Below are 72,089 nucleotides of genomic sequence, written 5' to 3'. Positions count from 1 at the left end.
TACAAAAATTACTGTTCTGTAGGCAAACATAAATATCACTTCTTTTGGTAAACTTTCAAATATTTTATAACTTAATGCAGCCTGCCAAAATTTTTATAAATTTAAAAAAAGTTTTTAATGGTTTAACACGATGTTTTATTAAAGTTACTTAATAAAAAAATATATCAGCCTTCTCCAAACTATGGTTGAAACAAAGCATGAAAACAAAATCTCCTCAGAGCTCATATATTGACATGGAACATGTAAACTAGTTTTGCAATTAGTACAAATTTTCTTTTTTTAAAAACTCTAATTTTCAACTATTTATAATAAACATGTAAATCAGTTTATAAATAAAGTTCTTCACCAGTAGTCACATAAAACTGCATATAAACTTTGTATGCAAAAGTGCTTCACTATTAGTCTCGTACAACATACTTATATAAACTATGTATTTGAGAATGCTTTAAGGCCAAGAGCATATTTTATGAGAAACACATTTGTATATTTTTTCAAATTTACTTCAACACATTTTTTTTTTTCGTTTCTTAAAATTAAACAATAGATAAAATCTTCATCACCAAGATAAACTTTATTGAAATTTTTACGAGTGAAAATTCTCTTGTACAAATAGATTTTGATTCATTTTAAATACTCTGAAGAGTACTAAAATAAAATGAATTTCCTGTGTTGATAGTAACACATGACTTGTATTGATAAACTTAGTATATCATTACTTTGAAATTTATTTAAAAAATCTGTTTGTTTTGATTTTCATTATATTTTTCAACAAAATCGCACTTGCATCTCTTTCAAAATCAGCGAATCAGATTGCTCATTTTTCTGGCTATTCTGAGCCTGTATAGGGTTTCAAAATATGCGAGCCGTTCGTCAAGTTAACGAGGCATTACGTAAGAAGTACAGAGTAAGTCCGGTAAATTATTTTAATGGATTATATATTATTTTTTCACAAAAATAACAAAAGAAAAAAGCCAGGTTTATTTTCACAAAATAAATTTTATTTGATAGAAATAATATAACCAGACTAAATTAGATATAATAATATATTACGGGTTGCATTATTAAGTTGATTTTTGGATTTACAATAATAATAAATTCGAAAACTAAGAAAGTTTAAAAAAAAGGTAAAAATAAGAGCAACAACTTGCTATTTAAAACGAAACTACTTAAGTGTAAGCATTAAAATTGCCTGTTTCTTAAGTACCTTTAACCATAGCATGAAGATGACTGATGCTGATTGCGACTGTCGAGGTGGTAGATGAACTGCAATAATTAAAAAATAAAACCACATTTTTCAATATAATTTGTAATATTTCAATATATTAGTTGAAACACTTAAACACTTTAAATAAACGTTACATACCCTCTTCAATTGATGACCCAGACCAATAAGGACTTCTCAGCAGCAATTTTAACGAGAAAACATTGCAACTAATATTACCTTGTATAAAAAGCAATGAGTACGGTTTCAAGAAATTTTCTGCAACATCAATCAAAATTTTTGTTAAATTAACGTTCAATTAGTAGCTAAATAAGAGTTATAAACGAGTCATGGCATGTAATAAACGAGTCATGGCATGTAATAAACGAGTCATGGTATGTAATAACTTTAACATCCATCACATTGTTCTAAAAAATATGAACTAGCTAAAATAAACATATATTAGTTATGCACTACTACATTTGAAACAACAACTATTTTTTTATTTTCAAAAAAAACACACACAAAAAAGACACTTTTTGTGTTTTTTTTGGGTGCCCATATCAGGCCAAGGTTATCAAAACAGGTCCATGTATGTTTAAAATTTATAATCTAATTAATAATAATACAAATAAAAGTATTAGTAATACAAATAAAATTTTGTGTTGAAATAGGAATATAAAAAACACCCTAAATCCTTATTAAATGGTCTCTAGTCATGAAAAAAACTTTGCAGTTGTTCTTTAAAACAGTGAAAAAGTTTTGCAAGCATGATATGATTGCCAAACTTTAAATTATAATTATCAGAACAGCAATATCTCTATTTTACAATCAAGTTAATTTATATTCAATCACATGGCCTTGACCTTGCTATTGTTGGGCTTATTAACAACACTGGTAGAGGCTATGTTGCCTGCAAGAGACTAGAATAGCTCACAAAAAATTATCAAAATAAAGTAACCCATGAATCAGATGGATTTAAAACGCAAGTGGAATATATCTTAACCAGCACAAATTAGTTATTTGTTATATAAAGTTGTTGGGCATGAAACTGGAGAGATCTATGTGAGTGAGTGAAGAAAATCAAAAGATGAAGTACATAAACATTTTGAAAAGAAATTTAAAGCAAGAAAAAGAAATCCGAACATTAGGTCATCAACAACACAAAGAATCGTGGTAGTTTAATGAATACTTGGTTAAAACTGTAGCAAAAATCAACAAAATTTTATAAAATGTTGTAAGAGTCTGTGAATGCAGAAGACAGGCTCTTGCATTGATGCTAGATAAATAAAATAAATGAGTTGTGAAGCAAATAGTTACAAAAAATATAGATTTTGTTAAAGGGTGTATTAAAGGGCTAGATGGAAAAATATCTACAAATGAGGTTTAAGTAAAAACAAGTTGGATGGCTCATTTTGAAAAATTGCTAAATGAAGAGTTTAAAATGATCAAGGAAGGTGAATAAGATTAGAGGACCAGCAGATAACAAGTAGTGAAGGAAAATGAAGGATATTCATAAGCCTTAGTTAGACAAGGCTGATAATCCTTCCAGTGTATTGAGGTAGGTTTTGAAAGCTTCAGGGATGTAGATGTTCATTATGTGTTAGATCTTTGCAATGAAATTGTTCAAATATAAAATCCGGAATGATTAGAAGCATAAAATCAAACCATGGTTGTTCTAATTATTATATTTTAAAGGTTGGCAATCATATCATGCTTGCAAAACTTTTACACTGTTGTAAAGAACAACTGCAAAAAAGATGCTGGATGAAAAAAAAATAAAAGTTGGATGGTAAAGATTGGTAAATGTAGGGTGGTTTATATCAAGGAATAAACCTGCTTGACCAAGTGATGAAGGTTTTAGAAAGAACTATATAACAAGAATATATAACAACATAAGAAACAGTGTGTGTACAGTAGCGTTCCAAAGTTTAGAAACACAACCTTTTTTTCAGTTTTAATGGCATAACTTTTCACAAACTTTCTTAAATAAGCTGGAATTTTTACCAAATGTGCTCTATATTATTTCAATTTAAAATACAAACCACAAAAGTTGTAAATTGAAATGAACTTTTAATTGTTTAGTTAAAAAATTTTAGTGCAAAAGTTAAGAAACAGTATCATACCCCGCAAATAAATCATGTTTTTGTAAACAAAAGCAAAATTTAAGGTCAAAATATTTGTGAAATTTAATAATTTAATTACTTTAAGATATTTCAAAGGCATTGAAGTATAACTAATTGCCAAAATATTGGTAAAATTTTATAATTCAATTACTTAGCAATATTTTAAAAGCATCGGAAAAGCTAAGGAAGTTTCAAAGGAAATAAAGGAATTAATTATAAAAGCTGTGGGAAATAAAATGACTTACAGGCAGATTTTTAAACTTTACAATGTTTCTAAACAAGGAGTAATTCACACTATGAAAAGATTTTGTCTGCGCACTATTGAAAGCAAACCTTGCTCTGAAAGACCTAAAGTTACAACTGAAAAGTCTGATAGATTATCAGTAAGGTATTCCAAAAATAATCCTCACAAGTCTGCTGTCTAACTTAATGCATCAGTTTCATGGCACAAACTGTAGGGTCAATACAACTAAACATCAATTACGACAAAATAATCTCTGCGGCCATTGTCAAGTTAAGAAACCGCAAATACTTGCAAGAAATTTAAAAACCAGAATAAAATTTGCAAAAAATCATATTAGTTGGTCAGTTAATGACTAGTCAAAATTCTTTTTTTTTTGATAAATCAAAGTTTATGCTATAAAGTAGTGACAGAATTAAGTATGTTAGGGGCCCAGTAGGAGACAGATTAATCCAAAATATCAGTTATCCAATGTTAATCATGGAGGAGGAAATGTTATGGTTTGGGTATGTTTAGTTGAGACAATGTTGGTCCTATTCATCACTTAGAAGGTTTTATGGACCAGAGAGATTTTATTTCGACACCATAAAGAATGTTATGCTGCCACATGCAAAGCATAAAGTGGCTTGCAAATGGATCTTACAACAAGATAATGATCCAAAGCATTGTAACAGATCTGTTAAAAAATAATTTAAATCACAAAAAATCAAAGCTCTAACATGGCCTTCACAGAGCCCAGATCTCAATCCTATTAAGCATCTTTGGGAGTACATCGACCGGCAATTAGTTGGTAGAAAAGTAACTAACAAAGACCATTTATTTGCATAAAGAATGTTGGTATAATATTCCTCAGGATGTACTCATTAAATAAGTAGATTCAGTGCCTCGTCGCTGTGATACTGATTTAAAGGCAAATGGATATGCCACCAAATACTAAGTGTGTTATTAAAACTATTTTATTGTTAAAAAAATTGCTATTTTGTGAATTTCAGTAAAAGTTTCAGCTTTTTTGAAATAAATATTAATCAAATTCAGTTGTTTCTAAACATTTGCATGAAAGTTTTTTCGAAAAAAAAAATTAAATGTTCAATTTTACAACTTTTGTAGCTTGTATTTTAAATTGAAATAATATAAAGCACATTTTGGTAAAAGTTTCAGCTTTTTATGAAAGTTTGTGAAAAGTTATGCAGTAAAATTTGAAAAAAGATTGGTGTTATTAAACTTTTGCACGCTACTGTATCAGTAAAATGCTGTTTGTTTTTAGATTACTAAATGGTGGGCTTTAAGGCATTTAGATATTGGAGGAATGGCATTATGAGAAACATGCAATTTGTAGAAGAGAAGAAATATGGACGCTAGAATAATGATGAGGATCATCATTATAATTGATTTCTAAAATTCATATATAAATGGTAATAACTTTTTGCAAAAAACTTTGTAAATAATCAAATAAAAGTATTTTGTGTTAGTATTCCTAAGAATACTAACACAGAGTAAGGGTATGGAATTTTAAATGTTGTACAGAAGCCAAGCAACTTAGGTATTTATGCTAAAAAAACACAACATAAAGACCAAAAAAATAACTTATATTTAGAATAATAAAAATAAAACCTTAACATTTATGAAATTCTATTTATTCATATTTATAAAACAAATAAACTTTTGCCAACATAAAAAAAAATTAAGCACCTCCCTACAAACTAATTCCCCAAACATGTAAAGTGAATTTTTTCCTTAGGTTTTCCATCAACATATCCAAACTTGTGTGGTTCCGATGGTTCTCTACAGCAACATTTAGATGCCATTATGGATTATTTGAAACAATTTTTTACAACTGCATGCCCTTCCTGACGTTAATATGAAGCAGGTTGTACTGGTTTACATGTTATAAGTAGCAGTATGACCTGATCTGACAAATAGAAAGTGTATAAGGAATCATATTATTTCTTTTGTCTGTAATGTTGGTTTAAAAAATTGAATAGAAAAAGGAAAAATACTTTAAGCTAAAAACAAACTTAACCAAACATATATTAGTTAAAAAACATTCAAGTCAGATTAATAAATACAAGAAAAAATATGTGTTTGTTCATCTATGTGGTTGATCACCAACGCCAAAACTATGAGAAGCATAAACTAATAATGTAAAAAAATAAATAAAATAACTTAAAAAATATATAGGTGGGTGATTTTTTTAAATAGAACATCCAGCATATTCTATTAAAAAGCTGAAAACGTGAAAATTCATTAAAAAAAACTAAAATAAAGAAAATTCAATTATTTTCAGAATCTTTTTATTCTATGTATTTTATCTCCATTACTAGGGATTGCAATACCAGTTAACTGGTTTACAGGTAAATCAAACTGAAAATGTATAATTTTGTTACTGGTAATTTCATTATTACTTACTGGTAAATTTAAAAAAAAAAAAAATTATAAAAATCTAAAAAACTAAATACATTCATTGAATAAAAAATTACACTACTCATCTTTTCAATAAATAGTAAAAATGGAGATATGTTTTTGTCCCCATTAACTTTTTTACTTAAACAGTTATTTTTGATTTGTTATTATTCAGTCTCTAGTATTTTGCTGATTTGATATTTACTGAATGTGCACATAATTAATTTGTACGTAGCTCATATCATAAACATAATCTTTTCAAAATAAGTTAAAGAGGTAATAAAAATAAAAAATTGCCTGTTTCATGGGAGAAAAAAATATGTCTAGTTGCTGATAAATTATTCATTTTCAGTCTATTTTTTATAATTATTTAACACTTTTAAAAATACTTGATAAAATCATTTGTTTGGTGCAGTTGTTACACTATCAACAGCCAAAGTTGGTTTGTTACTTGTTACATATGTGTTTGTACACCTTATAATTTAAGAGCACTGTATAGCGCTAAGAGTTTTACAAATATTCTTTAGTCTCTATACAATTCAAACTTATATACTTAAGTATCTATAGGATTCAAAAGTATAATTCATTGCATGTTGCAGTGTGCAATCTAAACATGCTGGTAGTACATCTATATATTGCAATATATAGATGTACTCCCAACATGTGTAAATTTACACACTCACTGTGACACTGCATCTTAAAGTGTCCACCCCTATATACCAACAACAACAACAAAACAACAACAACAACAAAAAGCAATATATTTACCAGAAATATAGATGTTTTACATTAGAATGTTATAAGTTGTAAAATATATGTACAGCCTACATTCCGGATGGTTCACTCTCATATAGCTTGGCTAAATTGAGGAGAGCAACCGTGAATAAAACAAAATAAAAACAATGCAAATAAAATAAACAATACACACACAGAAGGTTGCTATTAGTCAACATTCATATTTATATCTTCTATATCTTCTATAGTGAGATATCTTTTATCACCAGTGATACAACTGTTATTTCTATTTATCTTAATGTAACAAGTTGTATGTTAATTTGTTTTTGAGGACATATTTTTTAATGTTGTTAAAAGGAATTGATTTTCATTTATTTTGAAATCGATTTCAGTCCATTAATGCAGAGTATTTAAAGAAATGTTTATCGTAGGATATCGTATTATATGTTTACACAATTAGTGCACCTCTCCAAGAATTTCTTGTAAGCTGGCAGAAGTCTTTATTTTATTTATTTATAATTTTATTTAGAAAGTCTTATGCCCTTTATTTTTATTACATATATAATTATTTAGGTAATGTTGCAGAATAGTGGCGTAAAATAATTTTATTTTTTCGCTTGTTGTGAGACTTGCTCAAAGTGGTGACTTTTTAATATAGACTAATATTAATTGGCTTCAGTACATACATCGACTATCTTATAGCCTGCTGCTACAAGGAAGTGCTGCTACATCGACTATCTTATAGCCTGCTGCTACAAAGAAGTGCCACTACATCGACGGAGGGTTTGGTTGGGGCAGGCAGTCTATCAAATAATAGAAAAAAAACTTTAAAAAAAAAATCTAAAAAAGATATTAAAATATTCCGTATGTTTATATTAAAAAGTCACCACTTTGAGCAAATCTCACAACAAGCGAAAAAATAAAATTATTTTACGCCACTATTCTGCAACATTACCATTATTTAAATTACTGTAAAAAAAACAATTCATCATTTCAAAATAAACAACTTACCGACTACATTATCTTCAAAAAAAATTTTTTGAAAATATGTATGCTTTATTAAACGTTTACATAAGGGTATATTTTAAGACGTTTGATTTTAAACACTTTATTAAATCAATTAAATTATAGTATGCATTAATCTATACTTAACCCTTTCGCGACTGAGTTAAAAACATCTATATGACTGCGCGTAAAATAAAGAATTTGTATCATGAACAATTGAAAGGCCATAAAATAAAAACTACTTGTCAGAATATAACAAACGAGACCTTCTTTTTTTTTGTTAAAGAATAGACTCTCATATTTAAAAAAAAAAAAGAAAAAAAGAAAAAAAAAAAAAAGTCACGTGATGGAAAAAACAACATATTGAATAAACAAAATATATAATTTCTTAATTTAATCTTAAAATACTAACAGATAAATTCATAAATATATAGTTTTTAATATTAAATAAGATAGGCATTTATAGTGGTGATCAAACAAACAAAAAATTTAACAAATTTGATGATTTAATCAAAAGATATTTAACTTTTTGTAAAGACACCAACAAATTGGAAATTTCCTTAAAATAAAATATATACACATTTGGCTTGAGAAAACATTTTATGTATGAGTAAACATAATATCTTTTTAGGAATAATATAATATCTTTTTATACATAATAACTTTTTAGGAATAGTCCAAAACAGTATGATAAATTTGAAAACACTCATCAGGATGTAACCCGAGTTGTGATGGACAGAAATTACAAACAAAAACAGTTTTCAAGGGATGTCCTTTGGCGGTCAATTTGCCCTTTGCATAACAAACACGACATCTTTTGTGGTGCCTATCATTATTGCCTGCCTTGCCTGGTGGCAACATTGAAGGAAAATGCCTGCCAGTAAGTCTATCAAAATCCTCTCCAACAACAAGACAAGGGTTGTGAGGGATCTCAGGGGTTAGTGAAAATATCAACTTTATGTTACTCAGCAAAAAATCCAAGTATGAAATGTGCCTGCCAGTACTATGTGTATAAATCTTTTGTGAATTTAAAGCACATTGAAGAGTTAGACGGAAAGCTAATTTCTTGTACCATTTATAGGATTTTCGAAGAGCCTGAATTCCATGTAATTGCTGGTCTACCGGTCAACACCACCCATATGCACATTGTATGACTTGACCATTGATGGTTTGAGTATGTTACCATTTTTATCAGATTTTCCTGTTTCCACCATCACTGGATTGTGATATGTTGGAAGCATGTAAACAACTTTTTGTTTGTTACCTGATTTGTCTTAAGTTGCACGATATTTGCAGGCTAACATTTTATTGTCTTCGTTGCGAGTCTTATAAAAAACAGCAGTCTCTTTTGCAAGTTGATCATTTAATATCTCTTTGCTGTAGTGTTTTCAGGACAAGAGGAAGCTGGCAAGAGAAGGGCTTGTATAGTAATTATCAGTAAAAACTATATGACTTTTATTTAGAAATGGTCCCATCAGCTCTATTGGTATATGTTGGCTTGAAGGCATTGTAGAATTTTTGTCATCATCATACATCCTAGTACCATATTACACTAGGAAATCAAGTGTAATACCATCAACTGTAGTCAACTCAAATACCTTTATTCCAAATTGTGCTCTTTTTGTCTTTATATATTAACGAAAATGTAGTCTGCCCTTAAAAAGAACAAGGGATTCATCAACACTCAAGTGTTGTCCTGGACTGTAAACTTTTCGACAACGCTCTCTGATCATATTGAGGAATGGTCTGACCTTATGCAATCAATCTCTATTAGGATCATTAAGATTATGATTGGGATCATTATTGTTATTGAAATGAAGAAATTTGAGGATAACTTTGAAACTGTCTCAAGACATGGTTTTCAAAAAGATTGGTGTCCAATAAAGATCATCGGTGGACCAATACATGTTCAAATTTGGTTTATGTACAATACCCATTAATATAATTAGACCAAAAAAGATTTTCATTTCAACTGCTGTAACAGCTTTCCAATTCTTAAGGTAAGAATTATTGGGCTTTTTAGGGTGTTTGCTCAGAAAATCTTTGCAGTATTGGTTACTTTCAGAAACAATATGTTCTAAAGTAGGGTTGTTTAAGTAAGCTTTAAAAAAGTCAAGAGTACTGTCTAAACCTATTCTAACATTTAGACATTCAGTGGAAAAGAATGGAAACGTGTCATTAGATTTTTCCTCATTATCAGCATCAACATGCTCCCATTCTAACTGCAATTCTGTTTGATCTGGAAAAACTTGATCAATGAACTGTAGATGTGATCGACCACCACAAACACGAGGAAACCTAACCTTAATTTGGCCTCGGTTAGGTTGTAGATTATAACAAGCACCTATCTACAATAGCAACACGATTAAAAGAATGTAAACCACTTACATTTCTACTTCCGCCTCTGGTTCTCACACGCTTCTGGGGCTGTGAAACATTATAAGATAGTTGTTGAGTTTCATAACATTCTTTTTCACCATCAGATTCTATACTTATATCACTAGATGATTCCTCATAAATTTCTTCTTCAGTTTCAGATTCTATAATCAGGTCATTATTTCCTCTTTCCTCAGATAAAGAAATATCATTGCAGAAATTTTGATTTTTAGGAGTATTTGTGGTGGAAGGTAAAACTAAATTTTGAACTGGTAAATCTTCAGACAAGAGTAGTCGTTCTTCATTTTCATAATCTAAAATACTTTCAGAATCACTAGAGTTATCAAGATCAATATCAATATCGCTATCTACATCACAATTATCAAACAAAATATCAAGGATCTCATTCATATCAGTATAACTTGTTCGCTTTTTAGCCATTTTTCAAAATTAATTTTTGATCAATCTATAAATGCAAATAACAAACGATTTAAAGTATCACCTTAAAAAATTATTCCTTTTTCAGATATATATTTAATGTTTTCTCAAACCCCTTTAGATGTTCAGGAAAATTTAAAATTATTGATGGACCGCCAGGCGGTTCACACGTCATTTAGAAACAGATTTTATGCACCGTGATGCGGGTCATGCATCAGGAAAGGGTTAAACTATATATTTGGAACAGAATGGCGGCTTTAATATTTTTTTAGCTAAGATTTGTGCCCGTAAGAAATCGTTACTGTTTTAAGGAGATTGATCCTATTTTTCTCTAAGAAATCGCTCCTACGGGGTTGTTTTTTTTCGGGAAATCTTTCCGGTTTTAAAGAAATCGTTCCGATTTTTTCAGAAATCGTTCCAATGCGGAAAAATAGGAACGAATTCTGTTCCTACGTTTTGAGAAATCGTTCCGTCAACATTCTCTTATTATAAGCCAATTATTATTGTTATTATTCTTATTATTATTATTGTTATTATTACTATTATTATTATTGTTAATATTATTATTATTATTATTACAAATAATAATACATTATTATTATTACAAATAACAATACATTATTATTATTATAAAAATAATAATATATAATTATTATTACAAATAATAATATAATTTTATAACATTATTATATAATGCATTATATAATACATTATATAATAATTTTAACTTATTTTTAATATATATTTACGTTATTCTTCCCTAACTTCATTAATAGTATTTTTTTAATTATTTATTTTAATTGTTAAATAAATATTATTTTTATTTTATCATTTTATTATTTATTGAATTATATTTATATTATTAATAAATACTATTATTATTTTTAATATTTTTGGTTATATTACTGTTCATATTATTGTTTGTTTCCTTATTTCACTTCAATCAATCATTTCATTTTATAAACTGTATTACTTAAATGTCTACTCACTGCAAAGATTGTTTCAGGAAAATTGATACAAACCATCACTACCTTCAATCTAATCATTACCTAAACCTTTTTCATAAAAAATGCTGTCTGAATGATATGGAATTTAGGATATTGAAAAACTCTAAACACCTTGGTTCTGTATTTCATGTAGATAAAATATTTTTCCATTTAGTTCTCCAAACACCATAGAGTCTAATCTATATAATGAACTTAATGACTTCATTTCGCATCCACTTAATAACAACAATGACAATGACATAAACCTCGAAGAAAACCCTATTATTTGTAAATATATGGGCATAAAATGTTTTAACTCTGCCAACATTAACAAAAAAAATTTTCTCTTTTTTCTATTTACTTTTTAACTCACTTTTATCTCTTATTAACCGTGAATTCAGTACTATTGGCATAACTGAAACTAAACAAAAAATGACATCCTACCAACTATCCCATTAAATCTTACCAGTTATGTTTATGAGAACACTCCAACAAAATCTTATTTTGGAGGAGCATTTCTTTATATATCTAATACATTAATTTACAAACCTCGAAACGATCTTAATGTGTTTAAACTAAAGTTTTTAGAATCTGTGTTTGTGGAAATCACTTTTCCCAAAAAAATCAAACATCATTATTGGCTGTATTTATCGCCATCCTAATATGGATATTTCAGAATTTGTTAAATCATACTTAATTCCACTTTTTGAAAAGCTCTCTATGGAAAAAAAAAACTACTTTTTAATGGGCGATTTTAATGTCGATCTTTTATTAGCAAACTCAGATAACTCTGTCTCTAAATTTTTAGACAACGTTGCTTTAAATAACTTTCTTCCCTATATTTCATTGCCAATAAGAACCACGAATCACTCCAAAACTCTAATTGATAACATATTTTCTAATGCAACTTCTACAAATATTTTTTAGTTCTACGGTATCAGATCATTTACCCCAATTTTTAATACACCCATTTTATAGAACCAAAATTAATCCTCGTAAAAGCTGCATTTTTCGTCGGAATTTAAAAAAAAATAAATTGCGAGGAATTATGTAGTGATTTCTTAAAAATTAGCCGGGCTAATCTAATCAATGCCGACGAAGATAATACTTATAAGTTATTTGAAGAGTTTTTCACAAGTTTTAGTTCTCTTTTAGATAAACATGCACCTTTGAAATAAGTCAGCAATCGCTGCTTATCAAGGGGTCTCAAACCTTGAATGACACAAGGAATCTTGACTTCAATTAAAATACGAAATAAAATATTTAACAAACTTCTTAAAACAAAGAATCCTAATAACAAACTCAATCTAGAAAAATCTTACGAAACTTACTTGTTACTCTCACCCGTCGTAGTAAAAAAAAACCATTACTCTAAGTACTTCTCTGATAAAGCTAAAAATTTAAAATCTACATGGGATGGTATTAGGAATCTTTTAAACATTAGTTCGAGAGTTAACTCATATTCTTCCTGCTTATTTTCTAACAACTCCATGATATATGACCCCATTAAAACTTTGGAATCTTATGATTAATTCTTTGTTTCAGTTCCGGAAGAATTACAGAAAAAGACTCATCCAATACTGACTTTAATAAATATTTTAAAAATCCTAATCTTAAATCAATATTCATAAAACCTACAGACATAAACGAAGTATTATCTATTATTCATTCTATTAATGACAGCAAGGCATCGGGACCTAACAGCTTTCCAATGCCTATTCTTAAAGCTCTTGCAAATGGTATCTCTCCTGTACTTTTTGAACTATTTAATCTGTCATTCATTACCGGTGTATTCCCTGATATCTTAAAAACTGCTTCTGTTATCCCAATTCACAAAAAAGACTTAAAACTTGAATGTAATAACTACAATTTTATTACTATCAAATGTCAGCAAACTTTTAGATAAACTTATGTTTTTTCGCATTTACAACTTTTTGAATAATTCTGCTTGTTTTCATATTCGACAGTTTGGGTTTTGCTCAAATCACTCAACTTCTCATGCTCTTATTAGCATTACTGAAATGATTTGTGGTGCAATTGACAGTGATTCCTTTGCTTGTGGTGTATTCATAGATCTTCAAAAAGGTTTACATACGGTTGATCACAACATTCTAATAAAAAAATTAAGCTACTAAAGAATATGTGGTATTGCTAATCAATGATTTTCTTCATATACTAGGGATCGCACTCAGTTTGCTTCAATTAATGGATTTGAATCCACTCATAAAGTTATTAAATATGGCGTTCCACAAGGTTCCGTTCTTGGACCGTTATTGTTTTTATTATATATAAATGATTTATCTTGTTTATTAAAAAGTTCTAAGGTACATCATTATGCTGATAATACCAATCTTTTATATATTAAAAAATCACTTACGGCTCTTTGTAAAAAAGTCAAGATCTTCATCGCTTATGTAACTGGTTAAATAGTAATCGTATTTTATTGAATGTCAATAAAACTAAATACATTATTTTTATTTCCCCTCAAAAAACTATTGATAATATTAAAATTAAAATTAACGGAAAAAAAGTTTTTCCGTCAAAATATATAAAGTATTTTGGAGTATGTCTTGATGAAAACTTATCTTGGTATAATAAACTGTTTCTTCTAAAAAAAAACTTACACGAGGTAAAAGTATGCTTTCTCTAACTCGCTACTATGTTCCTATCCAAACTCTTCAAATGATTTATTTTTCTTTATCCTCTTCTCACCTTTGCTATTGTTGCATTGTCTGGGTCAAAAAAGTAACTTTTTACTTAATGGCATTGCTAATTTACAACGCGCATCTTTTAGAATAATGACGTTTTCACCAATGAGATCTGATTTCCAAAAAAAAATATTCTGAACTAAAAATCCTAAAACTCCATGATCTTGTGAAGTTTTACAATTGTCTTTTTGTGTTTGACTTTCTCCAAAATAAACTACCAAACTCTTTTTTAAATTTTTTTATTAAAACAAATGAAATTTAAAATCATCACACAAGGAATACAGAAAATAGTAAGCTATACTCTTCATTTTTCAACACAAATAGATATGGTAAGTTATCCATAAAATAGCAATATATTTTCCAATGGAACCAGTGTATTCAAACATTAAATAAAGTTTTAAAAAAATGTCCCCTTGTAACTGATTATTTACTGCTAAACAGAATTCAATTTAAAAATATGTTATTGGAGTGTATTTCTTTATAATTTCTCTCTGTATCTAAGTTGCCTTTAATATATAATTTCTTTCAAGACATATTGGTTTGATTTTTGCTTTATTTATTATTTATCTATATTATATTCATTTATTATTGTGTTATTATTGCTACATTTTATGTTATTATTATATTTAGTTGTTATCAAAAATTATATTTAGTTGTTATGTTAAAAAAAAAAAAAAAAAAAAATATTAATAACAATAATTGTTATTAAAAATTACAAAATATTACTATTATTATCAAAAATAATAATACATCATTATTGTTAAAAACAATAATATATTATTACTAAGAATGATAATACACATCAATATTAATACAAATAATAATATTTTATTTATAAAATATATTATTATTTGTATTAATAGTAATTTTATTAATATAAAAAAGGGCAATTGCACCTAATGCCCCCTTTCCAAAGAGAGAGGGGGCAATAGGTGCAATTGCCCTCTTCTAATATTTATACTTGGTATTTGCAGTCCTTCATAAAAAAAATGGAAAATCAACAAAAAAAAGTTTAATTTTTTTGTTTAACTTAATGAAAAGTTCAATAAAGTTGTACAGTGCGAATTTTTAATTGGACTCTCGGGAAACCAATATATGATGCCATTTCTTACTTACATATATTAAAACAGAATAAAATATATAAAGAAAAGTTAGCTTAAAAAGTTTTTTGATTTGTGGGCTTGCCTGCGGTTGTCAAAAAATACTTTAACATCCCCTCCCCCCGACCTTACTAGATAGTCTGGATCCGCCCCTTCAAATCTGTTATTATTTTTTCTTAAAAATAAATATTTTTTGAATTATATTCATTTAAGCGCAGCTCTTCATGAAATTAATTTTGAAAAATCATAAATTTCGAATCTTTGATTTTTGCAATTTTTCGAAGTTTTAACATTTACTCCTTTCTCTGCTATTCAAGCTTTACATAAATAATATCTGTGTAGTAATTTAAGCGTTTTATAAATAAATATCTTTTCATAAATAAATATTATAATGCAGTGTAAAAGATACAAAATTATAGTTGAATTATTGGTTTAATGTTGCTACTCAGTAAATTTTTTAGAGCTATTGTAGCTATGTGAAATCGTTTGGTATATATATATTTTTTTTTTTGTAGCTTAAACAAACAAAATGAAAGCAGGAGCTTTGAAAAAAGGAATAACTGAACCAAACTAGTCATTTATTTTTATTTTATTTTTTATTTATTTGTTTTATTTGCAGTATAATATTATTTACAATAAGATTTATAATATTATACGGGCAGGACTTCAAGAAGATCGTAATGACCTTATCACGAAGCCGTTTATTTAGTTATTGTCATTTCGCAACATTGTTCAATGTTGTGAAATAACACCACAAACAAGAAGTTGTTATCAGTCTTAAAACTTCATCGTCAAGATGAAAATTATTGGATAACTCGAATAATTACAGAGTATTCAGATGAGCACATTATCAGTTAATCAGAGATCAAAAGCAAATTATCAGATAAGCAGATAAGCTCATGCAACAAACGAGGGTTAATAACCCTCATTTGTTGGATGTATTTTTTCATACAATTATCTTCTAATTAATACAGATATTATTTCTGAAATAATCAGTCGTATTGGTTGTTGTTCAACCTGTATCAGTAAGGATATAGCCTTTAAAAAAGACATAAAAGAGGAGAAAGGACTTTCAAACTTCCTAACTTTCACTTGCACAGTTTATGACGGACATACTCACAAGTAAAACTATGTATAAATCTAGTACTCCAGGAGCTATTGCTTTGAAAGTAACCTTACTAAACCCCATCACTAGATGGTCTGGATCCGCCCCTGAAATGTATACTGGTTTATTAATTTAATTGCGTTGATCATCTATAGAGTTTACGAATTTTAAAACTAAGTGATTATTTTTTTAAGGAGTGTTAGAAAATCACATTTTGAAAAAGTTGCCTTTAAATATAAAATTATAATGGAATCTACTTCTGTTCTACAATTTACATGAAAATACACTTTTGATTATAAATACTATAGCTTGAAAGATGTACACTCAATTTTAATAATGTTAAAAGAAAAAAAAAACTCTAAAGCATTACCGGCGTCTCCCTATTTTCAGTCTTGAATATTTCAAAGGTTTTATAGGCCATATCATAGGCCCACACAGCAAAAAAAAAACGCTTCAGACAATCTGGTTGGGAGATTGCGCATACAGTGTTATCCCACTCGGATCCTACAATGGATATATTTTTATGTGAAGGCAAAAAATATTACATTTTTAAAATTTAAACTGTAATTCGAAAATAAAAAATTATTACTTCAATCATACTGAAGGATTTATTATAAATTTATGTCAAAACTAAAAAATACTGCAAAATAAATCTTTCGTAAAACAAAAAGTTATAAATTTTAAAAGTCAAAGTTGAAAAATTAAAAAGTAATTAGTTTTGCAAATGGAAGTAATGACTCACATTTTTTATAAAACTTCTTATAAATTTTAAAAACATTTAATATCATGTGAAATTTTGATTATAGTTTATTTATTTAAATAAGAACTTTACGTTTACTTTTCAAACGAACTTATAGATTCGTGTTTATTTTTTGCTGTATTCTTTCTTCATCAAGGTCTTAAATTCAATAAAGTCCATGTCACTTTCAGGTGTGTATTGTTGCTTAGTGCCATTGTTGTCAATATAGTCAAAAAAACCGTAGTGATGCGTATCATCTAAGTCATAAGCGTAACATTGAATTGTTACACACATTGAAGTGTTTTCGGGCAAATTTAATAACTTATGAGTTTGATTTAGTGTAGGGCTTAACCATGTAGCATCATCTTTTTTTAAATTTACAACGGCAAAAGGTTCAACACCGCTCTTGGAGGCACATAAATAAGGGTACATCTTAATATTAATAGACCCATGCAACACACGGATTATCGCATTTGCTTGTGAATGGCTGTGAATAGGACTGTAATGCCCCACTGGCCAGATTTCCATAACATAAGGTATTCCGGGTGCCTCACCATTATAACCACCTAGTGTTATACGCAGATACGTGTTTTCTGGTATTGAAATTTCAGGGCTAAATTCTCTGCTTTTTTCTTGTAAACGCTTATTGCACCATCCGGATGGATTGGTTATGCTAGACTCAATTGCAGCTGAAAATTCAGGAAATGTGTCGTCATCCAAAACAAATTTCTTACCACGTATACATTCATAAAGCCTTTGTGTTACAAGATTTAGGTTAGCCCGTGGCATAACACAACCCGATGCAATATCATCCATTGTATAATCATCGCTGTCTCGAACAAGAAAAGCTATAGTCTTCGTTATTGGATCGCGGAGTAAGCGTAGTGGTATCACATCTGCATGAAAATAGATTGTAGTAAGTTGCCCAAGAAATGCTTTATCGCTTTTAAATTTGTATGTATAAACTGCAGTCTTGACTCGAGGTTCACCTAAACCAACGCGCAGCACCTCATCTTGAGAATCTAGACTTACCCAATAATACACACCTTGATCTGATGACAAAAAAGAATTATTCGTTGGATCAGGTAATGCGACATTATCTGGAATACGAACACATGTAACATTATCTGTTGTCAGTTTGATAAGTATTCCGTTTGATTTATCAGCATTCATAATGCGTAGATTTGTTGAATTAAAACATTGAAACACAAAAACACCTTGACCATGTACCAGAAACCGTACTGGTGAACTTTTTTTTTCATTACGAAAATCAATGACACAAGGAGATAATTTATTCTTATTAATTTTAGTACACCAGTAATTGAAGGTCATTTTATACAATTGCAGTTCTGGAAAAAAAGTGATAATATAAAAATAATTTCTAGAAGTTTAAATATTATTATGATACCAAGTGATATTTTTATCAAAATTAACTATTATAACCTTTATTAAAATCTTTATATTTGGTTAATACACAAAGTATACTTAAATATTTATTTTAAATAACTGTAACAACACGGTATGTCAATATAATTTGCATAATTAAATTCAGGTTATTATATTGCGTAAAAAAAGTGCGTAATAAGTACACATTAGGTTATCGTTAATTTCCAATATATCATGCTTGTATGCATGATTGCATGCATAAAAATAAATTGCATTTCATTGCATGATTTTAAAACTAGAACTGGAAACATTTTTTGGAATATTCTGTAACAAAATAAAATTGGATTGTTTATTATCCAATTTTATTTTTGTTACAGAGTATAATATAAAATTTTAATTAATAAGAAATTATGCAGATTTATTTGAGAAATCAAATGATAGTTATATGATCAAATGATAATTAATAATCAATAAAATGATAATGGTAAAATAAAATCAATGATCAAATAAAAATAAAAATAATGATCAAATCAAATGATAATTATAATACAAGTCAAAATCAATCAAATGATAATTATAATACAAGCCAAAGTCAATCAAATGATAATTATAATACAAGTTGGAATAACTAAAGTAATAGTGATTATAATGATTAAAAATAATAGTAGTAAAAATAAAAAGTATATACTATAATAATAACAATAATAATAATAATAACAATAATAACAACAACAACAATAATAATAATACTCATTATGATAAAAATATGGTTATAATAACAACAATAGTGATAAAGAGAATACTATTGAAACATATAGCTTAGTAATAGTAATAGTAATATATTTAAATAAGTCTTTTTAGATAAAATAACGAATAATTAAAAAACAAACCAACAAAACCAACAAATTATAAAAAAATTTATGGTTTATGAAATATAAACTTTAAGTAAAAAAAAAGCATTTGTTATTTCATAGCAAGTATCAAAGTTGAGAAAAAGGGAAAAAAGATTGCTTTCATTTAATTAAAGTTTACATCTATGACAAATAGTATCTAAAAAGCCAATATTTGTAGCTGCTAAAGCACGAATTAATTAATAAAGGTGCAGCTCATCTTCAGTAAAAGATGTACTATTTACAGCTGTAGAAAAAAATACTTGACAATTCTATTCTTAAATGCATTAACTGACGGAGCCTTTTTGCATGCTGACGGTTATTCCAATCATTGACAATACGATTTGTAAAAAAATTGTGACGAGCATTATTGTATGTGAATTCACACAGTAGGTCATTGGAAAATGATCTGCGAATTGGTGGATTATGCCAATTGATAATCTCAAAATCATTTTCTAGCTTAAATTGATAGATCAAGCCGCCACGTCTCCTACGAGTTTCCAAAGTAATAAAATTGAGCCGTCAACACCTTTCAACACAAGGTAATCCTATCAAATCATGAGGTACTTTTGTTGCTTCGTGCTGAATTTTTCAATTTCTTTGATGTCACCTTTTAAGTAAGTACACCATACCGGAACAGCGAATTCGAAATGTGGCCTAACATACGTAGTGTATAATTTACTCCAAAGCTTCATATCTCTTGATCTAAATGTTTTTTTTAATAGGCCAAGTATCATATTTGCTTTACGTGTTGCAACCTGTATGTGTTGATACCATTTTAGATTGTTATATATATACCCATTTTAGATTGTTATATAGATACCCAGGTCTCTCTCAATATCCGTTGCCTCAAGAGTAAGTGATGTATTTCCATCATTTATTACAAATTCATGATTACTATTTCCATAACCAAGGTGCATAACTTTACATTTTGAAACATTTAGTTCCATTTGTCATTCCTTTGACCATTCAGTGACAATGTTTAAATTGTTTTGAAGGATCAGGTGATCAGCATCGTGAAACTCAGGTCTTATTTCTTGTAACAGCTTAGTATTGTCAGCATAGATTTTATGAACTGATTTTATCTTATCCGTTAAGTCGTTTATATAAATGACAAATAATGTTGGACCAAGTACAGACCCTTGAGGAACTCCGCTTGGAACATCATTCCAATTGCTAGAGTGTTCACCTAAAACAGTTCGCTGTTTTCTACTAATCAAAAATGACTCAATCCATTTAAGAACATTGCCACTTATCTCATATGCGTGAGAAACTCTAGCAAACGCTTTCGCGAAGTCTAAAAATGCAACATTAACAAATTTTTTTTTACTTTAACGCTTTTGTGATGTAGTCGACACTCTCCAATAAGTTAGACGTGCATCTTTTTTTGGACATAAATACATGTTGATTATGTGAGATGCAGCTCGTTTTTTCAAGATATTTAATTATCTGTTTCCAGATAATCTTTTTCATTACTTTACATGGAACTGATCCTATAGAAACTGGTCTGTAATTAGCGGCATCAAGACGTCTTCTTTTTAAGTACCTTTGGATTAATGTTATTAGCACCAATAGATTTATTCGGGTTCAAACCTTTTAAATAAGCTAGCGTCACTTCAAAATTAACAACTATATTGCCTAAGTCTTCTTGGTAATGCTTTCTCTCAAAAATAGGTAAGCAACTATTTTTACTATCATCAACAGAAACTGATTTGAAGTGTTCGTTAAGTCTGTTTGCGATATGTATTCCCTTTCTTAACGTTTCCCCTTTTGCATCAGATATAGCACTAATAGATACATGAACAATCTGTTGCGCCTTAGCATAAGCGTACACCCTTTTAGGATTACTTTTATCTGATGCTAGTTGTGCTTCAAATACTCGAACACGACGTTTACATGCTTTCTGCACTTAGCTCCTTAGTTTCCTATATTCACAAACCAGTGTTGCTAATCGCCAGTGAGTCGCCGATAAGTAATTGCCTAGTTGTTTTTTTTGCTTTACCATAGCTAGTACTTCCTTATTCATCCACGGCGCATTACGAGTGGTATGGACTTTTTTAACGGAACAAATTGAAGGGCTTATTGTGAAACAATGACAAGCCACACTTTTTCAAAAATGAGTTATTATCATTTTTATAATCATAAATAGTATACGCAATAGCCAAAAAGATATTAAGGCATAATTCTTAAAATTGGTGCTATAATTATAAAATTATCTTACTGTAAGCACTGATTTTATAGATTTAAATAAAACTTAAAAGTCATTTTTCTCAAATATTTGTTTTTGTGACTTGTCATTGTTTCACAATAAGCCCTTCAATTGATTGCTGAGTTTATCATATTTATTGCAGAAAAGTTCATAGCACTCATTAGTGTTTTTGTTTTCAAATTTTCAAATAAGTTAAAAATAATAAAATTTCAAGTAATAAAATTTCAAATAAGTTTAAAATAATAAAATAATAAATGATATTAAAATTAGTAATATACCACAATAGAAGAGAAAAAATAATAGATGAATAGAAGCTCCGAGTTAGAGTTATAAATAATAAGTTGTAAAAAGGTGTAAGGTTTATAAACAATATTTTTCTAAAAAATGGTTAAAGAGGGCAGTTTTAAATTTTGAGGATGATTTAAGAGATTTTAGTTGGGAAGGGAGTTCTAGGTTTGTATGCTTTTATGTAGTATGGATTCTTAACCGTAATGAACAGTTCGGTATTTAGGTACAGATAATTTAAAGTTAAAAGCAAATCGTTGAGTATAGCTACAATTTTCCCTATAACTAAAAAAGTTGATAAACGTAAGAGGTAGGTTATTATGATTTTAGTTCCAAACAAATAGGCAATTTGATAGCTGAATAAGATCACACAGTTTAAGGGACTTTAGAGTATGCTAGAATTCGAATTAGTATGTTAAAAATAAATTAATTTAGAGCTTGGAGATCTGCTTAATTTTAATGCTAAGTCTTGAAGATGCTATGCAAAAGATAAATTAGTGTCTGTTTTGATTCCAAGATACTTTATAGAGTTAAATGGATTTATTTTCTGCCCACTTAATCTGAAATTTAATAGCTTATTTATTTTTGTTTGAACAGATCTAAATATAATAATTACCGTTTTTTTAGGGTTAAGGGATAATTTATGGAGCGGAGCCATTGAATCACATTAGCTAAATCGTGATTCATGTTTTTGTTAATTTTTTAAGTAATTTGTTAATTAGGAGCAAGTTGGTGTCATCAGCAAAGTGATTAGCAGTAGAAAATCTAAGAGAAACATTTAACTCATTGATAAAAATAAAAAAAAATTAATGGTCCTAAAACCGAGCCTTGCGGAACACCATTAAAAAATTAAGCTAGCTATGAGTTGATACCATTAACTGAAAAACATCGTATTCTATTACAAAGATAAGAAGAAAAACATAGAAAAGGAATACCACTTACACCGTAGTGTTGCAGTTTTTCTAGGAGGATTGTGTGCTCAACTGTATCAAATGCTTTTCTTATGTCAACAAACACTCCTCACGTAAAGTGCTTATTATCGATGGCTTGTCTGATTTTCTCAGTTATTTTTATTAATAATAATAATAATAATAATAATAACGTTTAATAAAAATAACGTTTATTTGCATTAAAAACCATACAAAAAGAGTTTTAATAAAAAAAAAGATGAGACAGGCAATCACGAGATGACGCTTACGTAACACCACTAACATAAAATTGTACATAGATAAATGCAATATAATTAATAAAGTACACAATTACGTTTTAAATCATAAATACTTAATTTTCTTTCGAACATAGATAGTGAAGGAGAATTAACAACGTGAGCTAGTAAAGAATCCCATAATTTTACAGATCTTTTGCTGAAGAAGAATCTACGAGAATCATTTGTACATATATTGCGTGGTATAATTTTAATCTAGTGCTGTAGTGACAGTTGGAAAAGTTAAAGTAATTACGTAGAGGTAAAACGACAAGATTGTGTACAATTTTGTACACCATAAAAAGATTAAATTTGACTCTACGGTATTCAAGAGAATCGAGATCTAGAAGAATTAGTCTTAATGAATAATCAGAATAAGTAATATGGCATCTTTCACAGGTAATTTTGCTGAAATATCTTTGGACATTTTCGATACAACAAGTATTTTTTAAAAGATAAGGACTCCACACTGGGCTGCAAGATTCTAAGATAGGTCGTACATAAACTTTGTAGACTTTTACTAGGAGGTGAGAATCGTTACTAATACCAATATTGTCAATACAGTTAACCGTGTTTATCGCGGAATCTGCAAAAAATGGGTTTAAGGAAACAGGTAATGAAGACTTTCCAAAACATATGTGAAAACATTTATTGAACTCTATTTTTAGTTGCTAATAAGTTGACCAATCGGAAAAGTTTTTAAGGAATTTACAAGGTCTGCATTAATGTTTGTGTTTTTATCTCTCGCTTGGAATAATTTGCTGTCATCTGCAAACAGCTTTATTCCGCAGTCGCCATCAATAATGGAAATTACATCGTTGATAAATATTAAAAATAAAGTGGGAGCCATTACAGTTCCTTGGGGTATTCCACTCTTGACAGGGACATAACTTGAGTAAGAGTTACTAATGCAAACACATTGAGAACGGTCTGTTAAAAAGTTTGTAATCCAGTAAAGAAGTTCATGCCTAATGCCGTAAGATTTTAATTTGTGGAATAATTTGGGATGTGAAACAGAGTCGAAGGCCTTTTCTAAATCAATATAGATAATATCAATTACCTTATGCTTGTTAAATACTGTGGTTCATTCATTTAGAGAAGCTAACATTTGTGTACATGCAGATCTGCGTTTTAGGAAGCCAAACTGATGGATAGAGATAAAGTTATTAAGCAGAAGATAAGTTTTTAAGCTTTTGTCGATAATAGACTTCATAACTTTGCAGGTAATACAAGTAATTGAAATAGGTCTGTAGTTGGAAGGTCAGGATGGGTTACCTTTTTTGAAGATTGGACACACAATAGCGGTTTTTCAAATTTTCGGAATTTCACTTGTTAACATAGATAATTCAAAAAGGATTGAAAACGGAATGGCAATAGTAGTAGCAAGTGATTTCAGAAATATAGCCGGAAACCGTTGGGTGAATTTGATGACTAAGATGGAAGGTTTTGAAGAGCAGATACAACAGAGTCGTAAGAAAAAAGAACATTAGCAAGAGGCGGAACAGAATTAAAACAGGTTGATTTGGACTTGACGTAGGAGAAAAATTGCATTAAGTTTGCTTTTTCTACAATGTTTTTTTCTCAAGCAATACAGCAAACTTGTTTTTTTTCTAGCAAACGAGAACAACTCTTGTAATTGGCAAGAACGGTGATATCATGTGAAACTTTTTATAATGTCTATAAAAAATACGTTTTTTGGACGCTAATTTGCGGATGACAAGAGGTTAAACATGGTTTATTTTAGAACAAAGTACTGGAACATTAGAAGAAATAGAGGAATTCAAGACATCACACATAAATTGCCAGAAGGATTCAACATTTTGGTTTTGCTTGGCCAACATAAACCAATTTACATTTAGTAAGTCATTTTGAATCCAATTATAATCGGTTTTAAAGAAGTTGCGTATACTAGATTTTTTACGACTTTTGAAATTCACCAAGATACAATTAAATTGAATAGTGCATTGGTCACAAGTGCTGGTAAATGGGGCGGTAGTATCCACATTTTGCACCGTTTTAATATTGTTTGTTAAAATGAGATCTAGCAAATTGTTAATTCTAGTAGGGTCAGCTACGAGCTGGGTGAGAGCATTTACAGAACAAGTTTCAAGAAAAAATCATGACACGCATCACCAAAACTAAAAGGAATCAACCAGTTTATATGTGGTAAGTTGAAATCACCTGTTATTACACAAGTAGAGTCACACGTTGACAGAAATATGCAAAGAAACCTGCACACAGATTTGGTTTTAGAAATATTTGATGCTGCACGAGAAGGGAGGTAAAAACAAATAAATCTAGTCTTGCCAAGGTTTGGTGAAGCGCTAACGTCGACGCAGGTAATTTCAGTATTATGAAGATTGTCGGGAATTTCATTGCGAATTTGAACCGAATGGATATCACTGCGTACTAATATAAGTGAGCCACCACCTTTGCCCTCACGGTCATGTCGGAACAGATTAAAACTGTTGCCGTTTAACAGTAATGAGTCAGGTGTGGTATTGTTGAGCCAAGTCTTTGTAATAAAGGTGATGTCAAGGTTTCCATTTTGGAGTAGGTTGTGTAGGTTTACTAATTTGTTGTTTAATGATCTTGCATTAAAATAAGCACAATTTAGGATTCTGGTAACAGGTTCTAAGGTGCGAGGTAAAGGTATGGGCATCAGTTTTGGTCAGAGCTTTTATTTTGCTTTTTAAAATTGTCAAGTGCTTTTTTAGCAGATTCGAAAACATATCTTTTTTGGGCGGTTTACTCAGTTACGTTGATATGCAGCAGATTTGGCCAGTTCTGCGGTATATAACGTTTCGAAATGGTTGGTCAAGGAGTCCAGCTTCCTTTAATTCTTCATTTAGCTTCTTTCATTCTATTGCGGAGTTCAGCAAATTTGATTTGCTGTGCTGGCATTCTGTCTTCGCGTATAAAAACGCTTTCAAAAGACATAGCTTTATGACGACTGCATAACTGGAACACCTCATTTTTTGCATTTTCGTTTTCGAGTGGTATTTTTAATAAGTTCAGTTCGTTTTTGTTGAATTTTTGGTTGCATTCAAGCGACGAACGGTTTTGATCTGGTTTACTACCCCAGATGCGTTGAAAAAATCTGTGACGATAGCTTCGTCGTCTTTTGCGTCAGATTTTTTTAGGCCTACAACGATTATGTTAGCTGCGCGATATATTCTATCTTTAGAATCTGCAGCAACCATATTTATTACTCTGTTAGATCCTATAGAAGAGTTTTTTAAAACTGAGGCGTAAGATTTCAAAGGAGCATTGCAGGTTATCATCTCAGCCAAGATCGAGTCAAGATTTTTCAAATCAAGGTTGAGTTTTGCGATAATAGCATCTTTTGCTGCGAGGTTGGTTTCTAGGATCTGAACTTGTATTTGGAGATAAAAACATCTTCTTTTTTTTTATTAATGAGTGAGTTATTGAGTGTTTGTTGCGAAAACCATACTGGTATTTTTAAAGAATTATATATTTTTACAAAAAAAGCTCGAGCCTTTGGAACATTGCTTTTTCAAACAGTTTATTTAAGTTAGAAAGAAGTGAAATAGGTTGATAATTGAAGTAGTTTAGATTAGAACAGGGCGCGACAACTCGATGAACGTGCGAACGTTTGTTAAAAAAAAGACAGAAAAACGAACGTCGCGTTACTTTTACTTAATTTTTAAAAACGAACGCATAACTTCAGCAACTTTTTTTTTCCAAATAATTATGCGATTGATAATTTTTTATTTATTGTAAAAAAAACATAGTTGTTAATAAAAACAATAAGTTACTAAAATTTAAAACGCCTGTTCAACGACATTAAAAGAAACCATAATAATACTTTTTTAAATACTTTTTAGTTTAATAATTAAGTACTCAACTGAAAAAAGTATCTTTGTTTCAGCATGGTTTTTACATGCGTTTACAAAAGAATCAGAAATTTTAGGTTAAAATGAATGTCTTTGCAATTACTTTAAAAGAAACCATCCTAAAACATTATTTTTTCAAAAGCCTGCTTTTTTTTAATTTTCTTTTTATCATTAAATTAAAGTAATGTTTGTTGCCCTTTTTAAAGTTTTGAAAAAATGTTGTAAGTTTGCAGAAATATATATAATTTAATAGAATATATAGAACTATTATGTTTATTATAGTTATTTTCATTTTTTACTGTGCGTTTAACAACAACTAATAATACGATATTTTATTATACTTTTTAAATGCTCAATATTATAAATATAATAATATCATAATAAGTATTTAATAATAACTTAATATAATAACTTATTAAGTACTTATTATTATATTGTTATTTTTCGATGTTATAAAAAAAAACTTTTATTATATTTTTAGTTCCCTCTCAATTAAATTTCTTTAAGTTTTTTTTATAAGTAAATAAATTTAACGAACTAAATTGAGAAAAATTCACCATTTTGTATTAATGGATAACAATTTACAGTCATATTGTATATTAGTTATAATTAATTTGCGCGCACTTTGCAAACGCGTGGAAAATTGTTTTGAATTAATAAAAAAATTGATAAAATTCAATAAGCAACGTTGACATAAATAATTATTATATATCTTATTTACTAAAATAAAAGTTATTGTGAAAATAAAACTCCCTTATAATTTAATAAAAAATTATTTGAATAAAAAAAAATAATCGAAAGAATTGAAAACAAAACTGGCTTACTCATGGCCGATGACACGGGTTTCGAAGTGGAGGTGCACAACCATCTATTTCTAAAAAAAGGTCCTCTATATCTAGAATTTCTCTTGAAAAAAAAAGAGGCTATTTTTGAAAGAATTATTCATCATAGTACATAGAGGTTTGGAGATTATGTGAGATACCAGCTTTTGAAGAAATGTTGGCAGACTATTGGGACCAAGGCTTTTATTATTTTTAAGAGCACCTTCCATGAGATTCGCCGCCTCATTTTTAGTCACGGGATCAATGAAAAAAGAATTAAAAATAGGTATTTTAAAAAAGTTGCCAAAAACACATTTAGAGGGAACAGTATTTTTAAGTAGTTAGTCTTGGATAGTCGCAAAGTAATTATTAAATATATTAGCAACACTAGTATGATCTGAGATGATATTTTCATTGATTTTGAGATTAAAAGACTCAGTATATATAGAAGGTTTGATGTTTATGATTTTCTTAATTCCTTTTCAGGTATTCTTTACATTATTGATGTTTTTATTGAAAAAAAATGCAGAGTACGATTTTTTAGAATAACTTAACAAATTGATAATTTTATTTCTGTATAACTTAAATTTAGTAAATAATATATTTATGGAATTCACATTTTTTGATCTAGTAAATTTTTTATAAAGTAATACTTTATTAGAAATAGATTTAAGAATACCAGAAGTTATCCAAGGTTTAGATTGAAGTTTAATTTGTTTTATTTTTGTTAATTTTTTGTAGGGAGCATATCGGTCTAATACTTTTTCAAATGTTTTAAAGAAAAAATTTATAGATTCATTTATGTTATCATCTTTTTTTTATATGAAGTTTCCAGTTAATATCAGAAATTTCTTGGATAAAAGAATCGGAATCAAATTTTTTAAATTTCTTTTATATATTTTTACTTTTTTTTAATGGGTGAGTTATTAGAAATAACGAAAAACTGTGCCATATGGTCAGAGATTGAAATTGTAAGATTACAATAGACTATATCAGAAATCGCCCATTAGTACAATACTTTTTGCTTCATGACTTAACTTTTCAAGGAGATGATTAAAATGGATAGATAAAAATTCAGTGATGTTTAATAAGGAATGCTGGTATATACATCCAAAAATAGTATTACTTTTAAGTGGATATATAACTTTAACAAAAATATACTCTAGAAATTTGGAAGCATAAATTTGGAGATCACTACGAACTATGCAAATAAGATTTGAATTTAGGTTAAGAAGCGCACCACCTTTTTTTGACTCTGTTGGACAATGCTCAATGTTATACTCTTGTATGGTAATGTCAGTTTTATTAGAACCCTCTGTATATAAATTTGACTCGGTAATTCCTATCACCATGGGACGAGTATTAATGGTACAAACAAGGCTGGGGAGATCAATGAGTGAAATGGAAGAAAAGAAATATTAAGGTGAAGATAAATTTCTGTACCAGGGTTATTAGATTTATTTAGTTCATTAACGTCAAGGTATTTGCATGTGGTTGTTGGATTAAAAACATTGTTCATGTTTTTAAATAAGTTTCTGAGGTAATCAGGAGTTCATGAAATTTTATTTTATACGGAGGATTCTTGCAGGAAAGATTTATAAGTAAAATAGTAAGTTGATTATATATATCGAAGTTATAAATAAAAAATATAGGTTATACTTTTAATCAATAACAAAGATAAAATAATAAACAATAAATAAAATTAAAATAATATAAAGCCATAATAAATAAATGTATAAGAATATATAATAATGATAAAGTTATAATAATGATCAAAAAATATAATAAAACTATATATAATAAAATAAGTTAAATATAATAAAATATATAATAAAAATTCTTAAATAGATAATCTAATGATATATAGAGAGATATTACAACTAAAATATAAAATGGAAAAACCTTACTAACTAGAACTAAATGAATATAGTTAGCGATAAATGAATAGTTAAAAATATGATGTGAAAAAGCGAAAAAAAAATTTGTAAGTTAAATAATGAAAGTAAAAAAAAATAGTAATTACACATTAAAACGTGATAATAAATAAATAACCAATCTTTTTATCCTCTTTAAAATTGTTTTTGTTTGTTTATTTCTTCTTCTTCAACTTTTTTTCTTCTTTGTTTACTTTCTCTTTCTTCCTTTCTTTCTTTTTTTTTTTTTCTTTGATTTTTTTTTAAATGTTTGATTTAAATCAGGTTTTTAAAAGTATTTTACAAAAATTTTGTATTCAAAGGTTTTTAAGAAATTTTATATTGAAAAAATATCTGTTTATCTTTATCCTTATCATTTTTCTTTTCTTTTTTTATTGTTCAAAATGTGACGCATGCGCATGATATATGTCCATTATTAAACCACTGTGATGTGTAAATAAAACAATATAATGAAAAAAAAAAAATGATAATAGTAATAAAAAAAAAATAAAATGATATCAAAAGTATTAGAAAATACTTCACCATTATCTGTAAAACAAATACAAATATATTTTTCATTTTTTATTACTTTTTTTTATTTTTCGCATCTTTAATACTATTGAAATTATTTATAGTAATATAATATTTATACCATTAACTTTAAAAACTCACATTAAAAATTAAAAAGACCTTACAGCTAGTGTAACCTTCAATGTATTACCAGGTAAATGGATATTGATGAACAAAATTTTGAAACTATAACAAACTTATATAGTAAACATATTTGTGATTGGTTCAAAATAATAATTAGCAAAAGCATTGGTGGATTGTTTCTAAAGATGAGTTCTTCTAACAATTTTGTAAGCCGGAAAGTAAATACTATTATTTTTGCTGTTAATTTTGCTCTATTAATGAATAAAGTTATTATTATTGTTATTTTTTAAATTAATGATAATAATATAGTTATTTGGTGTCACTCTGCATAAGTGACTCCTTCCTTGTCAATCATTTATTTATATTTATTCTTAATAATGATATTTTGGTTTTATTATCATAAAATTCTTATTATTATTATTATTATTGTTATTATTGATATTACTATTAGTATATTATTGTAATTAGATGATTGTAAAGTTTGAGGAATATAAATGTCGGTGTCGTTGTTGTCAGAAGAATTTTATTTAGATTTGATCTCAGTTGTTTGCATAATATCTATCAAAAAAATTGACGAGCAAAATATTTGAACCAAATACTTAACCGTATATAGTGTACATGTTTGTGATTGGTACAAAATAATATTTAGCAAAAGCATTGGTGGATTGTTTCTAAAGATGAGTTCTTCTAACAATTTTATAAGCCGGAAAGTAAATACTGTTATTTTTGCTGTTACTTTTGCTCTATTAATGAATAAAGTTATTATTATTACTATTTTTTAAGTTAATGATAATAATATAGTTATTTGGTGTCACTCTGCATAAGTGACTCCTTCCTTGTCAATCATTTATTTATATTTATTCTTAATAATGATATTTTGGTTTTATTATTTATAATATCATAGAAATTCTTATTCTTATTATTATTATTGTTATTATTAATATATTATTGTAATTAGATGATTGTAAAGTTTGAGGAAAATAAATGTCGTTGTCGTTGTTGTCAGAAGAATTTTATTTAAGTTTGATCTCAGTTGTTTGCATATTATCTATCAAAAAAATTGACGAGCAAAATATTTGAACCAAATACTTAACTGTATATAGTGTACATGTTTGTGATTGGTACAAAATAGAAATTAGCAAAAACATTTGAGAAATATTTCTAAAGGCGGATTTTTCTAACAATATTTTAAGCCGGGCGAATTTTAATTAGGTTGGTTGCATATAATCTCTCTGTTGTTTGCATATAGCCTATCAAAAAAATTGACGAACGAAAAATTTAAATTGAATACATCACCTTTACATTGTGTTCTATTTTAATGTTGGTGAATTGTACATGTTAGAAATCACGTAGATGCGTATTGAAAGTCACGCGCTATTTTATTGTTTAAACTAGGGTTAGGACTATTGTAATTGTAATTGTAAAAATACAATTACACATTACAATACAATAATATTATATTGTTATATTACAGAAACAATAAAAAAATTTTATTTTGGTATTGTATTGCTGTGATGAAAAACAATTACAATAATTATTGTATTGCTTTTTTTCTAACAATACAATAAAATTAAAGAACTATTGTATTGTTTTAATGAAATAAAATTACAATAACTATTGTATATTGTAGTGTATTACTTTACATTTAAGTAGAAAAGCTAACGTATTTTAACGTATTTATATTCATCTCTGACGAACTTACTATTATTTTTGCTATTTTTTATTTACGGATTTGCAATATATTGCAAATTTTATTTTTTACATATTTAGATTTCGCATCACCTATCTTGTTATGTATTTCTAAGCTCTAAATGGCCGCAAAATATTGCCTGTCTGATGATAGCCTTACTTTTATGAAAAATAACATTCATAAATTATTTTATTCAGCCCTTGAATACTCTTCTTGACATTTTGTATCAAAATATGATAGGATATTTCCTAACAGTTTTAGTCAGTTAAATTAAAAATTTGCATGAAAAATAAAATCTCACTTTTTAAATAAACCTTTTGACAGTTTTATAATTTTTTTTAAATTTTTAATTAAATTTTTTTAATTTAAATTTTCAAATTAAAGTAAAATCAAGAATCAAATTAAAAGAATTAAAAAGATAAATTTGTTACAGCAAGCAACAAACCCTCTAACAAACTGCATTTACCTCATTCAATTTGTAAATTCCACTGAATTATAACTTTGCTGCTGTTGTGATGTATATACACTGCTGGGTCCAAACAACTTCGTAGTGGAGTTACTATATTACCTGCGTCTGAGAAAACTCATTCTGATGCTGCAGAAGATGCTAGGACGGAAAGCACGAGCAGCTGTAGACAAAAGTGGAAATCGAAATTCATTTTGTTTTCACCAGCAAAGGACATCAGTATCTTTTGGCACTTTGACTTTTGGAAAAGCTTACCACTCCATTAAAAAAGAGGTTTCTCTTCAGCTCCAACCATTGGGTCTGTTGCTTTTTTTTCACCTCTGCAGGCTTCATAAAGGGGATCGTTTTCACGGGAAAACTCCTCAAAAACCTCTGGGCGTGTTGCAGAGGTCCATTCTTTGTTGGAAGAATGTTTATTGATAATTTCTCGTTTGATCTTTTCGAATAATGCCGGGGAGAATCGACGTAGAGCCACACCACGGTAACGTGGATCTAAAATGTTGGCTTCAGCAAAAGCTTTCTCATCGCAGCCATGATTCTCAAACTTTTCTTCAAGCTTGGAAAAAACAACTGCACAGTAGTTCTTCTGTGTTTTCTTCTGTCGTGCTGTCAGAGAAGATTTTTTGCAAGTTGAACACTTTGGGAATGACTTCATGAATTGATGGTATGTCTTCAACAGACAAGGTGTTGATTGCGTCATTAAGCCTTTTCATCAAGGGCAAAACTTTGTGCCAGATTTCAAAAATGGATTCATCAGGAATTTCTCTCCACAAGGTATTCTGCTTGTCAGGGAATTCATTTTTCTTTCCTTTTCTTTGTATGTACAGAAGAATAGGCTTCGCATCTAAAATTGACTTCAACCAAAAAAACATACTATTCCGGCGTGTCTTGACAAAGCTTTGAATTTTATGGAGTGATCCTTTAAACAAATTTTTTTGTTTCAAGTGCGCTGCAGTGCCCTCCATTTGGCCTGCAATTTTGGGTGAGTTTCGAAGCAAAGAGGAAAACGCTTTTGTTTTTTTAACCAAGAACTGGCTTTAAGCCCAGCCAAGCAGACCAGATTTAACCGATGGTTGACACAGGAAACTGATGAGACTGATGATGAGTTTTTTGAAAAAGCCTTCACATTGACGGCAGCAGCATCATGGGTGAGAAAAATTTCACAACCATTGGGCAATTGACTTTGTAAATCCTGAGTTAAACTAGAAGAATAAAATCATAACATTGTGAAAATAATTAAACACAAAAATGTTAAAGGCACATTGATGCAGTAGCGGAGCGCAAACGATTAAAGAGGCGCCAAAAAAATGCTCGACTTTTTATAAAAAACTTTTTTCTGAAAAAAATTTATTTTTTGTTATAAAAAGGCCTTTTTTTGCTATTTTGGACACGGGCGCTAATGACCCTCGCTATGCCACTGCATTGTGAATACCAAAGTCTATATATCCTACTATAACTATAGTTTCGATCAACATTAAAAGTTATCAAACAACTTTTTTTTATTGGAATTTGACAGAAAATCTACTAATACAGTTAAGTCTCCCAATTGTTTAGTTAATTATAATTTACTTGAAAGAAATCAAAAAAAAAATAAATATATTTTTTACTGATATAACCAATATCATTCAAATATTGCCTATTGCATTAAGTACTTACTCTGAGAAGATTTTTTGGTAAGTTTTCAGCAGTCTGTGGGACATCAGTTGGCACACAACACCACAAAAATCTCCGTATTTGGTAGTTGTTGTTGATGTAATGGACTGTGATGGAATTATACTTGTCACATGCTGGAGAGGACCATCCATTAGTGGTGAAACCAATGCGCATAACCATTTTGATCTGGGAAAAGACAATATCTTTTACAGCTTTTTTGGCAGTCTCATATACAATGGGAAGTTTATTTTGAGCGTAGGTCCTTGCAGAACGAAGTGTGTAAAAATAATTTAAAATATTTTGAATCACTATAACACCTGGCATTTGAAGCTTACTTTACTCGGGTAGTTGTTAGCATAAATATTGGAATAGAACTCTAAGATACCTGTGGAAAAATTTCTTGAAACATTTATGAATCGATGGGAGTTCTATAAAGTGAAATGAAACATTTGAGTTTGCAAGACCTAGACACACTTCATAGTAAAATCTTAATTGCATAGGATCTTGCGACTTCAGCTTCAGAAAGTGTGTTGGCTTTCTGAATTTCCCGCGCAGTTGAAAGTAACTACCAGCTCCAGTTCCTAGATATATTTTTAATTGCTGTTATCACAAGAGCTTCAACTACTAAAAGCAGTTTTGCAAGTTTTCAGAATCATTAAGTATTAAAAAATGATTACCTCCTATTGATGCCAAAAACTCAAGTTTTTCCCTAGAAGTGGCTTGTTGAGACTTTATTTCTTCCTCCTGCCGCAAAACTTCATTATACACAGTTTTGTGTTTGCGCTTGAGGTGTGACTTCATACCAGTTGCAGAAGCATTTGGTCTAGCGATTCTGTTAGAGATGACATTTGGACATAACTTGTACTTGACTTGTGAAACATTTTTTGAAGTCGGTTCAACATCTTCAAATTTATTCCACCAGAGTTTTTGCTTTTTGCGACCAGGTGGGAGTCTAGTTTCTGCAAATTTAAAAGAAATCATTTACAAACTCAAAAAGTAACAATACCAAATTTATAGCAAGTATTACTTAGTATTACTTTAGGATCCCCATTTTACAATCTTATAATATAACTTAAAGATGAACAAAACAATTTTAATTACTGCTTGGAGCTTATTTAAAAAAATTACTCTGGGTTATAAATCATATTTATTCAAAAAAAGAGAAAAAAATAAATAAAAAAATTATACCTGCCATTTTGTGGTTCAACCTTTGATTCTAAGGCAAAAAATGAGTCTAATACTAGATGTAAAATTTAAGAGTGAAAATAAATTTAAATTGCAAACATTTTTTTGCTGGTTTTTTACATTTTTACGTTTACAAACTTAAAGTGTGTAATTGCAAAAATTGTTTGACACTACTTTTTTGAGAAAAAAATTGAGCCACGCAATTTTTGTGAAAAAACACAAACTTTAAGTACTCTCTTAAAATTTGCGCTTTTGAAATTTAAGGCTCGACACTGTGAAGAAACATTTCCTTCACAAGCTAAAAAAAAAATGTATCATGAAACTTATATTTTTATTGCATTTGAATATTATCTTTCAAAAATTGAAATTTTCTTTTGACTTAGGCAACTCAGAAAGTTTAACTGATCACGCTTTAATATTGAGACGCTTTAATATTGACACACTTTAATATTGACACGTTTTAATATTGTCTTGACACGGAATCCCGTGTCAATTCTTCCGCGAAAGAATTATTTATTACGTAATAAAAAACCGTGACTATAAAACTGTTAAAAAACCTAATTTCTACTAGTCGGCTGCACAGTGGGCCAGAATGCACTTTTACTGGACAAAAATCATAACTAATTTAATATTAGAGCTATATTCACTAAAATTAGTATGAGTACTAATATGATGTCTGCGCTTTTTATGAAGGTAATATTTTTTTATTTCGTTGGTATGGATACCTTTATTTTGCTTAGCAACAACCTACTTCTGTTACCTGCAGATATTTTATAAGTGCTATATTCACTAAATTTGGCATGAGGACCAATATGAGATCACACTTCTTACAAAAGTGATAATATTTTAACTTTAGTTGCTATTGATACAAATATTGCTTAGCCACCGGATACTTTCCATAGTTACAAAGTGGTAAATTGATATTTAAATATTTTATCGGATATTTGACCCACCTATATTGAATAACAATTGAGTATTTAGTTAATAATGTTTTAAGAATAGTAAAAGCAAAAAATAGTGCAAGAAAACATTGTCAATTTTAAATTACATCGAAAAATTATAAAGCAATAATATCGCTTGAAGATTGTTTAAGTAATTGTAAAACATCTGAAGGAAATGCTTTATGATTTGTTTGGTGTGATGTTGATTTATGCAGTGATGAAATAACAGAATCACTAGAAACTAGGAGTCTATTGATAAGATCAGTATTTGTTGCTCTTCTGGATGTTTTTCGGCTGAAATTTTCGCGATAAGATTTAAAGTCTTTATTTCTAGCCTCTTGAGCTTCCTCTGACATAAGTCCGATGGGTAATGTAAGGCTTTTAATTATGTCATGTCCATGTATCAATACTTTGTGAACTGATTGAGCCATGTAATACCATGGATAAAGGGACACATATAGTCTAAAAGTGTCAAAACAATAATCCTTGAACTTTAAGCAGTCTATTTCATATCCTGAAGAGAGCGTTACCAAGATAATGTAAAATCTGAATATAAGGTTTTGGTCAATACCCAGAATTTCAGCTGTTTGTTCATATGCTGCAAAAGCACGCCTTGAGGTATTGCCATCATTACTTGTTCCAGAACCACCACTTTTAGGGAAATCAACAACAAGTCCCATTTTGTTCATAAAATCAGTCTGAATCTTTTGTTTAGCTACAGATGCCTTTTCTTTGTGTTCTTTAGATCTTGCTTGCCACTTTCTTGTTTCTTTTTTATATGCAATGTGCAATAACATCTCAAAAAATCGAATCCATGCATGAAGACTGGAAAGACCATATTTTAACTCTCTGTTAGTATAATCTATATTAAGGATATCAAAGCTATTCATATTTTTTGGAGAGACACCACACACTGAACAGCATTGGTATGAGTTATTTTTTTCAGATAATATTGTTTGAACCTTCCCATCAATCATTGTAAGTTCAATAATACAATTCACTTCAATAGAAGATCCGCAAACCTCTAATAAAATCATACCCAAGCTTTCTATCTCACTTTTAATGTACTGATCTTCTTCAATCACAGATTCCTTGGATTCCATTTTGTATGCAAATCTTATGGGTCTACAATAGGCTGTGGAGGACGACTTTTGATTTCTTCAAATAGGCACCTTTTCGTTGCTGTTGTTAAATCCAGTCAAATCCAATGGGACAAGGCAAGTAATAAATAATGATTCTTCACGCTTTAAATCTCTGTTAATGTCGGGTTCTGATAAAACTTGTTTATAAATGCTTTGGCCAGTAGCACCATCAAAACCAGCCTTACACGTTAGTGTCATTGTTTTTATTGCTTTGTCGTTCAATATCAAGTGCCTTAGCACAGGTTCCTGAACTGCACAGATTCTTTGCAAAGTATGAGTCATTAAATCTTTTAAAGGAACTGAAGCTGAATAGTCCTCCACTGTTATGTTTGCAGGATAACATTTCAATTTTGCATCTCTGACATCATTGTAAGAGGGGTAGATGTTATATTCTTTCTCCAAGGCTCCGCTTCTAATCAATTGATAGGAAGCTTTTGTCAGACTTGCATCAATTATTAAAGCCAGTGCTTCGTCTGCTGAATATTTAGTTGCTTTATCTGTATTCAGGGCCGTCTTAAGGCCATCGGGGGCCCTAGGCTAGACTTAATTTGGGGGCCCCCTTTTTCCTTAGTAAAAAAATTAAATCAAATACTAAAATAGGAAACATTTATTAAAGCAATGATAAAATTTACATGTGACGTTTACGTGATTTTTTTCTTGAAAATTCTTTAATAATATCATCAAAATCAATGGTTAAAAGAACATCTGATTCAATTGACATTAACGACAAACAGTTCAATCTTTCTTGCAGCATGGTTGAGCGGAGTTCATTTTTTATAAGTTTTAGTTTTGAAAATGATCGCTCGCCAGTGCAATTTGAGACCATCATTGACAGAAAAATTCTAAGGGAAATTTCAATATTTGGAAAAGTTGATTCCAAGTGGTCTCTTTTTAATGTTGAGTAAAATTCTGTAAATGAATGTTCATCTTTTGAAATATAATATTTAAATTGCTGGCACTCAAAAAAAAGTTCATTTTCATTTATGTCCTTCTTATAAATTTGTGCTAGGTTTGAACAATGGTCTTTTAGTTCAACATTGGCAATTGTTTGAATGTTTACTAGAAATCCGAAATTGTCATTGATCTTCTCATATGCTGATGTTCTTTTTTCTAAATTTGATGTTAGTGAATCAATAACAGGAAGGTATGTTTCAATTTTGAATTTATAACTTCCCTGAAATTCCAATTCTTCAGCCTCACCATCAAAGAAGACCATACGTCGGCTTCTTTTTTTTGTTCTTTTTGAAGAATCTCTGTAGTCAGTGTTTGGAAGCAAGATTTTGGCTTTTTCCTGGTAATTCTCAAATTGACTCCTCAAATCTTTAATGAAATGCAACAATGACTTTAGAATCCGAACTGCAACATCCAGGTTTAAATTTTCTTACTGTAAAATCTTCGATGTTTCATTAAAATGACAAAGAATATCATTCCAGAAAATTGTCAGAAAAACAATCTCAAAAGTGTTCATTTTCGTGATGAGATTTTGAGCATCATTTTGAGTTTCTTTTGACTGACTTATGTCCTTGATCAAAAATTCAAGTGCTTTTTTAATCTCATCATAACTGTCATGCAGACAAGTCACAGCATCTGCACGCGCTGACCATCGAGTTCCAGAAAGCTGTTTGACAATTTTTTTGCCTTTGCCAACAAAAGACAGAAGCACTTGCCTACGATGAGTTGATGCATAAAAAAAGTTGTAGAGGCATTGAACAAAGTCAAAAAAAATAATTGCTTCTAAACAACATCCAGCTGCACTGTTGCCAACCAGATTTAAAGAATGTCCAGCACAAGGAATAAACAATGCTGATTCACTTTTGTCTTTAATCCTCTTTTGTAGGCCTGAGTACTGTCCTGCCATATTTAATGCATTATCGTATGACTGCCCACGACAGTCAGATATTGAAATTTCATTTTCTTGTAAAAAATTCAAAACCACTGTTTCTAAATGTTCAGCTCCATGCCCGTGAATGGGAACAAATTGCAAAAAACGCTCAACTGGTGCCAAGTCTTTAACATATCGAACTGTAAAAGTTAATTGATCTACATGTGACAAGTCTGGAGTTGAGTCAACGCTGATTGAGTAGTATTTTGCTTTTTTTAATTCAGAAATTATTTCGCTCAAAACTTTATTTCTCATTAGGCATATAAACTCCTCACAGATATTGGCGGAGAGGTATGAAGTATTACCTTTTCCAGAATTTCCATGTTTTTTCATGTGTTCATGTAGGAATGGGTCAAACTGGCTAAGTAACTCAAGAGTTCCTAAATAATTACCATTTTGCTCTGAACCAATGATTTCATTGTTTCCACGAAATGGCAATCCTCTTGATGACAAGAACTTTACAACTGCAACAATTCTTTTCAGCACATTTTGCCAGTACAATTGTTCGTTATGTAACTGTTTTAATAATACAGAGTCAAGCTGGCCGCTTTCTCTCTGCCGACTGGAGTAAGTAAGCATATTTTTGTGATGTTCAGAACCATTCTCGTGTCCAGATATACATTTTAAGGCATTTTTCCAGTCATCAAATCCAGTTGTGGAAAAATTAGAGTGTTTGCTGGAGAATAAGGTACAAGCAAAGCAAAAAACAGAACCTGTTGAAGGTGAGTATAATAGCCATTCACGATTGACAAATTCGCCATTGTGTAGTTCACGTCTAAAGCAAGATTTTGATAAGTACCTTTTTTGTCCGCAACTCAACCATTCCGAATTTTTGAAGCTCCCATCATTGTTCTGGCACATGGACGGGCCATTAGAAATCCAAAATGATTGAGCTTCTTGGGATAACTGATGCCACAATGCTGGGTCAGTTTTTTGAGTAGTTTTTGTTGTTGCGTTTGGATAAGTTTTAATTTGATTTGATTCTGGCTCCTGTGCTGGTTCTGGCTCCTGTACTGGTTCTGGCACCTGTGCTGGTTCTGGCTCCTGCTCTGGTTCTGGCTCCTGTTCTGGTTCCAGTTCCTGTTGAATTTCTAGAGTTTCATTTGGCAACAAAGCACTATCAATGCTTACGAAATTTGAAGTTGGACAAAGAAATACATCTTCGGACACAACAGGCTTTGACTTTTGTACCAAAAGAAATGATGTCAAAGGAAGATATTTTGAAATGTCTTCTTTTGCTTTAGCGGCTTTTTTCCTCTTTGCAGCACCACTTTGATAAGTCCGATTAGACATGTTAAATGACTTTTTTTCAAAACAGATGTTTTAAGTTGATCACAGCAATTTCAAATTCAATCTAATGGGATATTTTAAGTGCTTGTATTTAACACTTCTTATCGGAAAATTTATGTTTATTTTTGGACGCATGCATGCATTTTTGCTTATAAAGAAAAAAAAATTCCCTAGGAGGCCCCCAAACTGAAAAACTGATACTTTTCTAAAAATAATTAAAAAAAATCTTATCAAGAAAAAAATTATTCCCGAGGGGCCCCCAAACTATGATTTCTTCAAAAAATTTAGAAATATAATTTTTTATTCATATAAATTTGAAAAAAAATCCAGACACATTTTGGGGGCCCCTAAAAATCGGGGGCCCTAGGCTGCAGCCTACCTAGCCTATGCGTTAAGACGGCACTGTCTGTATTTGATATATTTAAAACATTCTTGGCAGCAATAACAACAGATTCATCTCTAAATTTTTTATTAGCAGCAAAAAATAATTCATTGGATGAATGAGATTCAATTAAACAAGATACACGCCGTTTTTTAGTTTTATTAGAACTATTATCAAATGCAACTGGTTTTCGACCACGTCTACTTGCAGTTGGTTCATTGTCTTTTTTTCTGACAATTAGATATTCATTAAGCCAGTTCACAAACTTCTTTTCAAAATTTTTCACAGTATAGTTTGCAGATTTCCACTTTTTTTTATACAAGTAAACAAATCGTTGAACAGCATGTCTAAAATCAACGTCTTTAAAATCAGCAAATTTCGGCTGAATAAATTTTAATATATCTTCAGTAATATTTTGTTTTGAAATACTAAGATTGTTTTTTTGGAGAAAATTATGAATGTCTAAGTTTAACAAAACCATATCTAAATGATTATTGTAACAAGTATTTTGTATTTAAAAGTAAAATGTTATAATATATATGCCGCCTGGACTACTAATACTTGTTAGTAATTAAGTTACTACAAGTGTTAGTAATTAAAATTAAAAGTAATTAAATTACTGTCAGTGTTAGTAATTAAATTACTAACAACTACCGAAAATATGTTGTTGCTATGTTATGCAAAGTAAGGTATCCATAGTAACCAAAAAAAGTTAACCTCATAAGAATTCTGAATCTCTTTTTAATACATACCCCCAATATTGTGTATTTAGCGCAAGTAAAATACTGTTAAAACAACGTTAATGTAAAAATGAGTTGTTGCTATGCAAAATTTAGTACCATAGCAACCAAGTTAAAACATACATAAAATCTGAACGGGGATTTAAGGGGACGAGCAATCAATTAAAACTCGATTGAAGCATCATATAGCTCAAATAAATATAAGACAACACATGGCAAATTGTGGTAATTATTAGTTATTGTGCGGCAAAAAATAAGTTTCTTAAGAAATTTTTTTTTTAATCTGTGATTTTCAAAGTATAACTGAGAAAACATGCTATGACAAATTTATTTCACACATTGGTTTTTCTTATCTTTAAATACTCTAGAATAACATGTACTAATTTTTTGTTTCAAAAACGTAGATGTAATTGAAATATAACACAACGTTGATGTCACCGTTAATTACTTATTTATAATTTTTTTATTTTATCTCAATATTCAAATGCTTAGAGTCCTGGTAACTAAGGGATTTAATATAAATAAATTATCAATAGATTTCTCCTAATATATGTAGATACTAAAATTAAATAGGTTTTCAAGATTAGACAACTAAATTTTTTCATATCAAAGTTTAAAATTTTAGTTAATTAAACGTTTGTTATGTAAATACTAAGTATATAGCAATTCAACATAAAATATTTTTTGAATCGGGTAAAATCGGTTGTACCCGAGAATTAACCACAAAAAATTTAAAAAGATTTTATTTAATAATATATTATATAAATTGCAACTAATATAGTTAATGAAATTCTATAGAAGTTTTGGTATAATCTTTTTACAATACAAGACTTTACTTATAAATAGTTTTATTAGAAATTTTCCGAATTTTAAATTGTTAATTCAAGATAATTTCGTAGTATAAATAAGATTTTTAGTTTCCGCTCATTGTGGTATTTTATTGGTACTATTACGTAAGGCATACGTTCGCAAATGTTCTTTTGATAATTAATCCGTACCAAATAAAAAGAGTGTAGTTTTTAATTTATTTATTTTGTTTGCAGATTAAAATATTCGAAGATAGCAAGCGCTACTCTTCATGCAACACAAACTTTATGACCACTCGAAATGTTAAAAGTGCACAGAACAAAGAAGTTGTTAGTGTTTAAATTAAAGAGGATAAAGGTTTTACTGTTGTTATCTCTACTATGAACAGTAATCGTAGTCGTATGTGGAATTTTTTAGAGTTGTATGCTCCATACATGAGCCAAAGTGGTATAAAACGCTGCAGAAACTTATTTTTTGATCTTTTTGACTACGTTGGTAATGCTATGGTGGTTCTCAGTTCTTCAGGAAAAGCTAGTAGCTAAAACAGTTGAAAAAAATCCAGCAATTGTTGATTGTGTTTGTACTTTAATGTCATGTTCTAGAAGGTGTATTGAAAATTGCGATTGCAGGTGTTGGAGCTATGTTGGCTGGAAAGACGTTTACACACAGTATTAGAGTATTACGTATGATCGTGGAAGAACTAATTTCACTTTTGTTCTCTAAAGACATAAGTGATTTTGATTCTTTAAAGATTCATCTGAAAAAAGCAGCAAGTAAGAGCATGAAAACATTGCATCGACTGTTTCATAAAGTCAGTTTTCATTGTGTTAACCCAGTAGGCACGGGACCTAAAGAAGACGTCCATTAGGAAAAAAATTTTACTTAAAAAGAACAATGAGAAAAAAACAATAGGAAAAAAACAAGAACAATAAGAAAAAAATTTACTGAAAAAAAACAATGACAATAAATTAAAAAAAAAAAATATAAAAAAGAACAAAAAGAAAAGAAAATTAAAGAAATTCTTGATTGCAAAAGATGTAAACAATGAATAGGAATGGTGTTGTCTAGTTTGTTAAGGAAAATGGTGCAATGGTACCCAAATTGACTGGATAGCTTGTTGTGTATGTACTGTTTGGGTACACGAAGACTGCACATTAAACGATGTTTGCTTTTTATGTGAATAGATTTTATTCAAATACTTAGACTAACATGAAACTTTGCATATGCATTTTTTTTACCAATGAAACAACCTCTCACCACAAATATTTAAGAGATCATTAGACACATAATGTGCTAGTGGCCTTCAAAATTTCTTGTTGTGAAACGTGGTTCTTCTCAAGTTATGAATATTTTCCTTGTAAGTGTCTCGCTTTGCCCCAGGTTACCCTACATAATTCTTCCTAGTATTTTTGAGAAACAAGGAAGAATTAAGATCGGCCTATAGTTTACAACGTTTGAAACATCACCAGATTTAAAAATTGGTACAACTTTTACAATTTTTAAGTTTTTCAGGACAAACGCCATGTTTTAAAGATAGATTAATAATGTGCAATAGTCGAATAGTTATATATTTTATTGGTTTCCCAGACGGCACAACTCGTTTAAAAGTTACGCGTGGTTTCTGTTGCGTGTTTAAAACTCCCGAAAACACTAAGAATAACACGTGTCAAGAATAGAGTTTTGATTCCGTGAAATTAACTATTATATTTTACCAAAAAACCAGTTTGGATATCAAGTTTTTAGTGATGGTTTTTCAGTTACAAAAATGGAGTATTAAATTATCAGAAGTTTTCGCAACGAATGTGAAACCATTACTAAAAGCACGCGATTGTTTAAATTTATTGCATTTTTATTATTCGGAAGGTTTTAGAGTGTGTAACAAGAACATTCAGAAAAACATTTGTCGAGAAAATTGATATGTTAAATATATTCAGTTTTTGTTAAGTATTAGCATGTATATATATATATATATATATATATATATATATATATATATATATATATATATATATATATATATATATATATATATATATATATATATACATATATATATATATATATATATATATACATATAAATATATATATATATATACATATAAATATATATATATATATTTATATGCACATATATATATATATATATATATATATATATATATATATATATATATATATATATATATGTATATATATTTATATGCACACACACATATATAAATATATATATATATATATATATATATATATATATATATATATATATATATATATATATATATATATATATATATACACACACACACACACATATATATAAATATACGCGTGTGTATTTATATGTGTGTGTATATATATATATATATATATATACACACGTGTATCTATATACATACATACTTGTGTATCTATATAATTTATACAATGTATATTTTATATATGTATGTATAATACATATAAAATATGTATGTGTTTATTTATGTATTCATATGTATACATGTGTGTATGTATAAGTCTATATATTATGTATGTATGTATAAATATATATATATATATATATATATATATATATATATATATATAAATATTAAATATATACATACATACATACACTTATAAATAAATGTATATGTTATGTATACGTAATATATACACATATACACACATATGAGTGTTTATTTTGTCGTATGTATATTTGTGTGTATTTGTATCTGTATATGTGTGTTTATTTCTGCGATGAAAATATATATATATATATATAAAATACATTTTTTGTGTTAACAGTATTATTGTTATTACTATTGTTATTATTGTTATATGTTTGAAAAATACTAGTGTTGTTCCTATATAAATATGTGTGTACTAAATGCTATAGGATATCCTATTAATAATAATTATTTAACAAAAATGAAAAGAACAAGTTCAGCATAGTAGAAAGAATATATGAAAAAATATCGATCAGCCTTAGCTGGAAATTTATTTCCTGAATGTTTAAATTTGTCTTCGAGCTGTGAGGCTGCACCAATATACTACCTATGCTTCATTGAATGAACTTTCTCTACCAATATTGACAGCAAATTCTAGTAATACTTTGTTGCAAAATACTGTCCGTAAGTAACTTTACTTTTCTGTAAATCAATTGTTTATATTTGAAAATTATTATGTAAATGTTAAATTAATTTTTAATTGTTTGAGAAGATACAAAAATGAGTCTGCAAAATAAAAAATATGGCATGAGCTGAAGCCAGCAAGAAAATTTCTTGCATAGTCTATCTGATTGCAGAAATGATATTTTTTTTTGCTGATAAAGGTAAGGGTCTATTATCAAGCAGACTATGGCTAGTGATATGCATTAGCACTTATTGAACTTTTTTTGTTTTGTTTGTGTGTATATATATATAATATATATATATATATATATATATATATATATATATATATATATATATATATATATATGTAACATTTTTAAACCAGAATATGTGGGTTTTAATAAGCAACAAAACATAAATTGAAAAGATTCTACTATAAGTCTTCTACTTACTTATAATCTACTAAAATAATCTTACTAATTCTACTAAAAGTCAACTACTAAGTTTTTCACATGTTCAACGAAAAAGAGAATGATAAAAAATGTTAATGGTGGTACAACTGTTAATGAAAATACTTGTATTGAAACTCTAGTTATTTATCTTTAACTTCAAAAAATTTAAAATGACACTATTATATTATATTTCTGGTAAATTTTGTTTTTGCAAATTTTATCTTTTAGGAGTTTTACTGTTATCACATAATCTAGATGAAGACAATATATTTATAGAAGACTTCAGAAACTTAATGAAGATAATAATATTAATGTTGATTAAGGTAGGTGACTATTAATGAACAGGGGGCATGTGTGCATTTGGTTTTTTTAAATATTATGTATAACTTATTTTTATATTTATTACCTATATTTGAGTGTATATTACTCTAATTTATCTTAAAACAGGATATTTGCACTTTAACAAGCAACAAAACCTAAATGAGATGGTTTCGAATCAACCTTTAAAGATTTCTATATTTATAAGCAAAAATCAATTGAGAGAGGATTTACATCCTGGTACAAATGCTAATGAAAATACTTGTGAATACTCGGGCTTCTGGGTCTCTCTAAAGTATTTACTTATTTGCATTTAATTTAAAAGTTTATAATATTTAAAAAGTACAATAGTATATTTGATGAATTATGTTTCTTAATGGGTTTCATAAATTCTTAAAGGGCGTCTCTAATTTAGGTTGAAGTAGGTGGCTCTAAAAAACAACTTGAAAAGAAGAATGAAGGGTCGATTCCGTTTAAATGTACAGACACAAACAAGCGTGATTAATAAGGAAAAAAGCAATTTTACTCTTCCATCGAATCATCACTCTGGTTTTTTCAAACAGCATTTTTTATAGTGCATTTATTTAAGTACAATACAAAACAATAGACTAAGATAATCATTTATTTTGAAATTTATTATAAAACTTGTTTTTTTTTAAATAGATTAAGGCGAATCATCAAAAACCATTACCAATACAGATCGACCAAAAAATCAGACAAACGAAACCTCTCCCATGGATGATGCCATGTTTTAGCAAAAATGATTGTGTCACACCATTACATAAAAAGAAATTTGGGCTACTGCAATAGTTTTTAGATAAAGATTTGAATTAAATTAAATTTGAACAGGTTACCTCGATTGAGGAATTAGTAAAGTTCGAAACCCGACTTTTAAGAAAAATTAGAAAGAACATTCGATGCTACTGGAGTTGTTTGTAAAAATGCGAAAGCGTATTGTTATACGATTTTAGATTTTATAATGACGGAAGAGGCGATCAATCGAAATTATATATTATGTATGGTAACCATGTGCCAAGCGTCTTTTATTAGTTTATTTTAATGATTTGGTTTTTTATTTCTCTGTTTATTTTTTCTTCGTAGTATTATTGTAAAATAATTTACCTTAAAAAACAAAAATAAAACAACAAAATTGTCGTAAATATAATGTAGTATATATAAAAAAAGGTTTACATGTTTAAAGCTATAAACGTGTCTAAAACCTACGAATTTTTGGTCTATCATTAAATCGTGCTGAACAGCTGTTAGTTCAGGCATAAGTTTGGAAAACTTATGCCTGAACTAACTTAAGGCATTAAATAAAGTTTCCGTTTGGAAACTTTATTTAATGCCATAAGTCCGTTTTAAATTAAAGAAAACACGAATTTAAAACCTCATAAAACACGAGTTTAAAACCTCAAAAACACGTATTCAAAACATAAAAAAACTCGTGTTTGAAACCTTAGAAAACACGTGTAAAACTCCAGTTAAACTTCCCGTGAAATCCACGTGTTTCTGGTTTACGCCTGGATCGTAACAAACACGTGTTTATACGGGTTTCAATTCCGAGATTAAAACCAGATGTGCCGACTGGGTTTATAATGACCCGACTACTGATATCATCATTGCTTTATAATTTGTAACTGATAATTTGAATCATTCTCAATATTAACATCGTGACATCAAATTTCGCTAAGACAAACAACTTTAAAATCAATTTTGCTTTTATACAAAAACTGCTTGAATAATTCAAAAATTTTTTGTAAGCTTCTAATGTTTAAGTGCAAAAGTGAGAACGAATTAATATCCAAACATTCAATAAGGTTTTCCGATTCTATATCATAGTATATTGGATTGAAATTTCTAATTTTTCTTTATAATAGTTAATATCATGATCAGAATCTTTATTCAGTAATAGTGTTTTTTTATTTAGAATTGATTTAAATTCAGTGTTTTGGATAATATTATTTTGACTAATTGTAAGGATAAATGTATCAAAAAAAAAAATTAATAATAATAATGAATAATAATGTAATTATTTTATTAAGTATAATAAAATGTGTTTATTTAAAGGTTAAAAGTAGAAAATGTGATTAAGTGCTGGATTGCTTTCTCCTAAAATCTTTCACAATGAGTTTATCGTAAATAATAACAAAATAAATACTATTCTTTCTTTGTTCTTTCATCTTGTTTTGTAAATTTTTTCTTACTTCACGTGTTTCGCTTGAAAAATCTTCATTTATATAGATTCCCGATCCTTTGAGTTTATTTGCTGCCTGTAAGACCTTTACTTTGTCCTTATAGTGAAGTAATTTGACAACTGTGGTTCTGGTCTTGTTTTCTTCATTTTTTCCCGTTTTGTGAGCTCTTTCTATGTTGATATTGCCAAGACGTATATTAATCTTGAACAAATTTTGAACTTTTCTTTCAGTATCATCCCAATTTTCAAGTTTTTTTTCGATAACTCCATCAATCCGAATATTGTTTCTTCTTAGTCTGTCCTCCAACTGTCTTAATTTTTTTTTTACCTCATCGATAGCGTTATTATTTTTACTTTTAATCATTTTTTCCAGTTAACTTATTTTCCTTAAATTTCCTGCGTAATATTTAAACTTTCTTCAATATCTTTATTAATATGTTCTAAATTTTTTATTCTCTCGGTCAGGGCGCCGAGAGGGGGTGGCCAAAGGGACAGTTTGTCCCGGGCGGCAGATGTCGATGGGGCGCCAGATACCGAAGTAAAACAAAAATAGTCTTTTTAATCTTAAAATGCCATAATTGAAATGTATATATTAGTTGCGTAATATAATTATTTTTAATTCCTCGAAATAATTTTAAAATATGAACTCGTCATTCCTTTCGTACTCTATATGCTATAAAATTTAAAATGCCCCTTGAGAATTTCGCAATCATCAGAGTAAAGTAAAAAAAACGTAAACGTTGATAATTAGCAATAACATTATTATAATTAGCATTAACATTAACAAATACAATTTAGAAATAATTCTATTCCGAATTTAGAAAGTAATAGTAAATATTTTTCAACTCTTTACGATCAACTTATTTATGGTAATTCATGTTTAAGATTTATATTCAACTATTGAAATATTGATTTATGACATTAGCTTTTTGAGATTGAGTTAATAATTTTTTAATGAGCTTGCGTTGTTGACCATGCTATTATTTTATTGATGCGTACAGTTATTTACAGTAACTGTTTATAATGAATCGTAAAAAACTTTCTGGTGCCCAGAATAGGGCATTGGCTTCCAAAAGGGCAAAAGAATGTGAAAAAAATAAACAAACGCTCCAAGAATTACATTGGTTTTACAAAGCTACTAATCAAAATACTGATTTGAAGGTGAGTTAGTAGAAATATATAGGTCTATATATATAAATAATATATATTTATATATATAAATAATATATATCTATATATATAAATAGTATATATCTATATATATAAATAATATATATATATATAAATATATCTATACATATATATATGTATATATATATATATATGTATATATATATATATATATATGTATATATATATATATATATATATATATATATATATATATATATATATATATATATATATATACATATATATATATAGATAGATAGATATATATACATATCTATATATATATATATATATATATATATATATATATATATATATATATATATATATATATATATATATATACATATATATATATAGATAGATAGATATATATACATACATATATATATATATATATATTTATATATATATATATATATATATATATATATATATATATATATATATATATATATATATGTATATATATATATATAAATATATATATATATATATATATATATATATATATATATATATATATATATATATATATATATATATATATATATATATATATATAGATAGATATAGATATATATTATTTATATATATATATATATATATATATATATATATATATATATATATATATATATAGATAGATATAGATATATATTATTTTCGAAGCAATTTACGAATAATAATTAATCATTTTTCAAGTCGGCCGAATTAAATAAATCAGAACAAACAATAGAGTTATCGTATTATGATCTACATTCTCTTGGTTCTGTAGAAAATGAAACAGACGACAGTTTTAATGATGAATTGAAACCCGAAGAAAATAAAGGTTTTTACACAAACAATAATTCAAAATAGTTAAATAATTAATTAAATATTAAGTTTTAATTTTTTTTTTTTAATTCAGGCGTTGAAAATGACCCAGCACTCTGGCCATCGATTCTTGAGCAAAAAGAAAAAGAAGAAATAATCAAAAAATGTCCATCAACTTTACCTGATGATTTCCCACGAGATGCTTCTAATAACAGGGCTTTCCCAAAAGAAGTTCTTTTCATTGCATTGCCTAATGGAGAAAAATTTTAAAGAGATTATTTGATATAAGGCCCATCGTCTAACTCTCTTCTTTGTGTCCGGATCCAATGGGGATCGATCTCTTCTTCTTCGCTGGAATGGAGGAATAAGAAATGACTGGAGAAAATTGAGTGATCGTATCAAAAGTCATCATAGCAACCCAGTTCATCAAAGCCATTATCTCAATTGAAAGACTTTGCACTCAGCTCTTGTCAATCAGCACGGAATTGAGAGTTCCAAAAGACGCTAGAAAAGGAAGTAGCCAGATGGCGTGAAATACTTCGTTGTATTTTAGATGCAACTTTATTTTTAGCATCTCAAAACTTATCATTTAGAGGTAAATATTCTAGTCCAGAACTCTAAATAATTAAGAATAAGTTCTTTATTATTACAGAACTTCTATGATATACGTTTAACTAACGTAGAAATTATTGTTTTAGGGCAATATTCGTCAATGGAGGAGAACGAGAAAGGGAACTTTTTAAGTTGCCTTGAACTTATTTCTTGTCACAATGAAACATTAAAGAATCATATTGAAACAGTTGCTCGTCATCAAAATAAGGGAACCAGAATGCAAGCTTACTATCTCTCCTGGCAATCACAAAACGAATTCATCAGTGAATGCGCTACATTAGTTCAAGAAGCAGTTGTAAAAGAAGTAAAAGGTGCCGTATGTTTTACGATAATTACCGATGGGACCCCAGATGTATCTCACACTGAACAAGTCACGTTTATTCTTTGATTTGTGCAATTCAACTCGGGTAAGATAATTTAGGAAGTTAAAGAACGATTTCTCTGCGTTGAAGATATGGAGAAAAAGAAAGGTGCAGATATTGCTTATTTAATTTGCAATGTTTTAGCGAAATTGAATCTCGATTTACAAAAATTGAGAGGCCAAGGAACGACAACTGTTCTAATATGGCTGGAATCTATAATGGAGCCCAAGCTCATATACTGGAAAAAAATCCGTTCGCTTTATACATTCCTTGCGGTGCGCATAGTTTAAATTTAGCTGGAGTTCATGCTGCTCAGTCTTGCGCTGAGATCAAAACGTTTATTTGGCAATATCCAAGCTTTTTACGTGTTCTTTAGTTGCATCCCAGCTTGATGGAAAATTCTTCTTGAAGAAACGCTTTATCACTTCACAAGCTCTCAGATACTAGATGGTCAGCCCACATTGCAGTTGTAAAACCTTTAGTGAAAAAACATGAGAAATCATTGCTGCTTTGGACAGAACCGTTAATCAACTTGACCTAACTCCGGACATGCTAAATCAAGCGAAATCGTTGGGAAAATTTTTTAAATCATTTGAATCAGTAGTTCTCCTGACCATTTGGTATAAGACACTGCAAAATATTGATGGTGTTAGTCGATGTGTCCAGTCGGAGTCAATCACCATTGAAGAAGAAGTCATCCTCATTCAACATCTTCTAGATGACCTAGGTCGCATTCGTTCGTTGTGGAATTGTATTTTGACTGAAGCAAAGCTAGTGGCTGGAAACCTAGGCTTTGATACAGAATTTAAAGTGAAACGCACAAGAAGAGTGAAAAAATTCCACGAGGAACCATCAAATATAGCCCACTACCTCGACAATACAGAAAAGAATTTTGAAGTAAGTATTTTCAACGTGGCATTGGACCACATAATTCTACAAATTCAATCAAGATTTAATGTGGTCAAAAAGGTTTCTTCTCAGTTTTTCTTTATCTAGCTTCAGTCTGATGACCCTTCTTTACAAGATGACAATGCTCGTCAACTTACAAAATTCTATTCAAATGACGTTAAAGAAGATGATCTTGTTGAGGAAACTTGTCACTTTGACCAGTTGAAAACATCTTCCTTTTTCAATAGAGGCAACTCTCTCAATCTTTTAAATCAAATATATTCCAAAGGCTTACAACCAATTTTCCCGTCGATATGCATACTTTTGCGCATCTTTCACACAATGCCAATATCCGTTGCAGAGGGTGAAAGATCTTTTAGTAAACTTAAGATTATAAAAAACCACTTCAGAGCCACCATGGGACAAGAGCAACTTTTAAATCTTATGATGTTGTCTATTGAAAATGATCTCGCGAAATCATTGTCATTTGATGAAGTAATTTATAATTTTGCCTCGAAAAAAGCTCGAAAATTTTATTTAAGTTAGGAATTGTTTATGCTGTGGTTAGTTAGCAAAAAATGAAATAAAGTTAAAGTAGCTATAAAGGCATACTGTATTTTCTTGCTTCAATGTTAAGTATTTATATGAAGCGAAATCTATAAGGGCGCCAAAAAAAGGTTTTGTCCCGGGCGGCTTGAAGGCTCTCGGCGGCCCTGAGTATGAATACAAACATTTATAAATTTTTTATCAAGAAAATAAAAAGTAAATGTTTTTTTTTTGAGCTTGGCTCAGATTTTTGTTAAAAACAAGTTTATGTAAGCATATTGTGGATCTTTACTATACATTACGCATGTTTCTATATTCAAATATAGAAATCGAGATAATTATCTCGATAGTGCTTATTTGATGCATTTAAATGGTTTACATTTTTTAAGCTTAAATTAAATTTTTTCCTCTTTTAACAATTTAAACCATTAAAACAAAAAATCATAATTATATATATATATTTTTTTTGATATAGAGATTTAAATTTACAAAACATAATATATCAATAAAATCTTCAAAAAACTTTAATAAAGCAAAATCATTTTGCATAAGCATACCCGAGCTTTTTTAAAACTTCATTTGAATGAAAAACAAAGTGCATAGCTAATAAGTCGAGAACCAAAAGGCTGTACGTATATTTTTTGTTTTCGAATAAAAGTAATTAGTTTACTTTTTCTGCTTTACCTTATCTAAACTTTAATTTATTAGGATATTTTAGCATATTTGAAGCGAAAAAATCATATATGAATTCAGCGGTCTGTTGGTTCTCTACTGACAAGTTTGATCCGCTGATCCGCTTAAATGTAGGTCGGAGCAGCTTCTGAAAACAAATGTCAAAAGTTGTTAGGTACACAAATAAAAACCATTAGGTGTTATAGTTTGAAAACTATCATTACTATTTAACATATTCGTTTCAGTAATAATATTGCGAGCTGGTCCACTACGACATCGATAAGACTCTTTTACAAGGTGATAAAGTTGCATTCCATTTGAATAAAGTTTATTTGGGCTGTCCATTGATTAAAACATCAATTCTAATGATATTCATTGAGTTTTACTTTTCTGGTTGTCTTGCAAAAGAGGTAGATGGTGGAGCGTAAATTAAAACGTGTTTTAAAGAATTGCATGCATTATTCACATCGAAAAGCCATGAAGTTTGGGTTGAATCTCTTTGCACACGTCGATGACGAACAATTCACTCGAATGAAAGTCAAAAACGTGAAACGCTACTGTAAGCAATATCTTTTGCAAGCTGCTAATTTTCAACAACTTCATATTGCAGAGCTAAATTATTTAAAGCATAGTCTGGAGTAGCTGAAGTATCAGTTGAAATAATATCTTGACTTCGGTCAGAAAAAACTATTTCATATTCAAGTTGATCTGAAAATGATGAAGGGTGAAACGGTCCTTGACTATTACACAATTCAAAATTAAGAGTCGTGCAATGCTTTGTATTGCACGCCTCGTCCAAATGCGAGTGATATTGATGCATTAGCACCTGTTGTTGAACCAGATATTAAAAGAGATTTAGAATCAGCATGGTCGTAATGATTAAGGTAAGAACAAATCCGAGCACTCCAATAATCACAATAGTTAAAAGTACTTTAAATTTCATGACATTGCATTCTTATTGTAAGTTTATTAATATTACTTCGACCTAGATTTGCTAAAAGCCTTTTTGTAAGATTTATACCTCTAGTGAGAACAACATTGTAAAGCAAACGAATTGATCCAGGCACTACTATCATTGATGGTGACAAAGTAGTAAAACGAATTAAAAATGTTTGACCTGATGGGTTTGCTAGCGTTGCTTGAAAATAACAGTAATAATTTGTTTTTCACCTCGGACACCATACACTGTAGTAAGGTTATGTCGAGGGTCTAACAAAGTACCATAACTTGATTGATGAGATGAACTCATTTTTGTTGTATTTAGAGGTGAGATCACTACCTAATATATTGTTCTCTGCAAAATGGCAGAAGCTATTAATCCAGGCGAAATTGATCCTTTATTTCCTGATGGAACTGCAGAACCATCATTAATTGATATTGATCCAAGCGAGGCTTTACCAGAAGTGGAAATAAAATTACCTGAAATACCATCTGAGCCAGGAGCAAAAATTTCATTTTTAAGAAGTGAAATATAAAAATTGGATTGTGCTTTTAATAAACAAAATATTTCTGTTAGAGATGTTGATCTAGAAATATAATTAAAAATAATTAAAACACTTGATGTTTAAAATAATTGCGAGTAAAGAAAATAAGTAAAATTTGACTCTAATCCTTTTTATATCTATTTTAAAATAGATATGAAAAGGATTAGAGTCAAATTTTTTTAATTTAAAGACGAAAGTGTTTTTGAAAGTACAGCACCAATGACAAATAAAATTTATAAAATTAACCTAAAAAATAGTGGAATAAAATCCAGAGCTTTGAATGATAGTAATATAAGGCAGTATATGCTTAAAGATTAAGGGATAGTAGATTTTTTAAATCCCCAAAAATATCTGCTGAGCATATTAACACAATTAATGAACTTCTTGATCAAATTAATGAACTTCTTTTGATAGTTTTACCACAGATAGAGGAGCTTAATTATCTAAAGCTTTAGATATAATTGTAACTACAGCTAGCAATATTTTTCCAAAAGTCAAAATTAGTGACATAAAAAAAGAGATTCAAAGTAAAACTGATCTTATTGTTGAAGAAAAGAGTAAAGAGCGTGTAGCTCAATTTACTGTAAAAAGAACAAATGATAAAATAAAGTCAATAAAAGATAGAGAACAAGGTGATATTGAACTTGAAAAATTTAACCGTCATAAATTTATAATAATAAATTAAGCTATTAAAGAAATTAGAGAAATAAGTGTTAGAATTGAAAGTCTTAAAATTAAATCAAAAAGTCAGATAAAAGAAATTCGACGGCTAGTTAAAACATTATATTATGATGAAAAACTTACACGGAAAAGAATTGAACTTGTTTTTCATTAACAGGGGATAACACTATTTGCTGTAATAATAGCTGTTGGAGTTGTTCTTCATGAAACTTTTTAAAAGTTTTACTAGCGGTGGTAAGCCTGATAAAGGTGATCCAGACAAAGATGGTCCAGGCAAAGGTGGGGATGGTGGAGACGGAGGAGATTGTGATAAAGGAGATGGACCAGAAAAAAATTAGGACTTTCTCAACCATCTTGCAAACTCTTTAAAATAACTTGCTTCAAAATTTGCAAACGCAATTTATATTATAGGGAACATTTTATATTAGATTTTTATTATATATAAAAATTTTGTTATATATTTTATAAATTTATATAAAAAATTTTATTATATATTTTATATTAGATTTTTATTATATATAAAATTGTTGGATTTGTTGCTCAAAATGTATAGATCCTTTTCTATAATCATACGACTAATTGCCATAATAATACGAACAACAGCCATAATCATACGACTAATTGCCATAATAATACGAACAACAGCCATAATCATACGACTAATTGCCATAATAATACGAACAACAGCCATAATCATACGACTAATTGCCATAATAATACGAACAACAGCCATAATCATACGACTAATTGCCATAATAATACGAACAACAGCCATAATCATACGACTAATTGCCATAATAATACGAACAACAGCCATAATCATACGACTAATTGCCATAATAATACGAACAACAGCCATAATCATACGACTAATTGCCATAATAATACGAACAACAGCCATAATCATACGACTAATTGCCATAATAATACGAACAACAGCCATAATCATACGACTAATTGCCATAATAATACGAACAACAGCCATAATCATACGACTAATTGCCATAATAATACGAACAACAGCCATAATCATACGATTAACTAATAGATATAATAGCAAAAAGAAATAAAGTGTTAGAAATAAACGTCATAAAAATGGCAGTTGATACTACTACAGGTGGTGGATAGGATACACTTGAGCATTTTAGTATTAATATAAATGGTGAACCGGGCAAATACAAAGGCTATCTAGTTTTAACAAACATACTTGTAGCAGGTTCAAATGGGTCATAACTTAGCGAAGGCAAGCATTACTACCCAACTCCAGAGTTTAATCTAAACTTTAAGTATGAACCTGTAGAGTCTTTACCAAACATGGTTTTATCAATATAAGATGTTAAACAAACTGACAAACCACCTATACCAATAAAAGGTGTATCACGTTGTCAAATAACATTTGCTGATCTAGAAACTCCTGCGATATATGTTAACGCTAACTTTTCATTTCGCATAGCATACAGAAATATATTTCTTACTTATTTATATCCGGAAGTAATGCATCCACCTCAGGCTTGGGTTGAACCATCTAACAGTATTACTTATAGAAATATTTTAAATTTTGTTGTATCATTAGCTACGACATATTGCGGAGTTTAAGCACTTTTGCTTTATTGTACAATGTATTTATAGATTTCATGTTTACTAAATGCAATTTAATTATAGATTTCATGTTTACTGCAACAGATTTTGGTCTTACAAGCTTAAAAGAAGTTAAAAAAATAGACCCAAAACCAACAGAAATAAAACCAACAGAAACAAAACCAACAGAAACAAAATCACCAGAGACAAAACAGCCAACTAATGTTTATATTGATACTAACAACCGTAGAGAGGAGCTCTTCTTGCGGCGAGAGATATTGCAATTTATTATGCTCTTACCTGTTAAAGGTATATATTTGTAATAAAATACAAAATGTCTCAAACACTTACAGTTTACTGGACTAGCAACTTAACTGTTACATACACATTAACGATTCCGTTAATGACGTCAATCTATTTAGAGATTGCTTTGAAACGTATGGTATAGCAAGGTGGCCCAGGCTTTATAGCGTATTATAACTATTTCAGACAACTTTCGCGATAAAAGCATGAAACGTAAAAAAATTTCAAAACGTTTATCTATTGCTGCTACCACTTGTGATGAAGTTGGACTTTTATCAGGAGTTGTTGCAGGCTCTATTGCTGTTATTGTTGTTGCTGCTTTTGTAAGCATTGCACTAGCTGCAACTGGTGCTTTATGTGGAGTTATCTCTGCATTGCTTGGTTTCATGAAAAAAAATATAACAGCAGCAGCAAACGCTTCCACATGTTATTTACATTAGCTGCAGAAGCAGCTTTTTCTATTTAAGGAGGGTTATTTCGCGCAATTATTGATAATGAGCTGTCAGCTGATGAGTTTCAAGTCCTCGAGGAGATATATATCAAAAATTTCTCAGGCAAGTTGACACAGAAATGTAAAAAAATGAGCTAGTTTATGTAATTGATAATGGCCCAGAAAATGTACAAGATATCCAACAATATCTAATGATGAGAAGAGCTTAACAAACACTCCAGGAATCTCTTTCAGGCTGAACAGGTTTTTTTATCGGTTCAGGAGGAACAGATACAACTGGAGGAGTAGCTTTAGGTTTCATTAAAAGGTAAATTACCCAATTAGAAAATCCAAGTGATGGAGACAACTCTATTACTTGGATTTTCTCTTTTTTTTCAACTTCTTTTTTTAAAAGTTTTTTTACTTTTTTCAAGCTCATTTAGTAATGCAGCTTGTTTCTCTTTTCACTTTGCAGCAAATATCTGCCCAGCTCTTACTCTTTTTACTGATATAATTTTTGCTTGTCTTCTTCCATTTTGCTATTAAGTATATACATAGCAATTTAGAATTGGTTGCTCAGGATTGCTAAGCATTTTCTCAGGAACTTGCTCAGATTGCTGCTTAACAGTCCAAGATGGTTTTGTTACATCAAAATGATTTATTGTTGCTAAAGCAACAGTTAATAGAGCAATTCCTAATCCAAAACAAAAGTGGTAGACTTTTCCTGCAAGAATACATAAAGCTTGTTGAGTGACAGGATTACTATCAAGATCTTCCATAGAAGCTTCATAATTGCGAACTAGAAAGACTTTTTTCATGATTGCGAACTGGAAAGACTTTTTTAGTGAACCCTACATACGTTTTTACAGCCATTTTTTAAATTGACTTTCCCATCCCAAGTCCCATTCTTTCCATATATTGTGAATAAAAGCTCGTTATCTGCTTAGGTATCATTTCTGACAACTCTTGATGTGTTAACCGCCGCACTGATGGAAAAAAAGGAAATAGCCTTATAAATAGAGAACTGTTTAAAATTTTGAAGTAATTTTAACAAAGCATCAATTATGAGATATTGTTTGTTTATACATATATTTATAAAAAAAAGTTCGGTCTTTTTTAAAACCGGTTTCATTCCGGGTTTTTTTAGCGGTCTATTCGGACTTATTCGATTTTTGATAGTTATATCAGTTTATCTTTTTTAGGGGTTACAGGCATTTTTTGTCTCCTACTTATATTTTCATGTTAAATAAAAAAGGAAATAACATGCAACAGCACCTTATCTAAAATGTATATTTTCATTTTAAATAAAAAAGGAAATATTACAAGTATTTTATTATAAATAAAAGTAAAATAAATACTCCAGAAGTTCTATTCCCTACAATTGCAGAATAAAGGTTCTGATGCTAAAATAGGTCTTTAACAATATGTGGCTATGAAAATAACCGTTTTGCTTATCAATTACAACTGCACGGTTTAATGATACTTCCATGATTTCTTTTCTTAATACGAACCATTACTCTTTGACTTCCTAAAATTATTTAACAACAAACATTAAAATCTAAAAAAGTTTTATTATTGTAATTGTATTATCAAATTCTAATTCTAATAATTATACATTCAAGAAAAAAAACTGTATTGACTGTAATAAATAGATATAATTAAAACTTTCATTCTAAACAAGTCTTAGTAATATCCTTATGTGGAGCAAAATTTAATATTTACAATAAGCTAAAAATTGCAGTATGCATCCCTAAGTAGAAATAGAACTTAAGACACATTTTTGAGGAAAACAAAAACATAAAAAAATTGAGTCCATTTGAGGTAAATTGATGCAATTTTTCCTCAATCATAAAAGTTTAGGATTCTTATGTTTCAACTTTTCTTACAATTAGTTTTTTTTTTTTTTAGCAAGCATGAAAAAAACATACTGTGTTAATTATGTGAAAAAACCTCAGAAATATCAGATTGGCTACCACCAGCACCTAAAATGTATCATTAATAAAATTAAGCAATAACATTAAATATTTATATTTAAAGATATACATAGCTTTCTCCAATATTTACTATAAGAACAGTTATCAGCTGAATATTCTTGCAGTATAGCTTAGTTGGCTTTGTTCCTGGCTTCAATGGTACTCTCAGACAAAGAGCCTATTGGATACTTAAAATATTTAATAGAAGAAACACCATGAACTACCATTCTATGCACAGACTGTGACATTGGAATGGCTTTTAAAAACTAATCGTTAGAAATGAGATCAAACAAACAAAAATTTTACATCTGGTCTTGTGGTTGTACTGTTCATATCAATCAACAGGTCCCAAAATAGTTTGATCATATTGGTATTCAAATTTAAAATTCTTCCAGCCACAGATGGATTATTAAAGAATTTTTGTGCAACATTGCCAGTATTGGATGTACCACTTCCCTTCCTGACAAAAGATACCCTTATTTTTAATTGTATTTTGAATAAGTGCTGGAATTTTTTTTGTTTTTATTAAATTCTTAGCTGTTTTTTGCTGGAACTTTCCAAGTTTGCAAGCAGTATTGAAATTATAAATTTGGACCATATAAAGTAGACCTAGGTGCCGTAGACGGATTAGATGCAACCTTTTTACAGCATGTTGTAGGGATGCGTGAATTTCAATTTTACGTTAGCCGAAATTTGCTTAAAAAAGTGTTTCCGAATTTTTCATGAAGCGTCAAGGACATCCTCTGCCTTAATGATATTACTAAACTTGTTGATGGTTTAAGAATAGGTATAGTTGTTTTTTATAATCTTCATATTTCAATTAATAATTTCAGTATAAAATACATTTAAGTATTTACAAATGAATGACATTTAAGACAAGCTGAAAAAGTTGATCAAAAGGAAAACAAAGTTATCACTAAAGTAAGAGTTTGTTCTCGACAATTTTTAAAACGTCAACAAGAAAAAGTATTTTTCTTTTAATTCTGAAAATTTTAGGAAATTTTATAGATTGGAATATATGCTAAAATCGCTGGCAATTTTGGTAGTAGATTCACTTTTTCTGAAAAAAATTAAGGCAGTAAATATGCCGTGAAATGTTTTGATTATGATGTCACATGACAATTGAACTAGTTTTTAATTGGACTTTTTTAAATCTGTATCAGTTTAGCAAAATAAATATTATTTATAATTAATATATTTTATAGCATTGCTGTTCATATGAATTCAAAAAAAAGTTTTCCTGTTACATTTTCTAAAACTAGGCTTGCAAAGTATTTTATAGTCAGTTTTACATTTGCCCCAGACAACAATGAAAACAAATGCTACAATGGACATGTTTTGTTATTGTATATGCAACAATCCAAGTCTATTAAAAGGAAAAACTTAACTATTTCAATTTTAAGGCAAAAATTAGCTGAAGTTTCAGCAAAAAGTAAATGAAAATAAATGTTAAAAAAACATATAAAGATAATATAGCTTAACAAGAAAGAAAAACAAAATGACTGGAGTTATACGAATTTGATTAAAGGGTCTAGAACATGAAAATATGAACTTGCTATACAAATTGGATAAGTTAAAGGATTCTGCTAATGAACATTTGCCATTCAAAAAAGATAAAAAACATTTACATGGCGGCTACAATTAATGATATATGATGCCAATATTAACCAGGTACCAACAAAAAGTATTCCAATTTTGTTTCCAAAAATTTTCAAACATTTAGGCATTGCACATATAGAAAATTTTTTAGCACAGTTGAAGAGATGGTTCGTGAATTAGGTATAATCAGTGACCTTCATGCTGCTGAAATTGCGATTTCTACAACCAATCTTACTCTTGGGTCTAATGCAACAATCCAAGAAGGAGTACATATAAACTCTATTCATTTTACAACCAAACCACAGTGTCATGTTATAGCAATATATCAGTTGTCAGGTGGTACTGTACACAATTATCAAACTCATGTTGTATCTTCAATACATCAACTTGCCTTTTTGTATTCTGATTTCCATAATTGTGACTATCAAAAGAGCCACTCAAAAATTATTCAAAACATTACAAACTCTATGACTGACCGTGTTACCATTAATTATGTAATTGTTCATCTAATAAATTCTTTATGGGGAAAAGTTTTAAATGAATTTATTTGTCACTAACACCATCTTGAAACAATATCCAGCTCTTGCAGGTCTGCATTAAAAATGATTGAAACACATAATGGAGTGCTGTTTGGGAAAGATTGTATCGTTGGTAATATAGTTTTACAATTGAATAAGATATGATACAAAGATGGTGAAGGAGATCCTAAAGGTTTTAAAATCTTTTTAGATGAGATGAAACTTCCTAAAGGACTCATTCCCCGTTACAGAGGGAACAGATTGCATATTTTTTTCACATATGTGGTATATTAATCCAGCACTACAACTTATTTATTAAATTTTTAAGTACCAGTACAGTTTCATGTGGAGGGCTACAAAGTTTAAGAATAGACTTTATTAATGAAACAGCTAAAAAAGAAATTTGTGTCTTAGGGCTATTGGTAAAGACTTTAACAGGACCACGGATGACATTATGTTATTAGTCAGCTACAGGAAGTTTAAGTCATATTGAAGGGATAAAATTGGTTAAAGATCTTTTAAAAAATCTTTATCGTGTAAAAGACAATCCTATATTGTTATTTAGCACAAAAGATTTGTTTGGAAATATAATTGAAAATGATAAGATCTTTGAAGAAATAGCTTTCGTGTGCCCAAAAGACAAAGAAGTTGAACAAATGACTATATCCTGTTTATCAGCTATTATTGCTGTTTTAGAAAGACAATATAAAAGATATTTTAATTTAGAGCCATCAGAACAACTTATAAAAGAGACGCAGACAGCCAAGCTTCATAATATTGATGCAGAAGGAGTCATGGGTATGTTCAGTGCTGCTAAACATTGTGCTCCTAACTACTTTATGTTTTTTGCCATCAAAATTAAGAGCAATAAAAAAAAAATGTAAGTGGTTACATTGAGCAAGTAGATAAAGATGAGAAAATGAAAGTAGTCTTCTTGGTAATAAACAAAGCCAGAAAAAAGAGATAAATAAAAAAAATATTTATGAAATAAAGCTTGAAATGATCGTAACATGTTGAAGAAGCAAAAAAAGAGGATAAAAGTAGAAAAATATTGGCTCTTCAAATTCAAAACCTTAGTTGGTCAGATAATTCAACAAAATTTCAAGAACTAGAGTCTAAGTAATTATCAGACCTCTCCCATATACTATCAGATACAGTAGTTGGTAGAAACATTTGCCATTTATGGTTTAATTCAGAAATGCAAGAAGAAGTTCTTTATTTTGGTAAACTTGAAAAAATAAAGGTAAAAAATGGTAAGCAGGTTTATGTTGTAGCATACTGGAAAGATAATAAATCCTATGATAATGATGCAATGAATTATGATATTTCAAAATATGAACTTGCTGCTTATATAATCTATGGAGACCTTATATTATCCTGAAAACTAAGCATTGGTTAATATTTAAAAAAGGCTATTTTCTTAACCACATCTTTTAAAAACATTATGTGGCTTTGAAGTTTTTGTAGTTTTAACTTTTATGCAATAAATGAATATAACTATCAGTTTGTGTCGACACCTTTTTTTTTCTTTTACTGCATTTCTTTTACTACATATTTTACATAAAAACATAAACTTTTGAAAATTATTTATTTACACCACCAACCTAACTACCTACCACACACCAACCCCCCCCTACCACCTATATAATACCCATTAATCTTTGCTACCCCTAAATATACCCATTAATCTTTGCTACCCAGAGACAATTGATTCTTTCTCTAACTTTCTATTGATCACTAATTTATCAACAAATAAATTGTGAATCTCATTGACTTATGTTGTTAATTACAAAAAAACTCATCCACTTTTGGGTGGGTGACAGTGTCAGAGGCACAGCCCCCTCCCCACCCCCGATCATTTGTATTTACTCCAACTACTAACAAAATGTTTCTTAATTTTTTCAGCTTTCAATAGATACCAAATTTATGTAAATTGGATCATTTTTACGAAAGTTATGATTGATATAAGTTGATAATTACAAATTGCGGTCACAACATTATTCAACTTTCCCTATAAAATATTTTGTGCCTAAAAGACTCATAACTTTCTTAAGTGACATCAAAAAATAAAAATTTCGGTATCATTTTTTTAGTTATTAAAAACTACATCTAATGATATCTTTGATTTTAATACCACAGAACTTTGAATTTTTTTTTACCACATGCCTACATGTTGAAGTTTTTTTCCCTGAAGATTATTAGTTTTTTTATGTTTCATCCTACTCGTGAGTTCTAAAAAAGATTTTCTAGGTTTTGGTGCACAAGGTACAGTAAATATAACTGCTACAGGTGTCCCCATTGTTACAGTATTTCTCCTAAAACATGTATAAAATACACACATACACACACACATATACATACATACACACATTATACGTACCTGTTTAACTTCATTCCAAGAGCTTCAAGTATTAATTGGCCCTCCTTCATTTTTTGTTCACCCTGATGATAAGCTGGTTACCCTGCTGATCATCTTTTCACCCTCTTTTAAAATAAGCTGTTCCTCCTCCTATTTCTTTATCTGTTGCTCAGGGTCTAGGTATGTGCGTATCTGGCTTTTTACAGCACCGATTTCAAAGACAAAAACTGTGACCTTTTTTTTCACAGCGTGCTCGAAGTCGGTGTGATAAAGATGTATTTATTTGTCTTTTTTTTTAGAATTTTATATCAGCTTTGACTTTATTAAAAAAGTAGAATGTTTTATCTTGAATAAATTATGGGTTTTTTTTACGTGTAATAAATTTTTCAGTTTTTTTATTGCTATTTAAAATTTCGTTCCTGTTCTGGCACTGCATTGATATTGAAGGCATGCTGGTACATATTTAAAATTTTCCAGTCAACTGTATAGATCTATTTTCTATGTGCCTGCCAAATTTCATTAATAAATATTCATGACCACATACCATATTTTTCGACCCAGTGGAGGTACCATTTCCACCTCTTTTAGTGTTACTGTTACTGTTACACTTTATAAAACTGTTTCTACTCTTGTTACTGTTACTTTTTGTTATAAATTCTGTTGTTTTTGTTACAGTTACCAGTGATTTTCAATCGGTTTTAAAATTTCGTTTCTGTTCCGGAGGTGCATTAATATTGAAGGCATGTTGGTACATATTTAAAATTTTTCAGGCAACTGTATAGATCTATTTTCTATGTGCCTGCCAAATTTCATCAAAAGGTATTCATGACCTCATACCCCATTGTTCTGCGCAGTGGAAGTATGTATTTCCACTTCCGCTACATAGTGTTAGGGGAGGGGCGGTTTTTGACAGTGGAGAATTCAGTATTTTTGATTTTTTATTCATTATAATGATATATTTTATTAGAACTGTTACACAAACTTTTTTTTAATAGCCTTTTACTACTAAGAGTATTTGTGTTGTCTTTTTTTATAATTATTAAATGATTTACACAAAAACTAACAAGTATAATTAAGGTGGTTATATATATATATATATATATATATATATATATATATATATATATATATATATATATATATATATATATATATATATATATATATATATATATATATATATATATATATATATATATATATATATATATATATATATATATATATTTGATGGCTAACTCTTTTCCTCCACCAAAATTATTTTAAGGGCAAAATTCTGCAAAAGTAAATTTAAAATGCTAAAATTAAAATTATTTAACGCTATTTTATGATGATTCTGCATAAAAATCATTAAAAACAATAACAGCATTTTCTCAGCTTTTTCCATACCCATAATTTACCATAATGCCACCTTAAGCTATATATGATATATAAAAATATACATATATTTAAACAAATTTTTTATAGATTAATGGTGATTTTTTAAATTATTTAATTATGATTAATAGCCGACCCAATTAAGTAGTAGTATTATGATTGTTGAATTTAATTTAGTGCATCATGGGACCTCACAAGAAAACAAATCTATTTTATGGTAAAGCTAAAACTTATTTAGCTTGTAATTTTCCAATACCAGCTTATTTTAATATTAGCTGTAGAAATGGACATGTACTGCATATATTTGCAACTAACAATGATTCATATAAAGTAACTATAGAACTAATCGGTAAGTATTTTAACATCAAAATTTGTATAAGTCAGATTCAGCAACTAGTTAGAACATCAAATGTCTTTGTAAACCATTTTTCACAAAATTCGAAACCATTTGTTGACATCTGCAACATGCTCTTTGCATACAAAATAACAACATCTGCTGTGGCACAAACATCGCAATCAATTGCAACCTCAATTGACTTTGCTACATGTTCTTCATTTTCTTCTCAACAAATCAGTGTTTCATCTGTATAAAATAGTGATCGCTTATCTCCTTTATCTCGCCCTACTTTAAAAACCTCTTCTTATGAGCCACTATCCAGTTTGAGAGCTGACCAGTTGAGTCCCAGAAAAAAGGTTAAGAGAAAGAGATTAACCACTTTGGCAAATGAAATGGCAATTACGAAGAGAAAGCATAAAGAGGGTATTGAAGGTTTAAGAGATAAGGCAAAGGTTTACATACAGATTTAAATATCTAAATCAAGTTATTACTCGTAAGAAAAAGATAATTTCTCAGCTTAGAAAAAAATTAAAAGAAAAGTTTTCAAATTTACAGTTGAAAAAACTTCAAAATCAAATTTTTTGTTTGAAACAACAGTTGACATCCACACAATTCACCTTAGGTATCCATGAGTTGTGTGTTTTAGCTTTAATTGGAAAGCTACTTTCTGGTCCTTGGATGACAAAATTTTATATTGCACCAGGTACGGGACTTGACTACATATCTGGCATTCAGGTAGTAAAAGATGTTCGGAACACTCTTATTGAGAGCAGCAAGAATCCTTTATCTCTACTTAAACGAAAAACTGATTTCTTTGGTAATGATATTGAAGATGTAGTTTTTGATTCAATAATCAGCTTTTGCCCAGTAACTGATGAAATGAGTAAAGCATTAGCTGACTGTCTTAATGCAGTTATTAGCGTCATTGACAGGCAGTACAAGCGGCAATTTGAAATGAGTTATAATGATCACCTTAAAGACCAGACTAAGTCAGCTAGGCTTCACAACATTGATTCAGAAGAACTTATGGGTATGTTTAGCGCTGCAAAGCACAAAGGTCTAAATGCCACTCTTTGTTTTCTTTCTTCAAAACTTCGTGCTTGCAAAAATAAAACAACTGCTCTGCTATGCAAAAAGCCAAATGATATTCAAAACAAGTTGATATTATGGACTAATGCCAGAAAAAAGCGGTTCTAATGCCAGAAAAAAGCGGTCTACAAATATGCAATGTCATAATGACCTGAAGTTAGAATTGATAAAACGAATGGCAGATAAAATTCAGAGAAAAGAAAACAAACGTAGAAATGTAGAAAAAATATTAAAAAATTGCATGCCTGATCAGGTAAAAGAAATGTTTCCTGACCTAGAAAATAATGAGGCCTCAGATATTGAAGAAATTTTTATTGGAGTTTCTATTGGAAGAAGTATTTGCCACATGTGGTTCGATAATGCCACTAACATCCAGGATGTATATTAAGGCAGAATTGTTGGCATTAAAAAGAAGAAAAGTGATGTATATATAGTTTCTTATTGGAAACCAAAAGAGAATGAAGTGATGATGGTGTTGAGTATGAAGTGAGCAAATATCAACTTTCTGCATACATAATAAGTGGTGATATGGTGACAACATAATAGAAATGTGTAATAAGGTATATGTTATTTTAAATAATAGTATGTCTTATAAACATGCATTAACAGAAATTATTTACAGATAGTAGGTTAATCTTTATTTTTTTAATAAAGTTTACAGTGCCTAATGTATATCATGTTCTCTACCCTCCCCTTTTTTTAAGATAATGAAAAGATTTTAATTTGTTTTTATGTATACATAGATGTATATACATATATGTATATAGAAATGTAATTTTAGGTAGTCGGTTAGTTACCGATATCCAACAACCATGGTTGACCTGGTTGCAACGAGCTAGGGAAACCAAAGCTCATTTACTATTTGACATAAGCAAATTGCCTGGCTCATGACAATTAATGTTAATCATAATGATGGCTATACATTGTTTCTACCCAGAAAGACAGACTTTTGCTTGCATGGATTGAGAGATGTTAGTGTTTAGTTACAATAAATCAGTACACTCTAGGCAAATGGCATCTGCCATTACCAGATAGTTACACTAACACAATATAACTTTCTTTTCATTATAACTTATAATCAAATCTATTATATTTCAGGTTAAAAAGTATTGAAGGGTCTACTTCAATCGATTTTTCTGTTTGGTAATGGGAAATGGGTTGTGTATCAAGAGTTAAGTGATTTTGAATTTTTTTTTAAGTTAGGAAATCATTCTCATCTTCTCTAATTTGTAATGGGTTTTTCAGTTATTGTGCTAAATATCTAATATAATTTCATTTATCTTTTATTGCAAGGTCTTAACTATGATGGCAGCTTGTTACTGTAGATGTTCATCTTAAAGACCTCAAGAATATATTTATTAATTCAGTAATAACAGTTACATGTTAATTTATTATACATTAGTTAATTGTTAGCCTTAATTTTTTTTTAAATTTTATATATCTGATATATTTTATCTTATCTATCATTGCAAGGTTACACAACGTGATGAAAACCACACGATTGCTTCGATGGATGTTGATCTTTTTCATATCAAGATTAAACCGGTTCATATTTTTTTAGAGATTGATTATGTTTATTAATGCAATAATAACAGTTATATATTTATTTATTATCCGCGACATAAGGCATCCTTATTAAATAAGTATAGCGATATTAATTTAGGGGTTTACTTTATTTTAGATATCATTGGATGTGGTTTCGTTTGCGTACTAAAGAATCGACTCTTTCTAGCTATGGATGTCACAGTTTTGTTTGCTTCAAAAACTAAGCTTTCTTCAAAGCTGCAATTCTGTTAAAAACATTACTAAGCAAAAAAGAAAATTATTATTATAGTCTAAATTTTTTGTTAAAGAAGTATGTAAAAAAATTATTTTTATTTTTTGCGGTTTGTTGGAATTTTTATAAAGTTAGATAGATATATGGACTACGGAAGGGAAAATGAAGGAGAGCCGTGGTGGATATGCCCCCCCCCCCTCCATTGTTTAGATGGATATTTTTGTGTAGGTGTTTAGTTGAACTATATGGTGTTTTATGATTTTTTTGTACTTCGGCCCCCACTAAAATGTTACGCCTTTTCCGATGTTATACATGTATATATATATATATCTTTTTTGTAAATATATCTTTTTGTAAATAAATCTTTCATTGAAATTCATTAGTAACAATAAAAATGAGGCGAAAACGCTAAAGCTTTTAATCATTTAAATTTCACCTATATGCTATAGAAAATCTAGCCTTAATAAAATAAATATATATACCCTTAACCATATATATATATATATATATATATATATATATATATATATATATATATATATATATATATATATATATATATATATATATATATATATAATTATGGTAAATATCGCAAAATTATGCGATTTTTTTTTTGCATGTTTTATAAAATTTTGTAATAGATTTTACTATTACGTTTTAATCACTAAAAATATTTTGTTATTTTAATTAGAAACTTTTTTAATGTTTTTAAATCGTTTTGCACATTTCACTATGCAAAATCATGCGCAAATTAACAATAATTTTATTACAAAGCTGCCGTTAGCCGAACGCGAGTTTTTACGTAAGTTGCATTTTTCTTAAGCAATGCGTCATAAAAAATAATGTTACTTAAATGAGCATAACTTTTTTTGTAATTATTCTTTTTACATAAAGTTTTCACCATTTTATTACAAACTCAAAGCTCTTTCGAACCATATATAAAACTTAGATAAATAAATGGTTTGAAATTTTTACACACATACCTACAGGGTCTGTTTCTATGCAATATATATATATATATATATATATATATATATATATATACAGCTGCGGACAAAACTACGTGAACGATTGCAAATAGTTTTTTTTAATGAAATTTTCAATGTCTTAAAATAAGTTTATAGTTTAATACTATATATGGTTGGATAGAGCGTTTTTTGCTCTATAAGACAAGTGTGTAAAGTGTATTCTCTAATAATTTGTTTAAAATTAAACATATCTAAATGTTCAAAAAACATCAAATATTTTGCGCGACAAAACCACGTGAACGATTATACAAACGTAAAAGAATAATTTTACTAACATCAACAAATAATAGATTCTAAAAAAAAAAAAACATTAATATTTAGTTGCATAGCCTTTAGAATCGATAACGGCCTTGCACCGTCTTGGCATAGATTCTACAAGAGTTTCTAGTAACTGTTTTGGTAATGCCTCCCATTCATACTGTACGGCTCGAAAAAGTTCATCCGGTTTTTGAAATTTGCGACCTCCCAAGCGTCGCTCAACTTCAATCCATAAATTTTCGATTGGATTTAAGTCGGGAGATTGGGCAGGCCACTTCAAAACCGTTATGCTATTATTTATGAGCCAATTTTTTACAGTCAAAGCTGTATGTTTAGGGTCATTATCATGTTGATAAACCCAATTGTGAGGCATTTTTTCTAAAGCGTGTGGCAACATTTGATTAGATAATATTTCCCTGTACTGTAGTTGGTCCATTATACCGTTTACACGGTACAACGGACCAATTCCAGCCCAGGAGAAACACCCCCAAACCATTATATTGCCACCCCCAAATTTTACAGTTCCTATTGTATACTCTTTTGCAAATCTTTTACCTACTGGACGCCTAACATAACCTCGACCGTCGCTGCAAACCATGTTAAATTTACTTTCATCCGACCACAAAACTGTTTTCCAACTTTCAACCGTCCAGTTTAAGTGATCTTTAGCGAACTGTAGGCGATCTTTGACGTGCCTGGGCTTAAGGGATGGTTTCTTTGCAGGTCTGCGCCCATAAAGACCTCCTTCGTTTAAACGCCTTTGAATCGTGTGTGCTTCGTTTTCCATGCCTTTTTGCAGACGAATTTCAGGGGCTGTCAAATGTGGATTCTCAAGAGATTTTCGCACAATTTTTCGATCAGTACTAAAAAATAAAATGTTAAACATTAAAATTAACATTAACATTAATATTATTAAGATTAAATATTAAAAAAAATAAAATTAAAGGAATATTACCGCTTATCCGTAATACGTGGACGACCACCTTTCTTAACGATCTTTTTGCTCTTTTCTCGGTGTATAATTTTATGTATTCCACCTTTTGACATCTTCACATGAGCTGCAATTTGCCCAATGGACCATTTTTCTTCTTTGCGCAAACGGAAAACCAAGCTTTCAATTTTTGAATCAGTTTGACGAACCATTATAGTTTAATTTTTTTAATTTTTTGATGTTAAACAGAATAATCTTGAGAAATTTAAATGATTGTAAGTTCTTAGAATACCAAAACCACATGAACGATTTTTAAAAGCACTGATTTCGATGTGAATCTATAATATATAATATAATTTGCATCAAAAATGAGGCTTTTATAAATCGTTCACGTGGTTTTGTCGCTCAAAATTTTCGAAATTATTTTAACGTTTATACATGTATGATTTTATACGTATTATTAAAGAATACACTTTACACAATCTTATAGAGCAAAAAACGCTCTATCCAATCATATATAGTATTAGAGAAAAAACTTTTTTTAAGGTGTTGAAACTTTTGTTTCAAAAAACTATCTGCAATCGTTCACGTAGTTTTGCCCGCAACTGTATATATATATACAGGCCCACTGAGAGGGGGTACAGACGGTGCACTGCTCCAGGGCCCATAGAACAATT

General features: G+C 29.1%; 4 protein-coding genes and 2 long non-coding RNA genes across 11 annotated transcripts; 4 read left to right on the top strand and 2 right to left on the bottom strand.

Annotated features, from left to right (window-relative positions):
* Positions 1–16,967: 16,967 nt before the first annotated feature.
* LOC136084502 (uncharacterized) lies at positions 16,968–30,572 on the bottom strand. 4 transcript variants are annotated; one of them, XM_065804538.1, is made up of 2 exons: positions 30,421–30,572; positions 16,968–18,509 (listed from the first exon to the last, which is right to left on the bottom strand). In XM_065804538.1, exon 2 carries the CDS (start codon positions 18,490–18,492, stop codon positions 17,287–17,289), a length of 1,206 nt encoding a protein of 401 aa, XP_065660610.1. In that variant the 5' UTR covers positions 18,493–18,509; positions 30,421–30,572; the 3' UTR covers positions 16,968–17,286. The 4 variants fall into 4 exon arrangements, with proteins under 4 accessions (XP_065660610.1, XP_065660611.1, XP_065660612.1 ...); XM_065804539.1 differs by having other exon boundaries at positions 30,398–30,529; XM_065804540.1 differs by lacking the exon at positions 30,421–30,572 and adding an exon at positions 29,836–30,120.
* Positions 30,573–38,837: 8,265 nt separating this feature from the next.
* Positions 38,838–40,631, bottom strand: LOC136085193 (zinc finger MYM-type protein 1-like). The gene has a single exon (XM_065806482.1). The coding sequence runs from the start codon at positions 40,629–40,631 to the stop codon at positions 38,838–38,840; it is 1,794 nt and encodes a 597-aa protein (XP_065662554.1).
* Positions 40,632–45,432: 4,801 nt separating this feature from the next.
* On the top strand, positions 45,433–47,571 carry LOC136084501 (uncharacterized). The gene is made up of 4 exons (XR_010640596.1): positions 45,433–45,669; positions 46,332–46,426; positions 46,551–46,716; positions 46,837–47,571. It is a non-coding gene; the product is annotated as an uncharacterized LOC136084501 (long non-coding RNA).
* A 1,873-nt stretch (positions 47,572–49,444) lies between these two features.
* LOC136084978 (uncharacterized) lies at positions 49,445–53,076 on the top strand. Its single transcript, XM_065806375.1, has 4 exons — positions 49,445–49,779; positions 50,497–50,623; positions 50,702–51,202; positions 51,306–53,076. Exons 1-3 carry the CDS (start codon positions 49,642–49,644, stop codon positions 50,875–50,877), a joined length of 441 nt encoding a protein of 146 aa, XP_065662447.1. The 5' UTR covers positions 49,445–49,641; the 3' UTR covers positions 50,878–51,202; positions 51,306–53,076.
* On the top strand, positions 52,131–53,015 carry LOC136085192 (uncharacterized). The gene is made up of 2 exons (XM_065806481.1): positions 52,131–52,478; positions 52,578–53,015. Exons 1-2 carry the CDS (start codon positions 52,131–52,133, stop codon positions 53,013–53,015), a joined length of 786 nt encoding a protein of 261 aa, XP_065662553.1.
* Positions 53,077–60,813: 7,737 nt separating the features above from the next.
* On the top strand, positions 60,814–69,554 carry LOC136084500 (uncharacterized). 3 transcript variants are annotated; one of them, XR_010640593.1, is made up of 6 exons: positions 60,815–60,923; positions 66,167–67,975; positions 68,197–68,386; positions 68,514–68,781; positions 68,889–68,960; positions 69,097–69,554. It is a non-coding gene; the product is annotated as an uncharacterized LOC136084500 (long non-coding RNA). The 3 variants fall into 3 exon arrangements; XR_010640594.1 differs by having other exon boundaries at positions 60,814–60,923; positions 66,167–68,386; XR_010640595.1 differs by lacking the exon at positions 66,167–67,975 and having other exon boundaries at positions 60,831–60,923.
* Positions 69,555–72,089: the final 2,535 nt, after the last annotated feature.

This window comes from Hydra vulgaris, chromosome 09, assembly GCF_038396675.1.
Source record: "Hydra vulgaris chromosome 09, alternate assembly HydraT2T_AEP".
Lineage (NCBI taxonomy): Eukaryota > Metazoa > Cnidaria > Hydrozoa > Anthoathecata > Hydridae > Hydra > Hydra vulgaris.
Note: the sequence above shows the minus strand (reverse complement) of the source record. Positions and strands in the feature narration are given on the sequence as shown.

Bases quoted from the DNA above. Each gene is read 5' to 3' on its own strand.
- LOC136085193 (XM_065806482.1), bottom strand. From the start codon at position 40,631: ATGTCTAATCGGACTTATCAAAGTGGTGCTGCAAAGAGGAAAAAAGCC.
- LOC136085192 (XM_065806481.1), top strand. From the start codon at position 52,131: ATGCTAAATCAAGCGAAATCGTTGGGAAAATTTTTTAAATCATTTGAA. The intron at 52,479-52,577 runs GTAAGTATTTTC...TTCTTTATCTAG, and splicing joins ATACAGAAAAGAATTTTGAA to CTTCAGTCTGATGACCCTTC.
- LOC136084978 (XM_065806375.1), top strand. From the start codon at position 49,642: ATGAATCGTAAAAAACTTTCTGGTGCCCAGAATAGGGCATTGGCTTCC. The intron at 49,780-50,496 runs GTGAGTTAGTAG...TCATTTTTCAAG, and splicing joins ATCAAAATACTGATTTGAAG to TCGGCCGAATTAAATAAATC. The intron at 50,624-50,701 runs GTTTTTACACAA...TTTTTAATTCAG, and splicing joins GAAACCCGAAGAAAATAAAG to GCGTTGAAAATGACCCAGCA.